The 72,089-nt window shown below is 43.4% G+C and overlaps 2 protein-coding genes and 1 pseudogene across 4 annotated transcripts in view; 1 reads left to right on the plus strand and 2 right to left on the minus strand.

Moving 5' to 3' along the window:
• Nucleotides 1–385: 385 nt before the first annotated feature.
• On the minus strand, nucleotides 386–45,098 carry RNF8 (ring finger protein 8). 3 transcript variants are annotated; one of them, XM_049653349.1, is made up of 10 exons: nucleotides 44,820–45,098; nucleotides 38,617–38,745; nucleotides 28,930–29,670; nucleotides 26,432–26,494; nucleotides 24,174–24,263; nucleotides 21,958–22,065; nucleotides 19,822–20,026; nucleotides 11,459–12,177; nucleotides 10,924–11,109; nucleotides 7,619–9,337 (listed from the first exon to the last, which is right to left on the minus strand). In XM_049653349.1, the coding sequence occupies exons 1-8, from the start codon at nucleotides 44,928–44,930 to the stop codon at nucleotides 12,161–12,163; spliced, it is 1,464 nt and encodes a 487-aa protein (XP_049509306.1). In that variant the 5' UTR covers nucleotides 44,931–45,098; the 3' UTR covers nucleotides 7,619–9,337; nucleotides 10,924–11,109; nucleotides 11,459–12,160. The 3 variants fall into 3 exon arrangements, with proteins under 3 accessions (XP_049509305.1, XP_049509307.1, XP_049509306.1); XM_049653348.1 differs by having other exon boundaries at nucleotides 386–11,109; XM_049653350.1 differs by lacking the exon at nucleotides 38,617–38,745 and having other exon boundaries at nucleotides 386–11,109; nucleotides 44,820–45,096.
• LOC125938174 (TM2 domain-containing protein 1-like) lies at nucleotides 9,295–11,469 on the plus strand (annotated as a pseudogene).
• Nucleotides 45,099–61,166: 16,068 nt separating the features above from the next.
• The window catches only part of TBC1D22B (TBC1 domain family member 22B), an 80,321-nt gene continuing 69,398 nt past the window's right edge, over nucleotides 61,167–72,089 (minus strand). The window contains exon 13 of the mRNA XM_049653352.1: nucleotides 61,167–63,188. Coding sequence (XP_049509309.1) covers nucleotides 63,060–63,188 — 129 coding nt within the window. The 3' untranslated portion in view covers nucleotides 61,167–63,059. The remainder of the gene's footprint in view (nucleotides 63,189–72,089) is intronic.

Here is a 72,089-nt window from a genome sequence, read left to right on the forward strand (position 1 = left end):
AACAGCATTTTAAAATAATGCTTGGGGCACCTGGGTGGTTCAGTTGGTTAAGTGTCTGACTGACTTCAGCTCAGATCGTGATCTCACAGTCCATGAGTTCGCTCTGTGCTGACAGCTCAAAGCCTGGAACCCGCTTCTGATTCTGTGTCTCCCTCTCTCTCTGTTCCTCCCCAGCTTGTGCTCTGTCAATCTCTGTCTCTCAAAAATAAATGAATGCTAAAAAAAATTTTGTTTTAAATAAAATAATGCTCAATTTGTTCCTACTGTTGCAGCTGGAGACTGAGAAAGAATGGGAGATTAGGGGTCCATAAAGATATACTCAAAAATGAACAGTTCTTATAAATATATTATTTAATAACATTTTAAATTAATATGAGAATATACACATAAGAACAGAACATTTATATATATATATATATATTAATACACATAATTTTTTTCAATTAACATACAATGTTATACTCAGTGCTCATCATGGTAAGCATACTCTTAATCCCCTTTATCTGTATCAATCCCCCCATCCACCTCCCCTCTGGTAATGATCAGTTTGTTCTCTGTAGTTAAGGGTCCATTTTTTGGTTTGTCTCTTTTTTTTCCTTTGTTCTTTTTGTTTCTTAAATTCCACAGATGAATGAAATCACATCCTATTTGTCTTTCTCTGACTTATTTCACTTAGCATTATACTCTAGATCCACCCATGTTGTTGCAAATGACAAGATTTCATTCTTTTTTATGGCTAATATTCTATTGCTGAGTAATATTCTACACCACATATATTCATATACACCACATCTTCTTTATCTATTCATCTATCAATGGCTACTTGGGCTGCTTCCATAATTTGGCTATTGTAAATAATGCTGCAATAAACATAGGGGTACATATATCTTTTTGAATTAGCGTTTTTGTATTCTTTGGGTAAATACCCAGTAGCGAAATTATTGGATCATATGGTAATTCTATTTTTAACTTTTTGAGGACCTCCATGCTGTTTTCCACAGTGGCTGCAAACTTCCACAGTTTGCATTGCCACCAACAGTGCATGACGGTTCCCTTTTTTCTACATCCTTGCCAACACTTGTTTCTTGTTTTTAATTTTAGCCATTCTGACAGGTGTGAGGTGATATCTCACTGTGGTTTCAATTTGCATTTCCCTGATGGTGAGTGATGTTGAGCATCTTTTCACGTGTCTGTTGGCCATCGTATCTCTTCTTTGGAAAAATATCTGTTCATGTCTTCTGCCCATTTTTAAATTGGATTACTTGTGGGGGGGTTTGGTGTTGACTTGTATAAGTTCTTTATATATTTTGGATGCTAACCCTTTATTGGATTTGTTATTTGCAAATATCTTCTCCCATTCAGTAGGCTGTCTTCTAGTTTTGTTGACTGTTTCCTTGCTGTGCAGCTTATTTTGATGCAGTCCCAACAGTTTATTTTTGCTTTTGTTTCCTTTACCTCAGAAGATATATCTAGAAAAATGTTGCTATGGCTGATGTCAGAGAAATTACTGCTTGCACTCTTTTCTAGGATTTTTATGGTTTCAGGTCTCTTACATTTAGGCCCTTAATCCATTTGAATGTATTTTTGTGTATGGTGTAAGAAAGTGGTCCAGTTTTCCCAATACCATTTGTTGAAGAGACTTTTTCCCATTGCATATTCTTGCCTCCTTTGTCGAAGATTAATTGACCATATAATTCTGGGTTTATTTCTGGGCTTTCTATTCTGTCCCATTGATCTATGCATCTGTTTTTGTGCCAGTACCATACTGGCTTTGATTACTACAGCTTTGTAGTGTAACTTGAAATCTGGGGCTGTGATACCTCCAATTTTGCTCTTGTTTTTCAAGATTGCTATGGCTATTTGGGGTCTTTTGTGGTCCTATACAAATTTTAGGGTTATCTGTTCTTAAATGAATTTCTATGTCATAAATTATAAATTTCTTATTAAATTTATTGTACACATATAATGGCAATAAACGATTTTATAAATAAAAATATTACATTTAAGAAAAGCGTCCAAGATTATTTCCATAAAGGAGAGTGCTCATAGGGCAAATCCCATCATTTCATTTTGGGATGAGGACATCCATGTTTGGTTGTAGAACTGTTCCCGCCTTTAAATATTAAATCCACACATCAGTTCTCTCACTTCTAGCTCTTTCCTTCACATCCAATTCCTTGACTTTGCAGATACCTACTCCGGGCTCTAAACTCATCTACTTTCTACATGCCACCTCCCTGCTTTCTTCATTTTCCACTCCAATCAGTCTTGAATCCAAGGTCATCCCCTCTTCATCCCCATGACACCCTGTTATCAAAATCCCAACCCTGAATCCATGCAACTCCATTTTCTCCAGACAGAGGAAGCTGAGCCATGCCAGGCTAAAACCACACAAAAGTACCTACTGGTGCCACAAGACATCCAGGCACACGCCTTGTCCACACACAGCCCAGCAGTTATTTCAAATCTTCTCCATCTTCTTCCAATATCCAATCTCAACACTTCCCCTTTCCTTCACTCTAGTCAGAGAAGATCCTTTCCAACTTCATGAAATACATCAAAACCATCATTAGAAAAAGCCCTCAACTTCTCTCTACCATATTTTCAGACTTTTCTCTCCAACTGCATCCTTTTTTCTTCTTCTTCCCTTGAAATATTTCTCACTCACTTCCTAATGCAGAGCAAATGGTTGTTTTGCCCCCACCACGTCACTAAAACTGCTCTTCCAATGACCTCCTAGTTGCTAAACCCATTGGTATTTTCAGTTCTTATCTTACTTGACCAACAGCAACCTTTAGCCCTGTTAACCACTCCCAAATTCCTGAAATGTTGCCTTGCTGTACTAGTCAGTGTTCTCCAGAGTAACAGAGCCAACAATAGGATATAGGTAGGTAGGTAGATAGATAAATTGATTGACTGATTGACTGAGTATAAGGAAATAGCTCATGTGATTATGGAGGCTGACAAATCCCAAGGTCTGCTGTTGGCAAGCTGGAGACTCAAGACAGCTGACAGTGTAATTTCAGTCTGAAGGCCTGCAGGCTAGAGACCCAGGAAGGGCTGATGTTTCAGTCTGAGTCCAAAGGCAGGAAAAGAAAACCCATGTCCCAGCTCAAGGAAGTACAGCAGGAGGAAAGTCCTTCTCACTTACCAGGTCAGCGTTTTGTTCTATTCAGCTGATTTGATGAGGATTCCCACATTGGACAGGGCAATCTGCTTTACTCAGTGCACTGATTCAAATGTTAACTTCATCCAGAAGCACTCTCACAGGCACTCAGAATAGTGTTTGACTGAATGTCTGGTACCCCGTGGCCCAATCAAGTTGACACACAAAATTAACCATCACATTTGCCCTCTGAGATACGTCACCATTTACTTCTCCTACCTTTTGCCTACTACCCTTTCTTGGTCTCTGTAGGTGGCTCCCCTTGTAGGTCAGTGGTCCTCAGCGTTCTGTTTGGGGTATTTTCCCCTTCAGCCTACTCTCCCTGGGGGATTTTATTCTCTCTTATGATCCCAGTAACCATCTGTACACATTTGTATTACTAGCCAGGTCTCACCTCTGAGCTCTCAGCTCTATGTTGAGAAGCCTTGAAGTCCTCATGAGTCACATCATGTTGTCCATCCCAGAGCAATAGCTGTCTCATGTCCTGATGTGGGTGACAATTTCATAAGATCATTTGATGGGGCATTTTTGTCACAAGTGTCAACCACAATGCTTACTTGAGTACACTTAACACATGGATTTTTCCACAGCTGTGTGTGAAAGGTCTTAAATCAACAGCTCTTCTGCTCCAGCACTTATGGTTTCCCAGTTTGTAAATATTTATCTTGACAGCCAATTTAGTGGATGTTGGAATGGCTGTAGCTCTGATATCATGTAGTATGCTTCTTGCCTTCGGGTATCATGATAAATTCTCAAATCCGCCTGATAACAGTTGAATTCCTCAAAGCAGCTATCGAGGCCTACTTTAATGACTTCCAACCATTGCTCTGGAAGATAATGTCCAGAAGATTATGTGGCAGAAAAATTTAAATGTGTGTGGTCCATGGAGGGGAGTATATAATTAGCATGTGTAGGGACTTTGTAGTCACTCCATGCAATTTTCTTTTCAGCATTTTCAAATTCAACAATCCCCCAAAATAAATTCATGCTTGACTAGTATCTTCCCCCAAATATTTTCCTCTTCCTGAGTTATTTCCAAGGCAGAAACCCAGTCATCACCCTTAACTCCAGGATCTCCCTCATCCCCACAACCAATCAATCAGAAGTCTTGCTCAATACACCTGCTAAATATCTGTGACATCTTCCACTTCTCCCCACCCACACTACCAATGCCTTACTTAATTCAGGCCATCTAACCTCTTGTGTGGATTATTGGAATTGCTTAAATGGCCTCCCTGGATACCCTCTGTCTTCCCCACTCTAACCTACCCTCCACACAGCAACCAAACTGATCTTCCCAAGACAGAGGAAAATGTCACTCCCCCCAGTTATAACCTCCAATGATTGCTCACTGTTCTTAGGATAAAACTCCATAATAGGGGCTGATCACTTCAGCCGCATTTTCTCCTTTCCACTAATTTGTGTGCCCTTGAGCAAGCGAGTTAACTTCTTATTGCCTCCATTTTCTCATCTATAACATGGAATCATAACAGATTTGTTACAAGAATTAATTCCTCTAAAGTGATAGTAACAATGTTCAACACATGTTATTGAGATATTGTTAGCCTATATTATTACATCTCTTTAGGAACTCTACAATCCAGCCACACAGAATGCGTTTCACTTCCGCAAGAAGGCCATGCTCTCTCTCACCTCCCTGGCTTCCCACTCTTGTCTACCCAGAACACTTCCTTCTCCACCCAACCCCCAGTCCTCTCCTCTCCTCACCCGTAACCTGGTGATCCCTAGTTGTCCTTCAGGTCTTAGCTTAGATATCTAATGCTCTAGAAAGCATTCTATGTCCTTAGTCTGAGCTGGCTGCTCCCTTTCTGTGTTCTCTTGGTTCCCAGTACTATTTCTACTTAAACCTTAACCACCTGTTACTGTCTGTTCTCTAGGACAAGTCCTATAAAGTCAGAGACTGTGGTAATGCTAGAATCTAGCACAGTGCCTGGCACGTAGTAGGTATTCAGTAAGTACTTGTGGAACAAATGAATGCTGAGAACTATCCCAGGGGTTCAGAAGCTAACTTCTTAGAAGGGGTTAGATAACTCCAAAAGGGCAGGGGAAAATGAAAAATCTGGCCCCTCATATTTAGGCAACTGAAGGGGAGGTAATAGAGATTCTGTTTTCCATTTCCCAAATTTCAGGACCTGTTGCAGAAGGGTGAGGAGGTTCTTCAAATGGAAGTAGGAAGATAGCCGTTGCTGCTCTGTGAGGGTTGCACACTTGGAGACAAGATCTCATGACTAGAGACGTTCATTGGGAAATCAGCCCGCTCACAAGGTCAGGACTTAAGTCGTACCTGGTGGCCTGAGTCAAGGGCACTGCCATCTCCAAAGTCACACCATGCCTGGGAAGGATTCTTCCAAAAATCATTAGGATGCTACCTAGGACAACCTGTGCCCGTGCTGCAAGAAACCAAAGCTGGCTTATAATCCCAAGAGGGAGGACTAATATCCAGATTCGTGTGGCTCAGGATGAAGTGCAGTTCACACCACCCAGCAACAAGGCTCCAGCCCTGGAGAGATGCCCAGTACCCCAGCCACGGTGCCTATTCCCAATCACTGTTAAAGGACTCCTGTAGGAAGATGGTTTGAGTAAGCATGATGGGGCATACTGACTGATGGCCCTGCTGAGGACTGAGACTCTGCTGCTGTTGATTACATCCCTGTCCTCCACCAAGCATCCAACTGCATTCAATGGCTATGAGAACGCAGGTCATTAAAGAAGTGGGGATGCATCGGGTGGTGTAGCCTCTGTCTTCTCCCTGGACCTCTGGGATTAGGCCTAGGCCCCTATGGTTACGGGACTGATGGTCAGCAGCCATTTTGTTGAGAAACTGGAGATTCTTAAAGTGTCAGTGATTCCAAAGATGACTAAGTGTGGCCTAGAGTAGTGGGGAGGGCCGTTCTGCCTCTGCACGCACACCACTACCCTCCTGGAGCAATTCTAGAGAACCAGGAAGGAGACAGCACCCTTGGCCTGACCAGTGGCTTTTTCACCAGAAACTGGGAAGACCTGGAGTGAGAAGGCCTTCGGAATCAACCATGTTGGGAGGTGCCAGTGACGTTTTGGTAAATATTTTAACTGGCTATGCCAGCGGGGGCGAGGGCTCTGATTTGTGGCATTTTGCCAATTTCCATGGTATAAATAATCCCACCGTGACTGATTTCAGACTACCAAACATGACGTCGCTGAATGTAGAATTAGGAACAGACGCACACAATCAGCTCCTGAGAGCCAGGGCAGCACAGGGAGAAGCCTGCGTAAGGAGGTGAGGAACCAAGAAGAGCTACAAGGTCAGGAGAGTCCTCACAGCTAGGCATAAACTCACAAAGGCACATGTCCTGAAAATCTGCCCACTATCACCCACCAACTAGGTTAAGTTTGGTGTCAATGCTCACTTCAGAAACATTTGGCTGTGCCTACCTGGGCTGAAGTAGTGTCACCTGAAGCTCCCTCAGTGGTCACCCAGGTGACTGCCTGCATAGAACTGTGGTCGTCTTAGGTAGTTCAGAGGGGGTTCTTCAGGGCCTGCCTTCCATGCTGTGATGGCCCAAACTTGCCTAGAGATGCCCTTGAAGGCCCCTCGAAAGAGCTGGTCCCTACATCCTAAGGGGTGGTAAATAGATGGAGGACCCTCTGGTCCTCCCAGACCCCAGGTCCTCAAGGTGTGAAATTCCAGCTTCATATCTTGCAGTGGATCCAGTCCCGGCCTACAGGCTCTTTGTTTGAGGAATATGAAAACACATCCAACATACTAGCTCCACAGGCAGCATTGCTGAATCTGGCAAAACCTTTGTGGGAAGGTTTTGACCTTTTGACCCCTCCCAGAACAGACTATAGGCTCACAGCAGCTTTTTTGCTTTTTCAGTGCCATACCCCAAACACCTAGAACTGTGCCTAGTAAAAAAATGGGCATTCAGTAACTATTGCTGAATTTACTGAAAACATCCAGAATTCAAATGGCCACTCTATAACAAAAAAGTTACATCAGATTTAAGTATTCACAGAACCCAAAGGGAAGTGGGTAGAAGAAACAGTAGGTCTGGAAATTAGATCTGAGGTGGGGATCTGGGTTAGACTTTGGTAAAGCAACCACAAACAGAAAATAACGCCTGGAGATTACATTAGTGAGCTCTGGCAACCCACGATGGGTACATTGCTTGGGGATGCTGCAGACAAAAGAATTAGAGCCATGTATTTATTGAGCACCTACTACAGATTCAGCCCTTTCCTGGGATTCATATGCTCTTCTAAACATGACAAAAAATCAAAAAATAGGCTCAGTCAGTTGAGCATCTGACTCTTGATTTCGGCTCAGGTCATGATTCCAGGGTCATGGGATCAAGCCCCACATTGGGCTCCACACTGAGCATGGATTTTCTCTCTCTCTCTCTCTCTCTCTCTCTCTCTCTGTCTCTGTCTCTGTCTCTGTCTCTCTCTCTCCCCTTCTGCCCCTCACCCCCACTCGTGCTCTCTCTCTAAAAAAAAAAAAGAAAAAAATTTTAAAAACGCAATAAAATCAGTTGAACAAGACAGTTCATTACTTTTCATCATACAAGCTCAATACAACACACCAATCTTCTCCCCAGAAGCCCCTATTCTTACGGCCTCAACTCTCATTTATCAAAAAAGCTAAAAGAATTGACCAAGTGGGAAGTTCAGAACAAGCCCTTGGCCTACTGTTACCAGTGGCAGCATTCTGCTCAAATCAGGCCCTGCACCTGTTAACAAGACCGCATCTCTTAGATTAGGGACAGTGATTACATGATTCTCTTAACTTTCTTAATTCTTAGGTTAGGACCACAATGCAAATTAGATGTTCCTTCTCTTAATTTTTGTGTTGAATAGAGTTAATTGTAGGATTCTTTAGAGGCTTAGAATGTGCTGTTGCAAAGAACATACTTAGGGCATCCCTAAGTTTCTAGGTTATCTTTAGACATCAAGTGGGGAGATTTTATCCAGAGTCAGGATGTTAAAAGCTAATGGGTGGCTGGAGAGAATTGTCCATTCCAGGCACTCTTGCAGCTATGACTGCCTGGATAGTCCAGAGGAAAAAAGCGGTGAGAGAGAAGGGCTGGAGATAAGGAGAGGATTTAGGTCTTTCTGTAAAAACAGCAGCTTCCAATCAGAGAAACAGATGACGAGTATCCAGCTACCTAACCCTGCCTGGGCAGTCGGATTGCTGAGATGAAGCATGCTTAGAGGTAGAGTAAGCCCTTTCTAGGTTAACATAATCAGATGTATATGGGACACCTGCCACTCATTGCAAAGTGCTTCGCAGAGCTAGCTGGCTGCATTCATCTGTGTAATAAAGCCAGAATCTGAAACAAACCCTTTACCCAGTTTCTCAGAGCCCTGTTGTCGAGAACATGCCTTTAATTAGAGCTAGACTACACAGTAATGGGGCTCAGCTATACTGTGGTTTGGTGCTGCAGGCAGAAAAGTCACCATGTGTTTTTCTAGGCAAGCAAAATGTAGATGATGTTTAGTATCAGATATCTCTCCAGGGGAAGAACATACTGTAGCTCAGAGAAATAATGCAAAAGTTTGGGTTAGTTTTTGGTTTGTCTTTTAAAAATAGAACATTCAGATTTTTGTTTATGAGCAGTGCAATAACTGGGATAATTATTTAGGCCTCACAATAGCACATCAGGACATTCAAGGGATGAAGAAACGGAGGCTCAGAGAGATTGACTAACTTGCTCAAGGTCACATAGTTAGTTACAAATGGCAGGACTGGGATTCAAACCCAGCTAGTCTGACTTCCAAATGTTAAGTTTTCTTTTTCTTAGGTCTGTATTTAAGAGCTTACTTTCTTAACCTGTGTTAAGAACATGGTTCTTGAGAAGAACATGGTGTTCTGAAGGGAGAGGCTGTAAGTCACCCTGTGTGCAGGTGGAGGAGGGAATGGTCAGTCTGTGAGATTAGTCTTTGGCAGATGGCCTTCAGGCTCTTCCAGTCAAGATGTTCCTTCTTCAAGGATCTTTGCTCTAATGATAAGAGTGTTCACTGCAGCATTGTTGTTGTTTTTATTTTTTTTAGCATTGTTTTTTTAAGAGTAAAAAGTGGGATGCACTGATCCATAACAAGCCCAACAGCTCTTGGCAGTCCTACGGCTCATGTCGGTTACCATGGAACCTTGGAAGGTTGCCACCACCACCACTGGGGGCAAGGAGATACAAAAGTGTGAGAACCTCAAAATGAGACAACGTATTTGTAAATACCTAAACCAACCAACCAACCAACAATGCTGTGGTAAGAACCAGATAACTGTACAAACTACACAGTTCATGCTCTGTTTTCTAGCGCCCAAGACAACTTATAAGGATTTCTGTGGCAATGTGAAACATATTTTACTGGAAATGAGGTTGATTTTCTCAAGCTCCCAAATGTAAACGTAAATGGCTATTCATTCAAAGTAATAGTTGCACTGTCTTTTCCTTGAATGGTTGGGAGACCAATTTTATCTTGGATAGTCTGCCTTAGGTTTACTTTTGTGCTGTAGTGTTTTGTGGAATTGAGAGCCTAATTGATTTCATTCTTATTTCAGCGCAGACTGTAGGAACTTCAGATGGAAGTAGTTATGTTATAGATTCTTATGGAACCAGACTTAAAAGACTATCACTAATGAAACATTTAGGAAAATAGTTACAACCATAAATTTATTTACTTATTTATTTAACCATAAATTTTTAAAAAAGAAACACTGACCTTCCTTGATTTTTAAATTTTTAAAATTAAAAAAAATGTTTATTTTTGACAGAGAGAGAGTGAGCACAAGCAGGGGAGGGACAGAGAGGGAGACAGAGGATCTGAAGCGGGCTCTGCACTGAGAGTGGAGAGCCTGATGTGGGGCTTGAACTCGCTAACTGGGGGATCATGACTTGAGCTTAAGTCAGATCCTGAACCGACTGAGCCACCCAGAGGCCCCTAACCGCTTTGATTTTAAAAGAGAACTCCCAGTACGTGGATTTCCAAACTTTCCTTTTTTCCTTCCTTGCATAACATCTTATGGGTTCTATGGAATTTTTTGTTATTTTTGCTTTGTTGTTTTAAAGTATAGAGTCCGAGATTTATTTAATAGGATTTTGAGAGCTGTATGAAAAAAAAAGGAAGTAAAAGGTTTAAAGCAACCTAGACCAAAAACAGACTGGAAAAACAAACTATGGTACAAACACACAATGCAATAATGGGAAGATATAACTAAGAAACAGCAAGTTCCTCATGTTCTGATATGGAACCATCACAAAGATATATCTGAAAGAAGCAAGGTATACAGAGTGTAGAGTCTCTCTTAATTCACGTGAAAGAAGGGAAAAGACTATGTGTATGTTTGCTTGTACAGTCAGAGATGTCTCGAAAGGTACCTAAGAACTAGTAACACCCATCACCTCAGTGCCGGGAAGTGGTCACTGGGGGGCAAGGGTGACAGGATTATCACTTTAGGTCCTTCTGTGCCTTATGATTTTAAGGTATGTGACCATATTACCTATTCAAAAAATGTATATCTGCACTCTTCTAAAAGTGAATGTGTGAGCTTAAAAAACCAAATATACAAAAATTTATACATGCTCACGCCATCATATAAACAGAACACATGTACACGGGAAAGTCAGTGTTGCAAATCCACCATCCCTAGAAAGCTGGTGAGGCAACAGTTACCAATCCTTAATGAAAACACAGGGGTATAAATAAAGCATACAAAGTATGATTCTCCAGGTAGACAGTAAAAAGGGAGAGGAAAATACCTTTCCATCTGGAAGCAAATTGCTGAACGACATAATGCGCAGTTTCATAATCTTACTAGAGAGCTCCTCGTTTCAAATGACTACTCTTCAGCTTCCTGCATCTTCCCTCATTCTCCTCACTGGTAACCAAGGAGACCACAGGTTTTCCTAAGCTTCTATCTCCCAAACATCAAACTAGTTTTCTTTCTGTTTAAAAAGGAGAAGCAGTAAAAGATAAATGATTTTTAATAATAAACAAACAAACAAACAAACAAATAAATAAATAAAATAATACCACGTTCTCATAAAACCATTGCCCTTGTTTTCTGACACCGGGTAAAACAGATTTGGGGAGTGCCTGGCTGGCTCAGTTGGTGGAACATGTCATTCTTGAACTCAGGGTCATAAGTTTGAGCCCCATGTTGGGTGTGGGGTTTACTTAAAAAATATATATAATAATAATAATTAATAAATAAAATAGTTTGGAAACCACTTCTAAACCTCAGCTGAAAGAGGAAACCAACCCTGTCTCAAAACCAGGTAAACAGTGACCCACCTCTGGAATGAAAAGGAAAAACAACAGTCAGGGCCTTAACAGAGCCCGTCTGCGATGGTCATGATCTTGGGCTTGGCTTCTTATGCTGACATTCACTTGAGTCTATCATCTGATACAGTCACTTTCTTGGTTGCAATTTATGAGCTGCCAGTGTTTACTTGTGAGACTGTGTGTGAGCTGGAAGGGAAGAAGATAAATACACCAAAGCCCAGCTGCACAACTGATAGGCTTTACATTTTATTTCCAGGAAATGACATCTTGTTTTCACAAAGAGGTATGCCATCTTCTCCAAGAGAAGCTGTCTTAGCTTTTAGGGGCAGCCGTAAGGGTACACCCAACCTGTCCAAAACAAATGTCGACAGAGGTGCTTCTGAGGTACCAAAACAGTAACAACAACAATAAATTTAAAAAGCAGAACAGAAATACATAACCCATTCAACGCGCAGTGAAGCCGAGTCTATTGAGTACCCTGAAGCAGTCAGTGCGGTGAGGACCAGTGGCTCTTCAGACAATGGTGGCCGCAAAGCTGGCCGACCTGGAGGCTCAGGAGGACTTCCTAACTCAGTCTCTGTCCCACGTGGCTCCATCCCATGCTCTATCTCAGAGCGGCCCAAGACCTGTCCACAGAGAATCCTCTAGACCATCCCAAGCTCCAAGCTCCCACTGCCTGGCAGTCCTTCAAATGCCTCTGGAGCATGGTCTTCAGGACAGTCTCTTTGCTTTGAAGAGAAAGAAAAGAGAATTAAAGGAGGAGCCTGCATTTCCCTGGCCTCGTCTCCCTGCTGCCACGCTCCACCTCTTCCCCACACAGTGAACCAAGAAAACAGACCTCAGAGTACATCACTCTGTTCAGAGCCTGATCCTCATTCGTCCCAAGAGTAAGAGTTCAAGTCCCATTCCTTCCAAAGGCCCCTGAGGTCCTACAAAATCTGTGCTGCTCCACCTCCTAGTCCTCCCCCATCACACGCTCCATTCCAGCCACACCGACAGCTTCGCTGCCCCTCCACCTCCCCAAGTGCACTCCCCACGTGCCACTCTTCCCCACGTGGCAACACGGCTGCTGCCTTCAGGGCTTTACTCTAGTACTGCCTTATTGGTGATGCCTTCCTAGGCTACCTTATCAAAAATGGCAATGCTCTTCCCATCACTCCCTGATCCCTTGCTTTGTTTTTCTCCATAGCACTAATCACATCAAACTTATTAGATTTTCACTTCTCTTTCTATTTCTGGAACCTAGAGCAGCTTGGCACAAAGCTGGCCCTCAATGAACATGTGTTGGAGAATGAAGGAATTATATACACAGCACTAGGCAGGGAGAGGTGGGGTGGGAGGGACAATTTACTGCTATTTACTGTTTCTGCTTCCTCAATTCGGGGAAGCAGGGATCCTGGCCTAAGGACACAACAAAGCCACCAAGGAGACTGTCCCCTTCCCTGAGACTGAGGTCCTAAAGACTTGGTAGGAGGACTGAAAGGATTGTAAAAGTTCCTTTTCTCCACTTGTGGGCAGCCTTAGAGAGCTGAGAGAGCCAAGCAAGACTCTCTTGCGTGCAGCTAATGGCCTCACCTAGTAGCTCACAGAAAAATACAGAAGCCACAAAAAAGAAATTCTCTCAAGCAAATTTCCTTGCCCACCCTCCCACATGAAGCCCTTCTCTCTAGAAGACAGGATGTACCCTTTCACTTAAAAAAAACTTTTTTTAACGTTTTATTTATTTTTGAGAGAGAAAGAGCGCAAGCAGGGGGTGGGGGCCGAGAGACGGACACAGAATCCGAAGCAGGCTCCAGGCTTCAAGCTGTCAGCACAGAGACCAACATGGGGCTCAAACCCATGAACCGTGAGATCATGACCTGAGCCAAAGTCGGAAGCTTAACAGACCGAGCCACCCAGGCACCCTCCCACTTTTAAAGACTAATCCCCCCATCTGTGCTCTGCATTCCCTACCCTGCCTTCCAAAGAATCTGGCCCTACCCACCATCCCAGGTTCCCAGCATCTCCTTCACAGGCTCAGCAACTGAACACCACACAGAGCTCTCATTTCTTTAAAACAAAACAAAACAAAACAAAACAAAACAAAACAAAACCTTCCTCCTCCAACTACAGCCTTCTCTTCATGCTGTCCCTATGGTCTTAGTCGTAGCCAAATTTCTTAGAAGACCTGGTCTATCTTACTTTTCTGTTTTCTCTACTCCTTAATCTCACATTCATTCTCCAATTCACTGAAAACTAGCTCTGACCCCACCATTCCTCAAACTTGTACTAAATAAAGTCATCAATGTCCTACATTCCTGCTGCATCCAAAGGGCAATTTTTCATCCTTATGCCTGCTCACTTTTAGCCTCAGCACCTGGCACTTAGTAGAAACTAAGAAGGAAAGGCCGAGAAGAAAGGAAGCAAGGAAGAGATGTTTTTTGGGGGTTGGTTCTGGTTCAGGTTTCATGAGACAAAGGTAAAAGAGGTCCAAACTCTCCAGAGTAGGAAAGCAGAAAGCAGTTAAAGCAGAAGCCCTAGCCAGGAACAGGACATGACAGGTCTTATCAGATTTTTTTCTTTTTTTTAATGTTTATTATTTTTGAGAGAGAGAGTGAGGAAGGGGCAGTGTGAGAGATGGGGACAGAGGATTGGAAGCAGGCTCTGTGCTGACAGCAGACAGTCTGGTGCGGGGCTCAAACTCAAGAATCATGAGATCATAACCTGAGTCGAAGTTGGACGCTTAGCCAGCTGAGTCACCCAGGTGTCCCTGGTCTTATCAGATTTCTTAAGAACGCATGGGGCGCCTGGGTGGCGCAGTCGGTTAGGCGTCCGACTTCAGCCAGGTCACGATCTCGCGGTCCGTGAGTTCGAGCCCCGCGTCAGGCTCTGGGCTGATGGCTCGGAGCCTGGAGCCTGCTTCCGATTCTGTGTCTCCCTCTCTCTCTGCCCCTCCCCCGTTCATGCTCTGTCTCTCTCTGTCCCAAAAATAAATAAAAAAACATTGAAAAAAAAAAATTAAAAAAAAAAAAAAAAAAAAAGAACGCAGTAGTAGGCAGTTGGGCAACATATATATCCAGCTAGTGCAGAGAAGCTTCAATGGTGATATACCTGATTCTATGATATTCTATGGGAGCGGGAGGAAGAGGCATATTCAGTGACCCCAGTCACTCTCCAAGATCAGTTCACTGAAATCTAAACATGTTCTGTGTTTGGGGCTCCTGGGTAGCTCAGTCAGCTGGGGCTGACTGACTCTTGGTCTCAGCTCAGGTCTTGATCTCAGGTCATGAGTTCAAGCCTCATGTTGGGCTCTGCGCTGGGTGTGAAGCCTACTTAAAAACCAACCAACCAACCAACCAACCAACACGCTCTGTGTTCATCTAGAGTTAAGTGTAGGAACCAAGAAACGCTAAAGGAAAATCTGTTTTGGTTAATGACACTACTCTGTATTTACACAGGTGGTCTATAATAAGAAGTCCCTGAAAGTATTTCTATATAAAGCAAATCATTAAGTTACATGTTCACGGGGAGGGAAGATCCATTTTTTCAGAAAACCAAAATAACTCTATTTTATCATTAAGAAGACAAAAAAGCAGGGGCGCCTGGGTGGGTGGCGCAGTCGGTTAAGCGTCCGACTTCAGCCAGGTCACGATCTCGCGATCCGTGAGTTCGAGCCCCGCGTCAGGCTCTGTGCTGATGGCTCGGAGCCTGGAGCCTGTTTCCGATTCTGTGTCTCCCTCTCTCTCTGCCCCTCCCCTGTTCATGCTCTGTCTCTCTCTGTCCCAAAAATAAATAAAAAACGTTGAAAAAAAAAAAAAAAGAAAAAAAAAAGAAGACAAAAAAGCCCAGGAGAAACTTCTGCTGAGGAAAACAGCAATGAATGATCTAAAGTACCTCCTGCTAGACCCCTAGAGATGGCCAGAGCTGCTCAATACTTACTTCTTTTGATGCTATAGCGTGTGCTCATGTTCTTCCTCCAGACCCTTTTCCCCAGGTGGACAAGCCCTGGCCAGTAAGCATGTCAGGGGCTCACCAGAGTTCCTAACTCAGTGGGCAGGTAGTCAAGGTCTCTTTGCTCTGGTATGGTATGGTTCCCTCAAACCAGTCGTCTATACATTTGGGGTACAGTGAAGGATTTTTAATTGCATCCGGGAAGGCCACTCTCCTAAACTTTCCCAAAGTTCCTACAGTAAGGTGCTTTTGGTGAAGGGGAGAAGACACTCCATGACAGAGCACTAACGTCAGCAACAGGCTTTTGACCTCTAGAGGGAAGGACACTCAGAAGTCTAAAGGACCATATAGTCAGCAAAAAATCTGAGGTTCTAGGACTTCATGGGCTGCTATTCCACATATTCCAATTAATCCCATAGCTGACTTCTACTAAGATCACATTCCCTTCCCCAACTGGGCGGACAGTTCCTGTGCTGCCCTTGTTGTTTCCAACTATGCATTCAGAGATGCCAATAAGGGTGATGGGGGAGACACCCATCAAAGGACAAGGAGAGGAAAGACAACAGACAAAAGAAGGGAAGGAAAGGAAAAATAAGGGGCAAAAACGGGGGGCGGTGATGGAGAAATAAGAAAAAAGCTTCTAGTAATAATTCTAATTTTGTATCCCATGACAATTTTGCAAAGGGAGAATTTTTAAAAGTCAAAAATTTTAAGAGTTCAGTGTTACACACTATTTGAGTGCATGCATGTGGACACCCCACCCCATGCCAACCTTGTTGAGAGCCGTTTCCCCTAGACAAACTGTTGTAAAGCCAGCCAGGCATGCTGACTACATGCACACGAGTCTCTAGTGGCAGGACTGGGTGGATTAAAAGTACTTGCTAACAAGTATTCTCTCTGGATGAGGTCAACTTGCCAGACACTGTTACTGCCATTCCCACATACTCCTGTATAAGGCTTTTCAGCAACGGGTGATGGGCAATATCAAGGAAAGCATTCCAAATGGGCAGGCAGATACTGTCTTAAGCGGCTGCCAGTTTCTCCTGTCCTGGGTCTGGATCACCCTCCTCATAGCCTACGGGAAATTGGCAAGAGCCACAGGCCAAGTGGTATGACCTGAGTCTATCTTCCTAGAGACCCTTAACCTCTGGAGGGGCCTCTGTCTCACAGATTCAGGAAAGCTGTGGCCTATACACCTTTCTCCCCACCTCAACATACCTGAAGGCCATGGCGCACTCCCACCAGTAGCCTTGGTTCAATACAACAGCATCAAGGGAGTCAGGGAATTGTAGTCTGAAAAAGCCCCTAGACTGAAAATCACTATTTTAAAGGACCAACAAGATTTTATTTCTAGATAATTTGGTTTCTTCTTTTCTGAGCACAACCCAAAGAAACTGCAAGGGAAAGCTAAAAGTGAGAATGTTAACACTCTGTCAACCAACATTTAACGAGAACAGAACAAATGGAGGAAGGGGAGGAGCCGACAGAAGACTCTGCTCTAGCTCCTCACCAGCTCCAGAGGGAGATCCTCCATAGGGAATGTCAAAAAAAATGTCTTCCTTTCAGAAAATCTCATGTCAATATCCCAGAGAGCCACAATTACTCACGTGACAAGCACTTACTAGATGTTTGTTATCTGCCCCAGCTTCAGAGCATCCTTTCTCTAACAGAGGATCTAGTATCCTAATACTCTCCTCATGTCCTCTGTATAATCTGGCCTCACAGAGTTTACAAGGGATCAATGGCTCATCAGTCATGAGGCATCACTTCTCCCATGGGGATATGGAACTAGAAGACAACAAACAGCCAGAGAGGACTGGAGTGGGGCTGCCTTGGTGGAATCAGCATACTACGCTGCCACAAGACTGACAGGTTTCCCTCCCTGAATTTGTGATAAGAGCAACCCTTGTCCAGGAGAAAAATAGCCCTACCACAGTGTCAGAACTCTGACAATTATAGGCTTGCCAATCCTGGTTCCCAGATCCTTAGTTTGGTCCTTTTCAAAATTCCCATGCACTGGAGATTAAAGCAGTTTTCAGTTGGTAAGGAAGGTTGGTATTTGAACTAAGAATTTCCTCTAACCCCTACACTGCAGACCAGTGAAGCCACTGATGGCTCTGGCACATATTTCCCTAAATCGGGACTCAGAGCCTTCTGTCGGTCTCTGGAGAAAACCTCAAAGCTGCACTCCCTGTGGAAACTGAGCCTAGTGCCACCGAGTGCAACAGGGAGGCTGCTTCAGTTTACTGTGTAGGCTCCTAGGTTTACCAAAAAGGCAGACAGGCACCCTCTTTAGCCTTTGGAGGGAAAAGGAGGGTGTGATATAATTTAATGTGCAGAATTAACTCTGTGTGAGGGGAGCCAGAGGTGAACTTAGGACATAGGGTTCTTCTTTCCCTTTCTAGTACTACATGAAGCCATCTACTGTGCTTGCACTTGTGAGAAGAAACCCAATCACTAGTTTGGGGGAAGAAAGCACATGGGTGTCCCCACCCTGACACAGACCCAAGCCAAAGGCTGACCTTGGTTAAATCTGGGTCCCAGGTCACTGCTCCTCTCAGAAAGGGAAGAAAAAAGAAAACTGAAGGCATCTACGACGCCTCGGCAGACACTTCCTAGGTCTTGGCTGTCCTCATGCTGCTCCAGCACCATGTAGCTATTCTGTCATGTATGGGCCACCAGGGGGGCACTGCTATGAACATGTCACTGCTTCTCATGCCTGTGCTTTGTTTGTGCTGAAGCCTCTGTTTGGAAAGCTACAGCCCTGGGAACCTCTAAGACTCAGTTCAAGTGACACTACTTCCATGCGGCTGTCTACTGCACCTCTACCTGCCCAGGCCAAACTGTCTGCTCCTCTGCAGTGTCCTAGCACCCTTGTGGGGAAATTGTCACACTACCGACCTGCCTTTCTACCTCCTCCATAGACTGAGTGCTGTGAGAACCGAGACGATGCCTTATGTATCTCTTTATCTTGGTTCCTGTAAAAGTTGATGAAGTAAAAAGTGAGGAGAAGAACAGGACTCTGCCAGAATCAAGTGGCTCCTGGGAGGTAAAAGATCTATGAGAGCTCAGACTGGCCACAAAATCTATTAGCACACAGCTGTCAGAACAGTGGAAAACATCCTGGTTCCAAAGAACCACCTGAGGGCTGTCCCACTCTCCCACAGGTCACAAAGCCTTCCTTCGGCAGAACAGGCTCAAGCATACTTCCTGCTCAGCACCCGCTTTGCCTGGCTCTGCAACAGGCTTGCTGCCTCCACTCTGGCTGACCAGCCGAGGTCCAGTTTCACACCACAGCTGCTTGCACATCAGCATCAGATTCCTGGCCCTACTCAAGGTGGCTGACATCTGTTGAAGGGCTAGAAGGAAAGAGAGCAGTGGACAGAAGATCCTACTCTTAGCAGTGTAGCTGTTAGGCCTTCTGTTCCTCTGGACTTAGAGAAAGGTTTATCCAAAGACACATATGAATATGGGTTATCAATGGCCAGGTGGTGGGAAGCACGTGTAAAGGCAGTGAGCTTCTTGGTTGTCTTCTCTGCTCAGCCTTTTTGTGCAGCCAACTGACTTCATGGCACTTTGGCTCTGGTGACTTCCCAGAAGGTAGTGCTGTGCTGGATTCTTAGAGGTACTGAACATGATAACCAGATCCACCCTGCTTCTATGCACTGTCGTCCCTGGCCAATAACCAACCAGTCCTTCCTCCTATCCATTGGTTTCCTTGTGCCCGGCCTCAGGACACATCTTTTGCCACAAGGATATTTGAGTCTCAAGCGGAGAGGCTCTGTAACCCTCAACACAGCAAGCTCCAAGCATGAGGAGATCACTCGTTTGAATGAACAGATATTCACCAAGGAAGAATGGTTCATTAGGGGAACTCACCCACCCCCACTTCCCCAATCTCTTTATCCCAATTCTTTCCAACTAGGAGACTAGTTGGTAAACATATTAGGATCCCCAAAGATTAAATTTCTCTCTCTAGTTTAACATTATGTCCACTTTGTGTAATTAAGCTGTGACCTATTATAAAACCTGTATGTGTTTTCTTCAAGCATTCTCCAATTTGTGAATCTGTTTACCTCCTATTTATAACTGATAGTGTACCCAACCCAAGGTTTTTCCAACACTTGGACAGCAATTGAACTGTCTTGAACAACAGCACCATCTAGTTATCAGCACAACAAACCATCTGACCTTGTGTTTTCTACGCACATCCATATACTTAAGCCTCCCCCTTCCCCACTGCTCAAATACATGCACCCATTCTCCCTCAACTCTTAATCACATACTTATTACCTTTAACTCTCTTTATTTTTTCCCATTTCTCCCTCCTCTTCTTTGGCCTAAGAATCATTTATCTGACTCTCTTCCCCAGCCAAAAAAATCTGCTTAAGTTTGTAAGTCTTTTGTTGAGGGGACTCACCTTCTTGTTCACACTGACTCACCTTTTCGTTCCCTAATGAGGACAATTCGTCGTTCTTTCACTTCTGAGCTCAGATTATCTACCATCTTATTAATGCAATTGTCCAGAACCAGGGAGTGGGTTTGGGATTTGATGTCCTTCCGACAAATGGGACATTCTACCTTTCGCTTCATCCATTCACTGATACAGTAGGAGCAGAAACTGTGGGCACAGTTCAAGGTGACAGCCTACAATGGGAATGTGAACACACATAACAGAACCGTCATGCTTACTTTCCCAGGGCAGTTGTGATCTCAATGCTAAGACAGGAGTTCATTCCCAAGGCCAAATGGAAATTTAACAATAATCCCATCTACAGGGCTTATGGAGGGTATCAGAGTCATTCCTGGGGATGAGAAATTTTAAGGTTTAAGTTAGATGATTCATTTTCTTTCTCAAAGGTAAGTTCGTAGACACAGGCTGATTTGTCTATCTCGTTCCACCAATTCAGATGACACTGTCAACGCAGATTAGCTACCTTGCAAACAAATGTCACTGGACACAAGTAGGACTAGGAAACGAGTGAATGTACAAATACACCACTAATTCCCTCATGGAAAATAAATATATATCCTGCTGATGGTGAATCAGAACTTCAATTTTAATATACGAAAGGAAGCACATTCTAAATACTCAGTACATAGAATGGTAGGAGGCATATCTCTACTCAAAAGAAACTTAAAAAAGTAAAATATATGTAAAAAATGACTAAAAAGTCTGGGGAGAAAGGAACCAAGATAATAGAAAAAATGTAATGGGTTCACTGACAGTGACTGAACTCTTAAGTAAATAAACCTGTCAGAAGAGGGAAAGCAGAAGGAGTAATTCCAATGGTCAGATTTCTTCTAGGGTCCTTTTCACTTCTAAAAATATAAACCATCCTCTTCAATAGTCTTGTTTAGGTACATCTCCTAAGATACAAGTTTTTCTGAGGCTCAAAAGTCTTCATTCCTGCTTTTAGGATGGCAGTGGAAAATAACAGAAATTATGCAGTTTTCAAATGCCACGTTGAGCACAGAAAGCCAACTAGGAGATATTTTGTTAACTGTATGAGATAAAGCCTCACAAATAGGACTAAAAACCTGTCTGATTAAAGTAAAACCTCTTTCCAATGCTGACTTTAAGAGGTGACCGTAGAAAAAGTCAGGCAGTGTGCTGTAAACAAAGCACAGGTCAGGTTGTCTCTTAGATGTCTGTGCAGATGCCCTAGGTTGGCTAACTCATCTCCAATCCCAACCCCCCTTTCCTTGCTTTCCTCTAGCAGAATCCTGTCAAAGCAACACGGAGTTTCTCCAAACTAGGGAATCAAATGACTAGAAACTATGGAGGGAAATTATGACCTGAAGTCAAATTGGATCCAGAGCAAAAGAAACAGATCTGCTTGAGAGGGATTTCTCAGGAGGCTAATAGACTCAACCTCCCAAAAGACTACCAGAAAGAAGCAACGAGTGTGTGCATGCATTTTCCTTTTTAACGAAACCCGAAAAGCACAGTCATTTAACAAAACTTGAGTTTAAGATCAGTGTAAGATGAACTAGCCACAAATGGTAGAATTTGTGAAAAATAAGGTCTATGCAAAAATATGACAGGATAACAAATGGTAACCTAGGAGATGTTTCATTTTCATAGGGAGCCTCAGAGTCCCTGAAATATGTTCCACTTGGCTGCTGAATTCCCCAAGTGACCACACATCAGTGACATTTACCACCCTGTTAAAGGCTGCACTATACGCCCACTCTCAGAACTGCGTCCATTCAGAGTAAAGAAAGAGAAGCTTTAGTGAGCAGCTTTACCGATACTTCAAAAATCTAATGCCATGTGGCCCTATTTTCTCTGAACAGCAAAGAAATAAAGGCTTCACTGCAGCTAAAAATAGTGATTGTACCAAATAAACACTCAACACCACATGAAATAAGAAAAAGGATCAGTGAAGGTAAAGATGACTACAAAAACAAATGAGACATGGCCATCTCTAGAGGTCACTTTGAAGTCAAATAACTACAACAGGTTCCTAGAATAAAAATCTCTTCAGAATGTTTCCCTATAACAGAACTGGCGTAGCCAAGGCTCCATTGAGGGTTGAGAGATCAAGAAGACATAAGCCACTGCTGATAATTACCTCAATGAAGTATTCTGAGCAAATAATACATTGGAGCTCATTTTCCAGCACATCATTCACGTGGCTAAGAACTTCCTCCTTCTGTGCTTGCACCTTCTCCTTCTCCTCCTGCAAAGACACATAACCCCACCTGTCATGTGGATGACCCAACAAGAATGCAAAACAGGACAGGGAACAGGGTTAATTGTCTGAAATAGGATTCAAGATTCTAAATTAAAAATTCAACCTGGCACAGTGTCTTGAGAATAAAAACCCTTTCTCTAAGGGTGACCGTTCCTCAGAACGGCTTTCTAATATAGGGCATGGTCTTCCTTTCTTTCCTCTCTCCACTTTTTCTGTATTTGCTCCGTAGCTTCTGTCTCCTTTCCCAGAGCTCACCAAATGAGAAAAACTGAAGGCAGCGTACTAACCCCAGCAGCCACCCAAAACCAGAATGAGGCATTAAGTATCCTATAACTAACAGCAGTTTAGAGGTGATATAAAATCATCCCAAACAACCAAGGACTCACTAGACATGAAAGAAAACAATCCATAGGGGCAGGAAGCCTGAATTAGTTTATAAGGTCCCCTGTGTTCCTTGCAGCTGCCTCTTCTATAAAATAAGGATAATACTTATACTCCCTGGAGACGGGAGGCTGAGAGATGGCCTCCTCAAGTACCTTCAGGATCCAAACTCTATGATGCTTGCCACCTCCTACTCCTGCAGAGGTCTGCAGTCCAATTTCCCTGTGCTTTCCCCAAGAGGTCAGACCACTTATAGACATACATTTTGGGGAGAACCCTAGGTGTGCTCTCTTGAAGACATTTGTTTAAATTAGCTCTCATCCCTAAAACTGAAAGTGCCAGGAGCCCCTGAGGGGAAAGAAAAGCTATTTAGGGCATATTTGAGTGGCTAATTTTTCATCTTTTATTGTCCCTTCTAATCAAAGCAAAGACTATAACACTGCTTAGGGCAGTGAAGAGAGTATGTATGTACCCATTTTCATTAAAGTCCAGTTCCCTGAAAACCTACAAATTGCTAGGTTTAAAAAGATATGGTGGCTTTTTGGAAGTTAAGAAAGGTACTATATGATTTAAACCAAGGATAAGGATAGCAAACCAAATGAAAACTGAGTCTTCTTTCTGTATTCTGCTGCAGGTCTGTCTGTGGGGAAGGGTGGGCTGAGAGATACAGACAGTCTTGGACATCAATTTCAGGCCAGAGGTTCCAAACTGGTGGCCTGTGGACTGGATCTACCTGGCAGATTTGTTTAGTTTGGTCCTCAGGTATTAAAAAACAAAATAGAATAAAACTGAACTTGTTGCTAATATTTGAAAATTGGGATAGTTCACACAAACATTTGGATTTCTATCTTCTGTGGAAAAGTCAAAGGATCTGACAACACTGAGCTTGCATTTCTGGGCAGCAACAAGTGGCTCAGCAAAGAAGGGCTGTCTCTTCGGGGTGGGGTTGGGGAGGGGTGGCAAGTGCCCTTTCTGGTGTGTCTCTGTCCCTGCAGCTGCCTACTGTGATCTTTTTTTTTTTTTAATTAAAAAAAATTTTTTAATGTTTATTTTTGACACAGAGAGAGACAGAGAGACAGAGAGACAGAGCATGAGCAGGGAAGGGGCAGAAAGAGAGGGAGACACAGAATCCAAAGCAGGCTCCAGGCTCTGAGCTGCCAGCACAGACCCAACACAGGGCTCGAACTCACAGACCGCGAGATCATGACCTGAGCCAAAGTCAGATGCTCAACCGACTGAGCCACCCAGGCACCCCTTCCTACTGTGATCTTGTATCCAGGCCACTTCACTCACTTCTATTACCACTCTAACCCTGGGGGGCACCTGAGTTTATAACCCCTAATTTAAGCATTCCACTGATTTGATGTGAGAAATAATTACCCAAATGCATCAGGATGAACGGTGTTTTGACTACACTACCCCTTAGCTTGTGTCAGTGGACCACTCTGAAGGAGCATCTACCACAGCCAATGGACTAGACTGCAGGACGTGAGTCTCATTCCCAGCATTTCACTTCTTAATGAGGGAAGGAAAAAAATATTGTCTTAGAGGCAGACCCTTCCATAGGCCTGAATCATTTTACAGATTATTTCCCCTAAGGCAGGGAACAGCCATAATCTCTCTCTTTATTCACCACAGCAACCCTTGCATCGTTGGAAATGCTGAGTTGCATGTATTGACCAAATTCTAAACCTTTATCTTCTTTCTAGTACCTTGGTCTGTTCCAATTCTTTGTTCTTGGCTTGAATAATTGCTTCAAAGTCCTTCTTGCTGCGGTTTAGCTCTTCCATTAGAGCCCGATGCTGCAGAAACATAGCAGATATGTATTCAAAATGGGCTACACTGCATATTTCCTTTTCTCCATACATGAGCCTGCTCCTTCCATCAGTAGCTTTGGTTCAAGGGATCAAGGGATTGGCAATTTCAAGATAGCCTTTGTTCCTTCAGGACATCCCACTTACCTGCTGCTTTTTTTTTAGAGAAGTGGGGGAGGTAGGGAGGAAGGTCATCAAATCCATTAACCCCTCTGAAAATAACCCAACCTCAATGGCCATCCAAATCAACTAAGGAACTTTACACTGCCTTCCAGATTCTGTAGGTTTGGCTGGGGGCTCAGGAATGTGCATTTTTTTTTTTAAAGCCACCCAAGTGATTCTAGGAACTCAGGAACTCAAGAACAAGTAAGTAAATCTGAGGCTACCCAGCAATGGGAGTGGCTTTTAATAATCAGGGAGAAATGGGATTTCTAGATCATTTTCATTGAAATAAAAAAGACCTTTAACCTATTTATTCTACAAATCACATACTACATACTTGTGAGGCAGTACTGCCTGAACCCTGCCTGTGTCTTCTGGAAGCTGACAGTTCATTTATTGTGACTTACTGCCTACAATGCATGTCAAGAGATTCCACATCTATGAGAATTTCTGAGCACCCTCACGCTTAAGTATAGCTTACACTTTAAATCTCACCTCCAATCCTTTTTTAAAGAAGGTGGGATAAAGGGAAGTATTTCTGAAAAGATATTACTCAATTAACAAATTTTAAAATTTGTGGTCTCCCAAAAAAAGTTATATCAGATGGCCTGGGTATTCATCTTGACCACTGATTAGATGTATGTGCCTAACTTTCTCATCTATAAAATGGGAAAACAGGTGCCCCCTCCTACATCAGTGTTGATAAGAAAATAACAGATATGAAAGCATTCAGAAGTTTTAAAAATTGCCTAGTAAGTAAAAAAGAATTGTCACAGAGGGACCAACAAGGTGGACCAAGAAACAACCATTGTTTCAGTTGAGAAAGTGGTATGTCCCCCAGGCATGTTGTTAAAAACCATGACCTAAAAGTTTCCCATTTTAGGCTAATGAATGGAGACTGGCCAAGCACCTCATGCTAAATATTTTCCTGTCTCTGGGGAAAGGGTGAGGAGTCGTGGGTACAAGGTACTCAATGATCACTTGGCGATTTCCAAGCAGCAGAACCTTACTCTTTTCCAGCCAATTTCAAAACGGTATTTCAATACAATTTAATAAAGCTCTAAATGAGAAATATACCTACCTTCCCACCCTAGAAAATAAACAAGCTTAGAAAATAAAATTCAAAAAGACTGAATAAATTTTCATCTAATTCCTTTCAAGACTATTTGTGCACCCCTCAAGGAAATCAAGGCAGACATCCCCACAAAGATTACAATAATACAGGGCTGTTGGCACTCTATGAAGGTTGTGAAGTAGATATGCAATAAAAGACCATAAGGATAAATTCACCTAAACAAATTCTAATGCAACTGATCAAGGAGATTTGAACCATCTCACTAACCTCCTGACAAAACTTGCATTAAACTACTAATCATAAACACATAAAGTTTAGAAGATAAAGTGGGTTTAAAAGATGCAAAAGAGCTTGTAAAAAAATAATCAGATGATAGTCAAGTTACATGAAATAAATTACAGGCAACCTTTTAGGGGAATTTTATTCCTGTGAGCCTTGCCATTTCAGTAAATCGGTATGTTCTGCTGACTGTTAAACTACATTCTCAACCTGACCTAAAACGCTTAATTGGAACATTCTTGAATGGTTTCTGGATGGCTTCAGCTCAGGAACAGTGAGGTAATAAAGGCCCTTGCAGGCTCTGGTGGCCAAGTCATAGCTTGAAATTCCCCTCTGCTGCCCTCACCTTTCTGGAAGTGCAGAGACTTCCCCAGAGAGCCTCCTAATTGCTACAGGCTCAGTTCCATCTTCACTAGAGCAACTTCTGCTCAGATGAAGATGTACGTTTTCATGCTGAGGTCTGGCATGTCTGTGAGGCCAAATCTCCGACCTGATGGTATGAGCAGCTGTTGTCTGCAGACTGGAGATGCCACAGAGGTGTGTGCTAAGCAGAAGAGGCAGCCAGTGGCCATGTGAGGTCTGGCTGCCCCCCACTCCCCAGCCCACTATAATCTCAGTACAGTGGCAAGAGGTAAGTTACCTCCTGTAGAGCCTGGGCCAGCTGTTGCTTCAGGTCCTCTTCTCCTTGTTCCTTCTCCAAATCCTGCAAAGCCAAAAACAAAATGGAAAATTTCCCTGCAGGGAGGGGGGGGGGAAAGAACAAAATCTAGCAACAAGCAGAGCAGACTGGCTCCTGAGAGCATCTGGAAACGATAGGGGGCAGGGAGCAGGTGGAAAACCTCCCGTTTCACTTCAGGCTCTTGGCAGGAAGGGATCTGAGCAGAGTTAACTGCTCAAACACTGCACACCTGAGGGCTGTCACCTTCAAGCTGCCACTCAGGTCGTTCTGGAGAGAAACCCTGGGGTAACACTCCAAGTGTCCTTCACTGGCTAATGTCATGACCCCCAGAAAGATGTAAACTGAGAGATTCTAAGCCACCAAATATCTAAACTCGGGATATAATCCCCCAGGTTGACACTCACAAGCTCCACCATGTTTCTTCGCTCAATTCTGGCCACGCTGTCTCTTAGTGTGAGTATCTCTTCTAGACTGCTTCTCCTCCTTGCCTGAGCTTATGCTGTTTTCTCTGTCAGCCCCCTGTGATGTGGATGTCTTCCACATCATCATTGCCCTACATTCAGCACCTTCTACAAGAACCTCTGAGCCTTTCCCTCGTTAAGAACTGCCTACCCATTTGATATGCCAACTGGAAATTGTTCTCTAGGGGCGCCTGGGTGGCTTGGTCGGTTAAGCGTCTGACTTCGGCTCAGGTCATGATCTCATTGTCCGTGAGTTCGAGCCCCGCGTTGGGCTCTGTGCTGACCGCTCAGAGCCTGGAGCCTGTTTCAGATTCTGTGTCTCCCTCTCTCTCTGCCCCTCCCCTGTTCATGCTCTGTCTCTGTCTCAAAAATAAATAAACGCTAAAAAAAAAAAAAAAAGTTAAAAAAAAGAAATTGTTCTCTAATTTAAATATATTAACTTAAAACTGTTCTGATTATTATATTTCTTAATGGCAAGAACCATTTATTAAGCCTCTTAATAACCACCTGATGTCTAAGTATACTGCCATAGGTGCTAAAAAAAATCTGTGTGAAGTAGTAGGAGAAGACTAAATCCCTAGGGCTTGGTGGCAAAGGGAAATGCAGCTAATAAACAAAGGACTAGATACATTTCACCATGAGCCATTTCTATATGACCCTCTAATACCCACAGAAATTCTCTAAGCCAGTCCTTTTTGCCTTTCTCTACCATTCTGATATAGAAAAAGATTTTATAACTATATCCTGAAGCATACCCAGAGCAGCCACAAATATTAATTAATAATAACTCTTGTTCCTGAACACATTAGCCTTTAAAGAGGCTTCTGCTCTGGTGAAGGTGTCATACACTAAATATGTAGAGATAAGCCTCCCTCTATTAGCTTCAAGAACTAGTCCAGGCTGGGTAAGGGAAGCAAAAAGGTACACATAAACAAGCAATGAATATCCTGAGAAAGACCTATTTAATCCATGGCCTTTGCTAATGCTACCAGTTCAAGTGGAAAGCAGAGATTAGAATGAAATTTTTAAATTGTTCCAAATTTAGTCAACACTACTGGTTGTTCCTCGCCCTGAGCAAAGTAAACAAAACAGAAAAGCTTATTCACTTCAATCCTGATTGGTCCTTTTTATTTCTAAGTCAACAATGGGGAATTCTTGACATTCAATATTACCTGAGCAAAGAGATGGGAGTAAAATGTATGCTTCTAGCCAGATTGGAACTGACATTTTCAGCAGGACCAGAAATCAGCTCTAGCCTAGAGGCTTTGTGCAAGAGCTTGTCATCTAAGCAAATGACTCAGGGATGGGGACACATTTGGTCTTACCTTGACACAGCTAAGACAATCATTCTGCCTCCCCGCTAAAGGCACTGTGGAAAGTGGCTTACCACTCAACCCAACAACTGAGTCACAGTATACTTGTCCCCTCCAATGCTAGTTGCTCAGGATAGAAACAAAAACATTTTCTGCCTTTCTAGGCTCCCACTTCCTAGGTTAGCTAGAGTTAACTAACCATCAGAGCTAGTAAGTTGCCAGGTACAACAAGGGCAGAGTAACCACCTGACTCATAGCTGCCTTGAGGCTAACTGGTTTGGCTTTGACACACCAAAGAAAGACAATTCATAGGGACAACCACTGGTTTAGTTGGAGTGTACTGTGGCTCTGTGGCATCCTGACCTTCATCCAACCCCCCTCTGAATCTGCCTCAGTTCTCAGGTGCCTCAGCTTTATATCCTGAGATCAACTGCATCCCGGCTGGCTCTCCCAGCCCCCTTCAGCCAACACAGCACCCAAACTCTGGCTCTTGGTCATTGTGCTGAAGCCTTAACCCTGCACTCAACTCCCTTCTCCCATCTAAGTCTTCTTCTCCCATTCTACCTCCTGTTCCTGGCACTCAGCATGTGGTCCTTGACCCAGAAACAGAGAGCTATGGCCAGAGGCCCACCAAAGGCCTACCCACCCCAGAGGAGCACTGGTGTCCCTTCCTCCTATGTCGTACCTGGAGATGCTGTTCCTCTTCCTGGAAAGTCTTCTCTAGCTGTTCCACTCTGGCCTGTTGCTGGGCCTGCTCTGCACATAGCTGGGACTGTAAGTCCTGCAGCTCCTGCTCCATTTTTACGATTTTCTTTGAGTTCCCTTTTTGGGTCTGTTTTTTCACATTCAGTACAGCTACCTGTTTTTCCTGCATTTGTGTTTTCAGCTTCAGAATCCTGGACATGGTCACCTTGAACAGTGCTAAGCTGCTGTGCGATGCTGAAGGGTTTGAGGCTTTCTGCTTCTTATGATGAAGCTCTATGACTTTTGTGGAGCCAGGGTAAACATGAACCTCTGTGGCCTTCTCACTTGGCTCAAGAGAAGTCAACTTAGGATCCAAATATTCAGAGGGCTGACTGGCCACTTCACCTTTCCCATGAGACTTCACTGGTTGACCAGATTCACAAGATACTTTACTTATTTTGGATTTCAAATTTGAGGGGCCTTCAGCTCCAGGGCCCTCTAATTCATCCAAACTAAATTTCCTTTTAGTTCTCAATCCCTTATTTTTTCCCGTCATCTGGTCATTCTTTGGGGCAAGACAAGGATACAACCTGTCCCACTCTTCTTCAGTAACTTCATATTCATACTCTGCATTCTCCTTATTTTCCAGAGGTACCCCAAGCTGGATGTGGTCTCCCTTATGGATAGAATAGACATTTAAAGGTTCTAGACGTTGTCTGTTCAGCCAAACACCATTCAGACTCTAGAGAAAGGGAAATAAAGACAAAATAAGCTTCATGATTTTCCTCCTCTTAATGGAACGTTTCTCCTGATGCTACAAAAACTTCTGCCTTTTCAGAAGGAAAACCCCTGGGAACAAATAGAAAAGGTTGATAAACCATCACCCTTAGAAATAGCATTCCTGAAACAGCTTTGGCTTTTTACCTGTATTTCACATCCATGCCTCCACAGAGAACTGCCTGTGTAACAGGCAGGAATTACCTTATTACTGGCAGATGAATTACTCAAATGCAGCAGCATTAAAAGAAACTGCAACTGAATAGCTCCTATTGACCTAAACTGGGGGCAATGGCCCAAGACTGGAAAAATGGCTATTAGCGAAGGAAGTAGTATCTAATGATGAGGTTCAAAAGATAGGCTTAGCCAGGAAAATCACACAAGCACTGTCTCTAAATGTGGTCCCTGAACACATTGGTGAATGAGCAAAGCACTTCCCAGCACACATACATAAACCTAAAGAGTGTATCAATACCTTGTACTGGGGTCAACCTGCAGGTGGGATCTGACCCAATTAATAGCACCAAAGGTCCAGGGGGTAATACAGCACAGTGGTTAAGAGCTGGAGCTTTGGCTCAGACAGACTTGAGTTCATAGCCCAAATGCGCCACCTTGGGTTTATTAGTTGCATGGCCTTCAGCGATTTACTTAACCTCTGTGTCTCAGTTTTACCTGTAAAATAGGGATAGGACAGTTCCTAACTCATACTGCTCTGTGAAGAATGAAATAAAATACATGTAAAACACTAAGCACAGTGACTCACATATAATAAATGCTCAATATATATTTACTTTAATGACTTAAATTAAGCCATAGTGTAGGGGTTAAGAGCATGGACCCAGGAGTCGGACTGCCTGGATTTATAATCTGGCTCCATCACTTAATAGCTGTGTAACTTTGGGTAACTTTCTTAACCTCTCCATGCTCCAGTTATCACATCTATAAAATGGAGGATAATAATAGTCTCTCCCTCATGGAGTCTGTGTGGATTTAATGAGATGACACATGTAATGTACTCAGAAAAGTGCCTGGCACATGGTAAGTATTATATAAGTGTTCACTACTATTATTATGTTCTGGCTCAATTGACTTATCAACAGTTATTTCAATTCTATGCTCAGCATCTTGCAAGGTAAATATACTGAGCACAAAAGTAGAAGATATGAAAACAACTTTTAGCAGCTGACTATGGAAAGGAAAACATGAGGGCACACATAAGTAAATGTGGGATTACACAGCACAGCCTATAAATGCAAAGGAGTATCATATAGAGCTGGGCTAGAGAAGAGATGCTAAACAGAGATGACGCATTCTAAAACAGACTTGAAACAAATGTAGCATTTAAAGTTTAAAAAGACAAGTGGGAGTGTGCCTGGTTGGCTTGGTCAGAAGAGCATGTGACTCTTGATTTCGGGGCATGAGTTCAAGCCCCATGCTGGGGGTAGAGATCAGTTAAATAAATAAACTTGGATGGAAGGGAGGGAGGGAGGGAGAGAAGGAGGGAGGAAGGAAAGAGAAAAAAGAAAAGAGACAAGTGGACATTTTAACCCATAGGAAGGAAGGAAGGAAGGAAGGAAGGAAGGAAGGAAGGAAGGAGGAAGGGAAGAAAGAGGAGAGGGAAGAGAAGGAAAGAGACAAGTGGACAATTTAACCCATAATAAGAACGTATCTTTGGGACACAGGCCAGAGATGAAGGTCACATATGAACTGGGACTAAGACTATATTCAAGTTGGTAACGATAGCTACCTCCTCGTGGCTAGAAAAAATACCTGATCAGCCCAAATATGAGGGATGGGAGGCTTGACCACAAGGCACAAAGGATGAAGACTAGAGATTGGATCTCAGCTCTGGATTGGTTTTAGGCCCTTGTTTCTGGTTTTGTGTTATCTGGCCAGAGTGGGGAGAGGGAGAGAAAGACGAGCATAGATACATACAGAAAGACTGGCTTTAACTCACTGCCTTGGCCCTAACCTGGCTTATCTGACCAACCTTCTCCCAACTTTTCTACTCATATTCAGCCTGAGAAATTATGGAGAGTGATCAGTTCTGATTTCTGAAACAACATATGCAGGAATAAAAAGGAGGGGGAGGGAGGCCAAAAGAATGTATTTGAGAACAGTTCTATAGCAGAATAGTCAATTACAGATTATACATAGGAAAAAGGTTTCAGGAAAAGTAGTATGACACAGGAGGCCACCTATTGCCAAGGTATAGACATTTAAGAAGAATCTCAAAGACAAAGAGAAGGTTAAGAAGGCTATAGAAGCAACCTAAGACTAGAGTGAACAAAACCCTAAAAAGCTAGGGTGAACTTTCAAGACGTATTGCAACCCTCCGCGAGATCCTCTGCAGTAACCTGCCTCCTTGAGAGCCCTTTGAGATCTGGAAAATAAACTCTCAAAATTTTCCTATCACTTTTTATCCCTGGATCCCTCTGTTTATCCATTCGTCACTCCTTGGTGACATCTAGTGGTATACTTTGGACCACAGCCCCAACTCAGGTCTGTTCACAAGGCAACGGTAGAAAAGGATGAAATTACCATGGCTGTATAAGAACAATCATGTACTGCCCAGGATATGATCTCAAATGCAACAGCTTAAATAAATCAAACTGGGGGCACTTGGGTGGCTGTCAGTTGACCATCCAACTTCAGTTCAGGTCACGATCTCCCTGGTTTGTGAGTTCAAGCCCCGCCTCAGGCTCTGTGCTAACAGCTCAGAGCCTGGAGCCTGCTTCAGATCCTGTGTCTCCTGGGCTCTCTCTGCCCCTCCCCCACTCGCACTCTGCCCCTAAGAATAAACATTTAAATATATCTATCTCAAACTGTGTTTAAGCCTTTTTTTTTTTTTTTTTAATGTTCATTTTTGAGAGAGAGAGAGCGTGAGAAGGGGAGAAGCAGAGAGAGAAGGAGACACAGAATCTGAAGTAGGCTCCAGGCTCTCACCTGTCAGCACAGAGTCCGATGCGGGGCTTGAATCCACAAACCATGAGATCATGGCCTGAGCCAAAGTTAAACACTTAAGCAACTGTGCCACCCAGACGCTGCCAAGCCTTTCTTGATAGTTTTCACAATCACCAGTTTGAGCACTGTCAGCAGCAGCAAAGTGATAACCAAAGAAAAGCCTGCCCAGTGACTCTCAGCCATCAATGGGAAAAAAGTGGGATCACCTGCACCCCCTTCAACACCAATTACTTCACTTGATGCTCAATCTCTGTCCAGCATTTTTAATCCATTTGAGTGGAAACCCAAAGCCAACGGGCAATGTTTTCATGCAGTTCATCAAATGATTTATGTAACCCAGTGGTTCTCAACCCTGATGTACAGTGAAATCACCTGAAAATGTTTACAAGAAATAGTGACTGGGTTAAATGGTCTGAGATGGGGACTATACATCAGAATTTTAAAAATCCAGTTTATATACCAACACAGAATATGCAATTTGTATCAAGACACAGTGCCCCTTTGCAGTCGACCCTTCCCTCATTCCCAGGCAACTACTCATCTATTCTCTGCCCTACGTAGGTTTGCCTTTTCCAGAATGTTGTATAAATGGAACCACACCAGTATGTATCCTTTTGAATCTGGCTTCTTTCACCTAGCATAATGACTTTAAGATTTATCTACTTTGTTGCATTAACAGCAGTTTGACATTTTTACTGCTGAATAATATCCTAGGTCATGGGTGTTACCAGTTTGTTTATCCAGTCCCTAGTTGTTTCTTCCAGTTTCTGGTGACTATGAATGAAGCCACAAGAACATTCACATACAAGTTTCTGTAAGAACATAAGTTTTTATTAATTTGGGACAGGAAAAGGAATGTTGGATAAGTACATGTTTAACTGGAATAAACTGCCAAACTGGTTTTCAAAGTGCTGATATCATTTTGTATTCTCACTTGCAATTGTTAAGAGTTCCAGTTACTCTGCATCCTTACCAGCACTTGGCATTAGGAATTCTTTACTAAAATATAACATACAAACATAAAAGTGCACAAATCATAAATGTATAACTAGATGAATAATCACAAAGTGAACATCTCAGTGTAACTACCACAAGGTTAAAAAAAAAAAAATTACACATTCTCAGCATCCCAGAGACCCCCTGGGCTTCCTTCTAGTCACTAAGCCCTTCCCCCTCCATACATAAGGGGACTGTCAGCCTGGCTTGATGTCACATATTAGTTTTGCCTGGTTTTGACAATTATATAAACGGCATCATATAATATGTATTCTTTTGTGTCTGTCTTCTCTAACTCAATATTGTTTGTGACATTTATCCATGCTGCTGGATATAGTGGTAGCTCATTCACATTCATTCTAGTATAGTGTTTCATTTTAAGATTCTACCATTGATAAACACTTGGGTTGTTTCCTTGGGAGTGAAAATATTGTTGTGAGGTGTGTGTGTGTGTGTGTGTATATATATATATATATATATATATATATGCAACTTTAATAAATAATGCCAAATAATTTTCCAAATTTGTTATGCCAATCTATACCTCTACCAAAAGACAACTTGACAATACCTGGCATCATCAGTATTTAATTTTAGCCACTCTGGTGGATATGTAGTGGTATTCCACTGTGGTTTTAATTTGCATTTCCCTTATCATTAATGAGGCTGAACAACTTCTCATGAACACTGAACATTTGGATATAATCTTTTGTGAAGTGTCTGGCTCTTGCCCATTTTTAAAACTGGATTATCTTTCTTTTTCTTATTGATTTGGAGTTATGTACATATTCAAATATAAAGTCCTTCATTGGTTATGTGCAGCAAATATCTTCCACTCTGAGTTTGCCTTTCACTTTCTTAATGGTGTCTTTTGATGAATGGAAGTTCTCCATTTTAATATGATACCACGAGTATTTTTTAAAAGAACCCCAGGTAAGCACAAAAACTGGAAACAGGGTTGACAATCACTGCTCCAGCTGCTGGAAGACCAGAAGTTGAACTGTCCCAAGCAACAAGGTGTGTTCACAGACAGTATAATTCACCAGAGACATGAAATGCCATAGTGTACAGAAGCATGAAGGTGGGACTCACCAGGGAGCATATGAATAACAACACGATAGGAGGAGAAAGGTTCAAACTCCATGCCCAAATCTCTAGGACTGAAGGCAAGAAAACCCACCAAGGCATTTCAGATGGACCCTCAAACAACCAATTTTCTGAAACAGCTGGATAGGAATACCTACAAAGAGCCATCTGAAGAGCTTTCCAACTGAAATGCACACAACTACAATATTTTGTGTGCAGAGTCAGCAGTCCTCCACGGTTTTTCTTTTTTTTAAGCCAATTTAAACTAAAATTGCATTTGTTGCAATTTTTGTATCTGTACTTAAGCTTTCATTTTCTGGCCATTCCAGCATATAAGAGAGACCATTTAATGAAGAGAGAATGCAGTTCTGAGTTTTGAATTCTTAGAAGTATCTACCTCTTGAAAAGACTTGGCAAATGACTTCAAATATGACCATAACAATAACATCCTGCACGTGAAATTCAAATCCTTCATCAGAAGAAGAGGACTGCCAAGGCATGGTGCCAGAAAAAAGCCACAAAGGAAAGGAGCGTTTGTTAAGGAAAAAAAAATGTGGGGGGAGTGCTTTTACCTGTAAGAGTAGTTGCTCCATCAAAACACTTAACTCACAGCTTCTCTTAAAAATCAGTTACCTCACAAATGGAATCAAAGCTAAGAGGCTTAAACCAGAAAAGGCTTGGAAGAATCAGGAGCCTACCTTTCCTCTGTATTATCTGTCTGAGACCTCAGAGAGGAATCTCATGGTAACAACAGCCCTGGAAGAAAACATACACAGCTAACACTGGAGAGCAGCCCAGAAGCACAGTCATGATCTGTCGCTGGCATGGGCCACCTCTGTCCCTGAAGCTGATGTTCAAGGAACAGTAAAATCTGTCAGTTGGTGGCTTCCCAACCTTTCAAAATCTGCTATCCCATAAATGGTGTATACCCATACTACACATCATCAAAGAGAAGAGCACCGGAGAACTTACCTCTATAATACTGCAATCCTATTTCTCAGATAGCCAACTCTGATAAGGAAAATGTCTTTTCCTAAAGTGGTTCGATATAAGCTATTGCAGGGGCTTTAAAACCTGACGTCTATGACTTAGATATGTATAATTGATTTTTTTAAATCATGCAACCAGTACAGGTTTCCCCTGCTATCCAAAAGGAGAGTGTTCCCTTGAAGCCCTTCTTCATAAGCCGCTGGTGCAAAGTAAAGATGCAACTACCATTAACTTATATGGGAAAATATTTTTATTGTTCTCAGACACATAATATAGCCTCTTTTAGGCTTTTCTGATACCTTAGGACATCACCTGCTAACGGAAACACAAAATAAATCAAGATTAAAACACTGATGCTCACAGACACAGTTCAAAACTATGGAACCTTGGGCGCTTGGGTGGCTCAGTCGGTTAAACACCCAACTCTTGGTTTCAGCTCAGGTCAGGATCTCGAGGTTTGTGCAACTGAGCACCACGTCGGCCTCTGCGCTGACAGCACAGAGCCTGCTTGAGATTCTCTCTCTCCCTCTCTCTGCCCCTCCTCCGCTCATGCACAAGTTCTCTCTCTCTCAAAATAAATAAACTAAAAACAAAAAAACAAAACAAAAAAAACCCCCACAACTATGGCACCGTGAAGCTGAGATGCTGAGTGTAGCTCCCTGTGAAAGAGCTCCCCGGTGCCACTCTCGATGCTCTGGTGCGTGCTGCCTCTATAACAGCTCGCTGCAAAACAAATGCTAAGCGCTATTTTCGCCTTATTTTGTAAAAGTGAAAATCCTCTTCTGATTTCTTTTAGTTAGCAAATACAGGTACCAATGTAGGTCTCTTGTAAAAGCAAAATGTAGGATAGATAATGTGAACTTTCCAAAAGCAGGACATATCTGTATAGCAAATCACTGCATACCTCCCTGGTGTTTGACAACAGGACATAGTAGAGACTTATTTGAGTTCCAGCCCTGGTTCATTCATTCACTTCAACAGTCAGTTAGAAGGCCCCTGGGCAAGTCAATTTATCTCCCTGGGCCTCAGATTCATCTGTTCCCAGAAGAGATTAACCTTGATCATCTCTAAGGCCCCCTTTCAGTGCCAATTTCTATTCTGCTCATAATGTCTTGCCAAGAGTGCCAAACCAATTTACTTAGCACTTATACTCTCTTCTTCAATATAGTGCCAACTCAACTTAATTCTAGTCAGGAAGGTACTTTCTCAACAGCTTAAATCTAGCAGTTTTAAGCATGCAAAATGAGGCAGGCCTGCAGGATACCTGTGAGACTGTGAATTATAATAAGAAATATGTATTTGGCCTTTATCCCTGTTTCTAAGCACAGAGCTCCTAAAAACTCGGAATTTCCTAAGTGGTGAGACGGAAAGGCGTCTTTTGTTATGCTAATGAGGCAACTTTGGGACCATCCCAGGTCACCTAAGGATGGGGGTCTAATTGCTAGGGGAACCAACTAAGTAACCGGAGGGTTGAAACTTTCAGTTCCACCCCTCAACTTGCTGGGAACGGAGAGGGACTGGTCATTGAAGTGATTACCAACAGCCAATGATAAAATCAATCATGCTGTGTTATAGAGCCTCCACAAAAACTCAAAAGGATGGGTTCAGGGAGCTTCTGGGTTGGTAACTATATGGAGGTGTTGAGGGAGTGGTATACCCATATAGGACATGAAAGCCTTGTGCCCTTTCCTATATACCTTGCCCTACACATCTCCTCTGTCTGGATGTTCATCTGAATTCCTTACCATATCCTTTCACAATAAACTGGTAAACTTAAGTAAATGTTTCCCTGAGTTCTGTGAGCCACTCTAGCTAACTAATCAAATCCAAAGGGGAAGGAGGTCATTAGAACCAGTTGGTTCCAGTTGGTCAGAAGTACAAGTAAACAACTTGGACTTGTGACTGGCATCTGAAGTCCAAGGAAGGGGTCCCTGAAGCCTCCAATCTACAGCTGTTGGTCAGGAGCATAGGGGTTAACCAATGGAATCTGATGCTATCAGAACTGAGTTGAATAGTAAGTAGGACTCCAAGCTGGTGTCCCAAGCACTGCTTGGTGGTGTGAGGGTAACTGCACCCACCTCAGAATTGGTCTCAGAACCATTTAATACCCTTCTTTCTAACAGGTGTCTTTACACTCCTTTCAACCAGAGCAATGTAAGATGGCATCTGAAGACATTTCATACTTCCTAATTCTTTAGCTATCAACATGAGAATTTCTCTCATGGCACAATCTCTATTTTCACCATATCCCTGAGTGCTTGTATATCTATCTGCACATTAGGCACTTCCTAATTGCTGGGCTTTACACACTATTTCACCTCCCTTAGTATTCACACCAGACCAGTGATTTTCAAAGTTATTCAAAGGAAATCTTCCTCAAAACATGAATATGTAAAACAGATTAAAAAGGGGGTGGGAAGTATTTGCTCTGATTGAAAGGAATAGGGAAGGGAAGGAGCTAAGTCCAGTCAGCTCAGCTCCCTCGTCCTCCCAGTGCTCTGAACCATAGGTGTACTCCAGAATATTCATCAGATTTCCAAGGTCTCCGGACCTATGACTCACAAAGGCCAATTCCCCCAGTAACTTAGTCTAGTTTCTGGAGCAGGACCTACTGCTCCAATTCAGGTATTCCCTTCAAAGTAACATACTTTCATTCAAGTCATTAGAAATTATTTTGGTATAATCTAATCCCTGGCAACATACAGAAATGTCTGTCTCCAAAGAAGACAACTGGGTGGCTGGGGAGAAGATATTACTTTTGAGCCTTTTAACTTTGTATCATGTACTACCTATGCCCAAAAAAAAAAAAAAAAAAAAGAATTTAAAAATAAACAAAAATTTAGTAAAGTCAACAGGCATCTATGGATTCCTGTACCTTGTTGTCCATAATTGTCCACTGGCCCTCGACATTCTGCTTCAAAACACAGTGGTTTCGGGAAATCATCAGAGGGCAGATTTTTGATACCAGTTGGTATGTGACACCAAATCCTCGCCCTATAGTCACCTAGGAAGACAACAATGTAAGAGACATAATCAGTCATTCTGCTGAACAGGGAGGTCCTTTACAATCTTGTCAACAAGCAATATGCACATGTCCTGACTTATGAAACCAGACTCTCATGAAACCCAATCTCATCAGCTATCTCCTTCAGCTACCATGGGAGCCACCAGGTAGAAAAAAGCAAGTTCTGACATGAAGAAACAGCTGAATGAAGTTAATTATGGAATGTCAGGGTTGGGAGGACCCTGAAAGGTCATGAGACGGAGGAAAACCTTTCCACACACCCCAATCAATTAGTCTTAAACACTGCCAATAACTATAACATCTATACAAGACCGCTGCTCCAATTTTTTAATGGTCCTGACTTGGCATCCTTCTCCCTATAAATTCCATCCTTTGGCCCTGGCTCTACCCTGAGCACCATGAAAAAATCTCCCATCCTCCTTCCACTTGACAGCTATAAAGTATCTACCTAGTCTTTTCTTGGCCCTATGTTCCCAGTTACTTCAACCTAACTCCCATGGCATATGTTTGAGTCTCTTTGCTATCCTAATAGATCTGTGAAGAGACTCCTGGTTTATTTTTATTCCTGGATGCCATATTAAAAAAATAATTTTTGTAACACAGTCAAATGCAAGTATCACTTTCCCAGTTCTAGATATTATCACTGGAGCATATAAATTGCATTAGCTTTCACGGCCGATCTATCACACTGCCAATCTATCACACTGCCAATGTATCCTCAGGCTTAGGAATGATTAAATTTCTTGGTCTAACCCTCCCCCAAGAATTGCTATGCTAAGTCATGTCTCTTCTGTCCTATACTTGACTAGTTGGTAAATTTGGATTCGAGTGCAGGACCTTACATTGATTCCTATTAAATTCCATCTTGTTAGTTCAGCCTATCACAGGAGCTTGTCAAGACCTTTCTGAATTTTTAATCTGCCATCAGACATACTCAATATCCCTTCCAGCTTTGACTCATCTACCAAACTGATATGAGACCCTCTCTACATTCATTTAGGGCACAGATAAAAATATTGAAACAGGATGTAGCCAAAGGCAAAGCTCCCAGGAAAGCCTAGTAAACATTATACCAAACAATCTGGGTATACCTTTAACCAGTTGTAATTCAACCAAGAGTCTTTGCATCAAGTTCATATTTTCTATCTTATCCATGAGAAGACATCATGAGAGCCTCTGGAAAAGGTTGCAAAGAAGCCTCAATTCCCATCCATCACACTTTCCTGATAGACCAGTTTAGTTTATAATAACTCTGTCAAGGAAGAAAATGAAATTCTCCCGAGATTTAGATCTTAGAATCAATCCCCTGCTTATTCTTCTTGGTGCACAAGCCACCTCTTTAATGACCCATACCACAACCATAGCTGAGAACATTAAGCCAAATGGTCTGTGGTTTGGTATAAGCTCCCCATTTTGCTCCTTTTGAAAATCTTTCAGAATCATGCCTGTCCTCCTCAGTCCCTCAAGGACCACCATGACTCTCCTTGCCCCAATCTATTCTTCCCCTCAAACTCTCATCTCAGTAACTGACACCACCATCCAAGCAACTGCTTAGCCCAAAACCAAGGAGCCATCTTTGATTCTTCTCTGTCCCTCATCCTGACATTAAAATCATCGGCAAATTCTGCTGGTTGTAATTCAAATATATCCTAAATCTGTTCATTTCTCTCTATGGCCAATACCTTGGTCCAAACAACCTGACCTCCACCAGTTAGGCTGTTCTTGTTCCTGCCCTGCACTCCCTGACTCAGACCAACTTCGTTCTTCACACAGCAGCTGCAGTGGTATCATACAAACTCTAAATCAGATCATTTCCCTTCTTTTCAAACTACATTCATGATCCAAACTCCCTTCCATAGCCTATAAGGCCTGAATGTCCTAACCCCCTCCACCTCTTTAGTCTTACCTCACACCACAGACAGAAACACTCACCACTGCCTGAGGGTCTTTTCACAAGTCCCCTCTACTTGGAACACTCTTGTCTGAGACATCTGCACAGGCTCCTTCTCATCTTTCAAGTTTCAGCTCCCCAAGGGCCTATCCCGATTACCCTAGAGTTGTTGCCTGCTCCCTCCCCGACCACTGCATTCCTTCATGTTGTTAGCATGCACTTGTCACAATCCAAAATTATCTTGTTTGCTTTACCTATTTATTCCTCCCCCCTTACTAGAATATAAATTTCATGAGCAGGGACCTTATCTGTCTCGTGTACCACTGTTTCTGTACCTGGGACAACACTTAGTAAGAGTTTGTGAGTGGAAGAATAAAGAGCTTATGCATCCTCCCAGATTCTAGGATGAGCATTTTTTAGCTCAGAAGTTGGAAACTCAGTTATTACCTCTGAAAACTATGGAGCAGCAGCCAGGAACTCTTACAATCTGACTTAAGTTCTTTAGTTCTTCAAACAGTTTGCCAGAAATCCCATTTGTTATCCAAGTTCCTCAGAATTAACATATATACCCTTCAAAAATGGAATGTTTAGGGCCACCTGGCTGGCTCAATCAGTAGAGCATGTGACTTTTTAAAGTTTATTTATTTATTTTGAGAGACAGCAAAAAAAAAAAAAAAAACAAAAACAAGCACGCGTGAATGGGGGAGGGGCAGAGGGAAAGGGTGAGAGAATCCCAAGCAGGCTTGGTGACAGCACAGAGCCAGGTGTGGAGCTCGATCTCATAATCAAACCATGAGATCATGACCTGAGCCACAATCAAGAGTCAGACACTTAACTAACTGAGCCACTTAGGCACCCCTCAGTCAGTAGAGCACGTGACTCCTGATCTCCGGGTTATGAGTTCAAGCCCCATGCTGGGCATGTAGCTTATTTTTAAAAGTTAATTAATTTTTTTTTAAATGAAACGTTTAAAGGTTTATCTGTCATCCATATTCAGTAAGAATTTTCATGTAGGTAGCTTTATTTCTAATAAAGGAAGTATTCCATAGCCTATTTTAATACTTATGGAGAGACAGCCAGACAGCCCTTGACAACTGCCTGGGTAAAGCATTACAGAAAAGGGAGATGAATGGCTATTTTTTTTGAAATTGCCTCCTGCAGACTCTGAATCCATGAACGTAAGGAATCATTCTTTTTTGTCCTTCCCTTTACAGTCTGGTCCCAGAATTTACCTTCGTACACCAAGGTTAAAGAGTCTGTGGTGAGTTTATCTGGATATTCCAGCACCATTTGCACATGAAAGTAAACTTTGCAAGGGAACTGAGTGCCAATAAACCACCAATGCATATGTTGGGGGTTGTTTCTATTTACAACAATTTTGCAATCCTTACCCACTTTTGCTGCTATCCCATTCCTCCCGGGGATGATTCCTATTGTTTCCCAAATGGCCAGCAAATACTGTAGAACCGTCCTTTCCCTGTTTTCAACCCCTTTAGCCCAAAAAGCTTCATGAAAACCTAATTTGTTTTTCCACCAAACTCTCTGGATTGATTTAAGAAATTTAAGGACAGTGCTTGGCTAGCTCAGTTGGTGGAAGATGCAACTCTTGATCTCCGGGTCATGAGTTTGTGCCCCATGTTAGGTGTAGAGAGTACTTAAAAAAACAAAAACAGGGGCACCTGGGTAGCTCAGTCGGTTAAGCTTCCAACTCTTGATTTCTGCTCAGGTCATGATCTCCTGGTTTGTAAGCTAAAGCCCCGCATCGGGCTCTGCTCTGACAGCTCAGAGCCTGCTTGGGATTCTCTCCCTTTCTCTCTCTCTCTCTCTCTCTCTCTCTCTCTCTCTCTCTCAAAAAATAAATAAATAAACATTAAAAAACAAAACAAACAAAAGCCCTCTTTGAAAAAAAGAAGTTTAAGGACTTCTTCAGTTGACTTCAGTCAATTTACTACTATGTTCCATTCAGTGAAATGAGAGGAATCTTGTTTTATTGTTTTATCTGGGAAATCTAAGACTTTAAAGGGAACTGGAAAGGCAGGAAACTAACTCCGTTATAACTAAATGCTATCTGCACACTTAAACCTTGTGCACACCGCTCACCACTTTGTGTTATGGTTTGGGGGCCACTATGATAAGTAAGACTTCATCTCTCGCCTAGATTCAGACTTTTCTTCATACACACTGCAGGCTACGCTCCAACGACTTCTTAACACCTGACCTTGCAGACAGCCAGGCCTGGCAGGTCGCTCACACATGCCCCTAGAGCAAGTCGGTCTTCCCACTATGTCTTTACCTTTCACGATGGTTCGTATGGGTCTCTTCCCATAGCGGTGGCCCTACACAAAATTAACCAAGAGTTTAAAATATGTGTAGGAGTACTTTACAATTCCTCTTGTCTTTGCTGCAGCAGCTTTCATTCTTTCTGCCCCCAACTCCTACTCCTACTCCCACTCCTGGGGCTACCAAGCTATTGACAAGTAATGAATTAATCCTCATCAATTGAACCTGAATGTTAACATTTGACTAACTTTACAAGGCTGAGCGTGAGTGTGGTACACTTGCGAGGCTCACATTAAGTAACACATGTAAAAGCCCAAACCCAATACAAAATAAGGTGCAGCTCCCATTATCCAGGTGTTGGCGTCTTCATTTGTTAATTTCATTTGTTAACCTTCCCAAAGGGAAATGCTTTTGGAAAAAGGCGTCCAGGGGAAGGTCAGTGCTCAAAGCTAAAAGAAGGAAGCAGCTGCTGGAGGGGTTGATTAGTATGATTAATATGGACTTTAGGTACCGATACCTGGATAGAAAAGAGGGCAGGGGTGTCTTTCTGGTGTTCTTCAAATCACAGCACACAAGGAACCCTTTTAAAACCTCCTAACCCAGCAAGTTAAGGCTGGACCTGAACCCCTCCTCCGACCGGGGGAGCCACTGTTCTAGGATAGTACTAAGTAATCCATATCTTGGTACTTGATTGGACAGCCTGCGTGGATGTTCTCCGCCTTCCCAGTGTAAAACTGCGCTTCCCCATTCAAGCAATAAACTCTGAGGGCAAAGTCGCTATTATCTGTCCGTCTCACGATACGCGAAAAACCATAAATAATAAATACGTGGAAGACTGAACTGAGACTATACTGCTTAGAGAAAAAAACCTAATCAAACACACATCACCGTCAAAAGACTTATCTTTCATACACACTATTCCCCGCATCCAAATCGTCGCCAGTCACCACAAGCTGGTCCCTGATCCAGCTCTGCTTCCCAAGCTGACTGAACCCTAATCCGCTCAGCCCCCTCTCCGAACACCCTAAGCCACCACCCCAACAAGCCCCCAAGTGGAAGCGCGCCTCGTCCGTCCTCTTTGTTTCCCTGGTGTGCACGGAGGAGCGCACTAGAGAACCCCACAGGCGGCCTCTGGCGAGGACAGCTCTGGTGTTTCCGAATCCCCACCCCCAACCCGTCTGAGGGGGCGCCGCTCGCAGCACCGAGACGCGCGGGACGATTGCAGACCCGCCCACGGGGTCAATTTACCTCAAGAGATGGGAACGCAGGCATTTTTACGTTAAAGTTGAGGCACCGTAAGGGACGTGACCTGCAGCTCGGGTCTTTTTCGACACAAAACTTGACAAAGTTCCTGCTCTCCCGCTGCCCCCCCCCCCCCCCCCCCCCCCCCCCCCGCCGCGCGGGTTTTTTTCCACAAAAAACTTAAAAACGTTCCCCCCCCCCCGCCCCCCCCCCCCCCCACCGCCTCCCGGGACACCGCTCCGTGCAATCCACACGGGGGCTGTCCCAGGGCCCGCCCCCTCGAACCCCCAGCCGGTCCACAGGTCCCCCACGCCCACCTCACGCCAAGCCCCTCCACCAGCTCCTTCCGGCAACCCCGACTTCAGCCCCGGCTCGCCCAGCAGGCCCCGGCTTCCCTCAAAGGGGCCATCTTTTCTTCCGCGCGGTCCTACCTCCACACAGACACCTCGCCCCCCTCAACCGCCCGCCCCAGAACCCCTTTCTCCCCTCCCCCAGGACCCCCCCCCTCCTCATATCCCTTCCCTCTAACCCGCTCCCACCTCCCCTTCTCCATTCATCTCTCCCACCCGGACGCCCCGGCTGCCTCCCGGCCCTGCTTCCTCAACCCCCTAGGCTCCCTCAAGGACCCCCTCCTCCTCACCTCGTTTCCGTCCTCGAGCAGCAGCCACTCAGCGTCCATCCCCACTCGTCGCAAGCACCAACTCCGGCCACCGGCGCGGTCTCCCGTGACCAACGAGCCGGGCTCCCCCATAGCCCACTCGGCCCCGGGATCGCGGTCAGCACAGAGCGAGACCCCCACCCGGGTTCCCGCTGCCTCTCGGCTTCGGCGCCGGCGCCATACCTAAACAACAGACAGAAGCAATCGCTACGCGCTCGCGATCGATGCGAACACCAGCTAGGGCTCAGCGCCCCCGCCCGCCCAGCCAGCAAGGCCGAGTCACTGCGCCTGCGCCGGAGCGAGGGCTGGGAGGACGGCGCAGGTGTGAAAGCTATCTAGCCCCTGGTGGGGCGGGGTCGCTGTGGAGCTGCGTCTCTCGCGCCATGCGCGCTTCTCCCGCTGCAGCCCCACCACCCCAGCAGTGGCTGCCCGTGACCGGAGCCTCTTACCCGCTCCTCTTTAAAATTTTTATTTTGCTTTATGACGAGTTTTCATGATCTCTAAAGCTGTAACCAACTTTTAAACAACTTGTGATCATTTTAAAATATGTTAAGTCTGGGGGCACCTGGCTGGCTCAGTGTGTACAGTGTGCGACTCTTGATCTCCGCGGTGAGTTCAAGCCCCCCCGTTGGTTGCAGAGCTTACAAAAAGAGAGAGAAAGAAAGAAAGAAGAAAAGAAAGAACCACAATGAGTCGAGTCCGTTTCTGAAGTAGCATCTGTGTTGCATGACCTCCTTTTACTACTGAATTTTTCAAAACTTATAGTAAACAAATCTATGAGGCAGAAATCAGTTACTGAGACCTGAGAGAATTTGAGGGGTGATAGAAATGTTTCGAAACGATTGTCGTGATTGCACAGTTGTATACATTTAGTGAAGAGTCATAGAAGCATTACATCCACTCCCTATCGACGAATTTTATGGTATTTAGATTATCCTCAATAAAGCTATGTTAAACACACACACACACACACACACACACACACACACACACAAATCAAATTCTTTCCTTTGATTCTCCAGTATAGCGTGGTAGCTCTTCCCTGTAATGAGTACCTCTGTGATAACTCAACACCCCCTTTGGCTTCTCCATTTGAATCACACAAAGCACAACAGTAAAAGGCTAACATTTGTGGAGAACCAAGTGCCAAGGACTGAACCACGCACCCTCCACACCTTATCTTACATGCTCCTCACAAACAGTATGGTCATGGTTACAATTATAGTTCTTATTTTAAGGTTCATGAGAAAAGAGGCACAGAGAAGTTTAGCAACCGTCTCGAAGTAACAAGTTACATGGTAGAGTAGAATGCCAATTCAGTTCCGTTTCCAGGACCTGATTTTCTAACCGTGGTTGCAAACCCAGCGTGGAGTTTTATCTGGGTGGCATTGTCAAGAATGTTTGGCCTGTGAGGTCACAGAGGGCCAGGAAAATTGGTGGGAGCCACAACTGCACTCGTGCTGATGCTCCCCTAGGCTCTGGATTCCATGTCTGTTGGTGCCTTCATTCCAGCTTAGCATTCTGTCCCAGGGACAGCAAGTGCATCTAGAGGCCATCCTGACATTTAGTTGGCATGTCTCCTTAAGCTCTTCTTGGCTGTGACAGTTTCTCAGACTTACTTTGTTTTTGATGACCTTGACAGTTTTTGAGACTTACCTGGCCAGGTATTTTGTAGAATGTCCCTCAATTGAGATTTGTCTGGTGTTTGTTTGTCGGGCATGAGAAGCCTAGACTGAGGATATAGGTTTAGGGAAGAAGACCACGGAGGTTAAATGTCATTCTCATCACATCATACTGGGAGTGCATGCTATCAACATGAATTATCACTATAGGTGTTAATCATGATCATCTGGCTGAGATAATGTTTGTCAGGTTTCTCTTCTGTAAAGTTACTGTCTCTCCCCTCTTCTAATACTGTGCTTTTTGGAAGTCACTACACACAGCCTACACTTAAGGAGTGGGTGGCCCAGTCAGTTAAGCATCCAACTTCTTCAGCTCAGGTCTTGATCTCACAGTTTGTGGGTTCAAGCCCTGCATCAGGCTCTGTGCTGACAGCTCGGAGCCTGGAGCCTGCTTTAGAATCTGTGTTTCTCTTTCTCTGCCCCTCCTCCACTTGTTCTCTCTCTCTCTCTCTCTCTCTCTCTCTCTGTCTCAAAAATAAATAAATGGGGCTCCTGAGTGGTTCAGTCTGTTAAGCGTCTGACTTCAGCTCAGATCATGATCTCACAGTTCATGAGTTCGAGCCCCACGTAGGGCTCTGTGCTGACAGCTCAGAACCTGGAGCCTGCTTCGGATTCTGTGTCTCCCTCGGTCTCTGCCCCTCCCCTGCTCACTCACGCACGCACACACTCTCTCTCTTTCTCTCTCTCACAAAAATAAATAAACATTAAATTTTTTAAAATAAAAAATAAATAAATATTTAAAATAAAAAGGAGTGGGGATTTATGCTCTACTTCCTGAAGAGCAGGGTATCTACATAAATTGCTTATCATTCTGCATGGGAGATTTGCCTCTTCTCCCCCATTTATTTATTGAATCATTTATTCATATTGGTATGGACCCATGGATGCTTATTTTATACTTTGTGTTATAATCCAATACCCCTTTATTTATTTTGTTACTCAGATTGTTCCTACTTTGGCTACATTGTCCCTTTGACATACTTCCATCACTGTGTTTTATTTTGAGCACATCCTTACTTTCTAGCGCAAGATGCTCTAGACCTAGAATCAGCCATTTCTCCAAGGAGGCCTGCTTCCTTTTATTGGGAAATGGTGCTCTAAACCAAGATCTGGGCACTAGGTGTGCTTGTTGCCATTGGAATGTTATTACTTCTAGTTTGTCTCAGCTGACAGGGAAGTAAATATTTGTATGAATACTAACTCCTCTATATCCACATATCTATGAATGTTTACTATATATGTATGCATTTATTCATATTATGTTATGTGTATTTATGTATATATGTAATAATACATATATCCCCATCTGTAAGTTAAAGGTGTGCATACTGATGTCTTACAACTCTAATGCATTACCACCTGGCACCTAGATCATTCTAGTCATCCCCCACCCTTGTTTATCTGCAACCTTCCACTCCAAAAATGCCATCCATTTACTTAATTTCCATTAAGCATGTCATTTCCTGTATACATGTATAGTGTTTTCAGAATTGCTAACCAATACACCCTTGGGAAACACTCTATTAACTAGAGTACACGACCCATGAACAAGTCTTTAGCTTTTAGTCTTAAAGACTTCACTCATTTCCAAAGTTACTTAGGTCAGCACCCTATTCCCCACCCCCTTCAAAGAGGTTGTTTCCTAGTTAGATTCTTTTGTCACAGTCTGAATTCTATCTGGGAAAGAGGTTGTTTCCTAGTTAGATTCTTTTGTCACAGTCTGAATTCTATCTGGGATCCCCTGACCTCCCACAATGATCTTTTAAAATTCATATACATCGAGGGTGCCCTGGTGGCTCAGTCAGTTGAGCTTCCAGCTTTGGCTCAGGTCATGATCTCACAGTTTGTGAGTCTGAGCCCCACATCTGGCTCCCTGCTGTCAGTGCAGAGCCCACTTCAGATCCTCTGCCCCCCCCCCCCGCCGCTCCCTCACTCATGCTCTCTCTCTCTCAAAGATAAACACATTTAAAAAACAAAATAAAATTCATATACATTAAGGCTCACTTTCATAATGTAAAGTTCCATGAGTTTTTTGGCACATGCATAGTGTCATGTTTTATAGTATCATAGAGAATAGTTTCATCACCCTAAAAAGTCTCCTGTGCTCACCTATTTGGCCCTCCTCCACCCCTGTACCTTGTTTGTTTTATTTAACAACATATCCTGGAGATCACTCCATAGCAGTATAGACCTATATTCCTTCTTCCCCTTTATGGCTGTGGATCACTCCATCATACAGATGTACCATTGTGTCTTCCACCAGTCCTTGAATGATACACGGTTTGCCTCTTTCTAGTCTTTCGTTATCGTAAATAGCCCGGCAATGAACTAGTAGGTGCCACTTATGAGTATTAGATGCTTTTCACATATTATCTTACTTAATCCTCACCACCATCCTACAACATAGCCCCACTTACCTATGAGAAACCTGAGACTACTAGGTTGCCCAAGGTCTTCTCACCGTGAACTTTTTTTTTTAAACGTTTATTTATTTTTGAGACAGAGAGAGACAGAGCATGAACGGGGGAGGGTCAGAGAGAGAGGAAGACACAGAATCCAAAGCAGGCTCCAAGCTCTGAGCTGTCAGCACAGAGCCCGACGCGGGGCTCAAACTCACAGACCGCGAGATCATGACCTGAGCCGAAGTCGGACGCCTAACCGACTGAGCCACCCAGGTGCCCCATCCGTGAACTTCTTGAGAGTCATGTCCGGTTTTCAGTTGTATTCCTGACATTTTAGTTGACTAAATAAATGCAACTCAACTAGTAAGTGGCAGTGCTGGGAACTGAAGCCATGGCTTGAGCTTGGACTTACCTACTCCAAAGGCTGAACACCTTACAGTCTAGCAGTGATCTCTAAGGTGGAATGGTCCCCCAGGGAGTACACAAGATGACCCATTTGCTTGTGGGAAGAATATGTTAGGATGTCTAATTAGGTTATTATCCCATCCTTTAAAAAAAAAAAGTTCATTTTTGTGAATATTCTATATTCACATAAAAAGACAACATAGAGGATACAGACTTTATACGAATAAATAAATACACATATATTGGGCTTTTTGCTCAGACCTTCTTTTGCTGCTAAGAATGCATGGTCAAAATGGTTTGGAGATACTGCCTTCTAAGATTTGGGGACTTTATTAACTCTACCTCCCCTGTTTATTCCCTTATAACAGTGAATCTCAACTGGGGGCAATTTTGCCCCCCCAGAGGACATTTAGCAATATCTGGGAGCACTTTTTATTGTCATGACCGGGGCAGGGGCGTTACTGGCATACAGTGAGTAGAAGCCAGGGATGCTGCAAAACATCCTACAAATCACAGGACAGTCCCACAACAAGCATCATCCAGTCCAAAATGCCAATAGTGATAAGGTTGAGGAGACTTGCATTATACCCATCTCAAGAGGGAATAATGGAGAGGAAAAGAAAGAGCGGGATGCAGAAAAGGAACTAGGGTGTTATCTGTATCCGTGGATCTGACACTTGTCTCGTTACATACGCTCAATTTTTGTGAATCAAACTGAGCTGAGGAGTGTTAGAAAGAGTTGATAGTGGAGAGGCTTGGGAAGTAAGAAAGGAAAACAAGAAGAGGAGGAAGCACAAGGCAAGAAGAAGGAAGGAAAAGGGAGGAAAGAAATACGGAAAGGAGGGGTACCTGGTGGCTCAGTCGGTTAAGCGTCCGACTTCAGATCAGGTCATGATCTCACAGCTTGTGAGTTTGAGCCCCGCATCGGTCTGTGCTGACAGCCCAGAGCCTGGATCCTGCTTTGGATTCTGTGTCTCCCTCCCTCACTCTGCCCATCTCCTGCTCACGCTCTGTCCCTCTCTCTCAAAAAACAAGCATTAAAAAATATTTTAAAAATATGGAAAGGAAGTGGGGCAGACTGTTTTCCAAGATGATTATAAGATCTCCCATCCCACGTACTCTTAACAATGTGACATCGACACTCCTAACTTGGGAGATGGCATCAATATTTCCTCCCCTGGGATCTAGGTGGGCATGTGACACCAGCAGAAGTGATGTTATGCCATAAAAGATAATACAGTTTCCACGTGACCTTTTATGGGATGCTCTTGGAACCCAGTCACCAAAAGGAAGTGGAGAGAACAAACACATGAAGAGGCCATGTGTAGATGTTCTGGCCAATAGCTCCAACTGAGGTCCCAGCTGATAACCAACATCAACTGCTACACATGGGTATTAAGGCACCCCTAGATGACATCAGCCCCCAACGGTGAATCAACCCTAGCCTTTGAGTCTTTCCAGCTGAGGCCCCAGACCTCATGGGATAGTGATTCCTGAAGTGTCATCCCTGTTGTACCACACCTGAGTTCCCGCCCCAGAGTCTGTGAGCATAACACAATGGTTGTGTTAAATCACTTAGTTTGGGGGTGGTTTGTTATACAGCAATACAGAACTAGAACAGGAAAGGTGGGAGGGGGGTGCTGCTGGCCAGTCGTTAGTTATCTGTTTATATATTGGGGTAATACTAGCAACTGTAACATACAAACCCTGAGTTTCAGTGGTTTAGTACAATAGAAGTTATTTCTTACTCACATAAGTGTTCAGTGCAGTTCCTGGTTTATGGACAGCCTGTCATTAAATCATTCAGGATGGGGCTCCTAGGTGGCTCAGTCAGCTAAGTGTCCAACTTCGGCTCAGGTCATGATCTCGCGGTTCATGAGTTCGAGCCCCACATCGGGCTCTGTGCTGACGGCTCGGACCCTGGAGCCTGTTTCCGATTCTGCGTCTCCCCCTCTCCCTGTCCCTCCCCTGCTTGTGCTCTGTCTCTCTCTTTCTCAAAAATAAACATTAAAACTTTTTTTAAAAAATCATTCAGGAACTCAGACCTCTTTCATCCTGTGGCTTCTCTACTTCCAAGAGCTTGGAGTGTTCTGTATCTACAAAGCAACACAGGGGAAAGACAGAATGAAGAAGGCACACCTGCTTCTTAACTGTCTTGTCCCCAAAGTTACATTCCCTCTGCTCATATTTTATTGAAGAGGATTGGTCACATGATCCTACTTAGACCCAAGAAAGGTTGGGAAATGTAATCCCTGGTTGATCAGCCAGTTCACAGAAACTATTCCACACCGTGGAAAGAGGAACATGAATTCTGATGGGCAGCTAGCTGTCTCTGGCAGACTTTAGAATTCAAGTTTATGAATTGAAATGATGATCCTAACAAAGCTTTCTCTTCCTCTTCTTCTCTCCCATCTCCTTTCTTTTTATTTCCCTGGAATAGAGGTGGAATAGAAGGATGGAGTATCAGTGATCACATTTTGGCCGCTCTGTGGATTTTGTGAAAGGTCAGCCCTTAATTTGGTGGGAAATTAGATGCTATTGTGGCATGACAGTGAGATGTGTGGAGGTTGGAGCCAAGTTGCCCAAGTTCTAATCCTGGCTCAGCTGCTTACTAGATATGAGACCTCGGGCAAGTTATTTGACTTCTTCAAGCCTCCGTTTCCCTATTTATAAGACAAGGGTGATGATAAGGATAACACTCAACTTATAGGATTGTTATGAGGATTAATCTGGTGAATTCCTATAAGATAGTTTTGCTTGGTACCAAGTAAGTACCCTATAATTGTTAGCTACTATTATAGAAGAATGGAGCTTCAGCTTCTGCGGAAGCCACCTCCTATAGGTATGAAGTCTATCTCCCTGTGCCTTCCCTATGTTTTCTTGTCTAAAAGACACGGAAACGAAATGTTTCCCCCTCTTTAAATTGACTTATTATAAAGTCAGAAGTCCCTTGAATCAGTTTTAGACTTTTATTACCCATCTCCAAGCAAGATGGTTTTGTGTTTTGTTTTTTTTTAAACGTCTAAAGCAAATAGTTCCCAATGTGAGCAAGCGTTGTCCATTTTGGGGGCACAGCTCTGCCGGTTGATTTAAAGCGTGGTTCCCCTGTGTGAGGTTCAATAAAGGTGAAGTGGAACTTTTTTATTATGATTTCAAAAGATGGAGCAGAGAAGAAAGGGGTCTTGATATAGCATCTCAAGCAAAGTCCTGTGTTTCTCCTTCAGTCTCTCTAATCCTGAGATCACAGGCCAACTTTTCAATAGACTGCTACATTTAGTCATCCTGGGGGTGGGGTGGGCCGTGATTACACAGATGGGTTCTCTAGACTTGGAGGAACTCAGGGTGACTGAGGGGAGGTAAAATCCCAGATGGAGTGATCCAGCCTTAGTGTGTGTGTGTGTGTGTGTGTGTGTGTGTGTGTGTGCGCATGCGCGTGTGCATGTGATGGGGAGGTAGGGTTAATGGCTCCACAGTCTCATTCACTCTACCTTTTCTTTTACTCATTTATTCTACTATTTCTTCTCTGCCCACCCCCAAATGTAAGACTCTGTGCTGAAGGAATCAGGGAAATATGTCTCTTATTTTTGAAAGGGAATGTTTTAGAAAACCAGAAGTAGGTGAGGAAGGAAAAAGGCACCATCTGCTTTGGACAGCTTGTGTATTAACTGCTATTTTATGTAAACAGGGTTTTAAGTATAGGGTTTGTAAGATATTTCTGATACCTTTAATCAAGTTTATTATATTTTGGAAGTGCTTATAATGACTCATCGAGTTTACTGTATTCTGGAGGTATTGTGATCAGGAATGAAGGTGGGTGTTTTAGAGGTTCTTGAAAGCAGTGCTGTGGGAAACCACCACATTCCTTTCTGGTTGCGGCTCTGGCTGTTTCTTTAAGCATCCTTTAACTTGCCAAGGATCAGTATCCATTTCAAATATTTATTACCCATCTGATTTTACTGAAGGGGAGAGGGAGAGAGGAAAAGAGGAGGTAGATAAGAGGGAGGGAAAGAGGCAGCAGGAATCAGGTATCAATAATTACTACCTCGTTTTCTTCTTCTGACAGAGTTGGCTTCAGGCTGTTTATTTTGCAAGTAATACGTAGGATTAGGTAGCTAATATAAAATAGGCTTGGGGTGACTTACAACTGAATCCTATCACTCTGAGTTGGCTATATTTGGACTACAGAAAAACCCAAAAAGCAAAAATCCCTAATTCAACTCACCTTTGTCTAGGGTTGGGGAAAGGTGGGGAGAGAGTGGAAATGTCTCTCACATGGAGAACCTTGAGTTCTATAATCCAAGGTTATAATGCAATTCTCATCACACTTTTTCGACTTAACAAATTCACTGCATTATCAGCTGTGGCATTTATTATTCAGGACTTGTGGAAATGTGCTTATTTTAGCCAGCAGCAGGTTTATTTCTTCCATTTCAGTAATAACACACAGAGTTGTGTTTTTCAAACTCAAGTTAACACTCAGTAATGAGTCTTAACCAGCATTAAAAAATTTTTGTTGGTTTATTCATTTTTTAAAAAAATGTTTAACATTTATTTATTTTTTTTTTTAATTTTTTTTTCAACATTTTTTATTTATTTTTGGGACAGAGAGAGACAGAGCATGAACGGGGGAGGGGCAGAGAGAGAGGGAGACACAGAATCGGAAACAGGCTCCAGGCTCCGAGCCATCAGCCCAGAGCCTGACGCGGGGCTCGAACTCACAGACCGCGAGATCGTGACCTGGCTGAAGTCGGACGCTTAACCGACTGCGCCACCCAGGCGCCCCTAACATTTATTTATTTTTGAGAGACAGACGTGGGTGGGGGAGGGACAGACACACACACACACACACACACACACACACAGAATCCAAAGCAGGCTTCAGGCTCCAAGCTGTCAGCACAGAGCCCAATGTGGGGCTTGAACCCAAGAACCCCGAGATCACGACCTGAGTCCAAGTCTGATGCTCAACTGACTGAGTCACCCAGGCGCCCCCATGTTTATTCATTTTTGAGAGAGAAAGAGAGAGAGAGAGAGAGAGGCAGAGAGAGAGGGAGACACAGAATCCAAAGCAGGCTCCAGGCTCTAAGCTATCAGCACAGAGCCTGACACGGGGCTCAAACTCACAAACTGTGACATCATGACCTGAGCCGGAGTTGGACGCTTAATCAAATAAGCCACAAGGCACCCCTAGCATTTGAAAAAAATGGAATAAAACAGGTCACAGGCCACCATGTATAGGAACAGTATGTACTGTTGTGAAATGTTTGTTGTTCATATTTGTGTGTGTGTGTGTGTGTCTGTGTCCTGGGCTCAATGTAAAATGTGTTTTTTACTGTAGGTTTTGGTCAAAGACGTTTGGAAGATTTCTGGTGCTAGACAAGAAGGAGTAAGCCCACTGCAGTCTCTCTCTGCTGCTTATTATGACTAAAAATTCTGGACAAACTAACACTGAGAACTCTGTAAACAAGCAGGGAAATTAGGGAGGGAGTCAAAGCTTGAAGAAGCTATCTGTAGAGGGAGAGTTTCTAAAAAATTTTCCATCTTGGGGCGCCTGGGGGCTCAGTAGGTTAAGCTATTGACTTTGGTTCAGGTCATGATCTCATGGTTCGTGAGTTCAGGCCCCACGTTGGGCTCTGTGCTGACAGCTTGGAGCTTGCAGCCTGCTTGGGATTCTGTGTCTCCCTCTCTCTCTGCCCATCCCCCCTCATGCTCTGTTTCCCCCTCTCTTAAAAATAAACATTAAAAAAAGTTTTTTTTTCCATCTTTACTCTCACAGCTTTGACTTGAGATTAGGTCCCAGTTAAGTGGCTTCCCAGTAGCACTGACAACAAAAAATGAGAGAAACCCAAAAGAAAACAACTCTTGTTTCTTCTACTCTATTCACACTTTTGACACCATATGTGTGGGTTTTTTTTTTTCCCCCACATCAACCAATTCTCCAGCTCTCTGGATGGCAACAGGATGTCCTACAACTCAATTCTGACACTACCCAGAGCTAGCACAGACCCCACAGGTTATGGGCTCCATCCCAAAAGACTGCCCCTACTTCAGATGCCAGTCATATGCCCCAGGTTGTCACTTGTGTCTTTTCCAAGTGGCTACAAATTAGGGGGTTCCCATAACCCCTTCCTCAGGTTTGATAATTTGCTACAATGGCTCACAGAACTCAGAGAAGTACTTACTTACACTTACTGGTCTATCACAAAGGAACAGCCAGATAAAGTACACAAGGTGAGGTCTGGAAGAGTCCTGAGCACAGGTGCTTCTGTCCCTGTGGAGTCGGGATGCATCACTCTTCCTAGCACATGGATGTGTTCACCAGCCCAGAAGCTCTGTGAACCTCTTTGGTAAGGGTTTTTAAAGCAGGTTTCATCGCGTAGCCATAACTGATTAATAACTCAATCTCCAGCCCCTCTCCCTTCCCCAAAGGATGAGGATGCGCTGAAAGTTCCAAGCTTACAGTCATGGCTTGATCTGACGACCAGCCACCCATTTTGAAGTTATCCAGGAGCTCACCATGAGTCACCTCAAAATATAAGGTGAACAAAAGACGCTTCTATCACTCAGGCAATTCCAAGGGTTTTAGGAGCTCTGTGTCAGGGACTGGGGGAAGAGACCAAATATATATTTCTTATTATGTCACAAACCACATCTCCCTGACCCGGTGACTTGGTTAAAGGGTCTCTGCGAGCCAGAGAGTGTGGGGGGAATTACAATTAATTTTTTCTCTTCTGGACCTGTCGCAAGGGCAGGACTAAATCGTGCAGCAGTGGTGGCACTAGTGTGGGCAGCAGAAAATTCAAGAGAAACACTGTCATTCCGGCTGACTAGGAAACAGAGCACCGGTGAACCAAAGAGTACAAGAGGGAATCCCAGAAAGAAGCCAGCTAGAGAGGGGATCCCAATTCTGTGTATGAACTGGCACGAGTTTTGCATGGTGAAAACGAACCCAAAGTAGCATAGCAAAGCCTCTGAAAAACTGAAATGACACTAGAACAATGGCCCTCAGAAGATGAGAGAGAACTTGCCGTTTAAACCTAACTGGGTTGCCCGGTCTTCAAGCTGTATTACAAAGCTGTAATCATCAAGACAGTATGGTACTGGCACAAAAACAGACATTCAGATCAATGGAACAGAATAGAGAACCCAGAAATGGACCCACAAATGTATGGCCAACTAATCGTTGACAAAGCGGGAAAGAATATCCAATGGAATAAAGATGGTCTCTTCAGCAAGTGGAGCTGGGAAAACTGGACAGAGACATGCAGAAAAATGAACCTGGGCCACTTTCTTACACCAGACACAAAAATAAACTCAGAATGGATGAAAGACCTAAATGTAAGACAGGAAGCCATCAAAATCCTCGAGGAGAAAGCAGGCAAAAACCTCTGTGATCTTGGCCGCAGCAACTTCTTATTCAACACATCTCTGGAGGCAAGGGAAACAAAAGGAAAAATGAACTATTGGGACTTCATCAAAATAAAAAGCTCTGCACAGTGAAGGAAACAATCAGCAAAACTAAAAGGCAACTGACGCAATGGGAGAAGATATTTGCAAATGACACATCAGATTAAAGGTTAGTATCCAAAATCTATAAAGAACTTATCAAATTTAACACCCCCAAAACAAATAATCCAGTGAAGAAATGGGCAAAAGACATGAATAGGCACTTCTCCAAAGAAGACATCCAGATGGCCAACCGACACATGAAGAAATGCTCAACATCACTCATCATCAGGGAAATACAAATAAAAACCACAATGAGATACCACCTCTCACCTGTCAGAATGGCTAACATTAACAACTGAGGTAACAACAGATGTTGGTGAGGGTGCGGAGAAAGAGAGCCTCTTTCGCACTGCTGGTGGGAATGCAAACCGGTGCAGCCATTCTGAAAACAGTATGGAGGTTCCTCAAAAAATTAAAAATAGAACTACCCTATGACCCAGCAATTGCACTACTAGGTATTTATCCAAGGGATACAGGTATGCTGTTTTGAACAGGCACATGTACCCCAATGTTTATACCAGTACTGTCAACAATAGCCAAAGTACGAAAGAGCCCAAATGTCCATCGACAGAAGAAAAGCAAAAATAATATAAAAACAGGGAGGGGGACAAAACATAAGAGACTCTTAAATATGGAGAACAAACAGAGGGTTGCTGGAGGGGTTGTGGGAGGGGGGATGGGCTACATGGGTAAGAGGTATTAAAGAATCTACTCCTGAAATCATTGTTGCACTATACGCTAACTAACTTGGATGTAAATTAAAAAACAAAAAACAAAACAAAACAAACAAACAAAAAAAAAAAAAACAGCCACATCTTAAACTTACCAAGTTGTGCACATTAAATATGTATAGTTTTTTGTATGTCAATCATTTGTCAATAAAGTGGTTTTAAAAAAGAAAAAAAAAACCTAACTGGGTTGCCTACTAAAACAAAGCAAAATGAAGTCAGTGCTTTCTAGAGCAGAGATCAGCAAACTTTCTCCATAAAAGACCAGAGAGTAAATATTTTTAAGCTTTGTGGGCCATACAGTCTATCGCAACTACTCAACTCTGCTACTGGAGTGTCAAAGAAGCCGAAAACAAGATGTAATGAATAAGTATTGCTGTGTTTCAATAAAACTTTATTTATAAAAAGAGGAAGAGGATTGGATTTGGCCCACAGGCCATAGGTTGCTGACCCTTGCTCTAGGGGATTTTAGTAAGACCAAGACTCTCACATATAACATTCAAAATGTCCGGGATACAGTCCAAAATTACTCAACATTCAAAGATGTAGGAAAAGGTGGTCAATTTTTATGAGGAAAGCCAATTGAAAGATGCCAACCCCAAGATGAGACAGATGTTAAAAATGCCAGACAAAAATGTAAAACAGGTATTACAACTATGCTTCATGAGGTAAAAGTAAACACACTTGAAATGAAGGGAAAACTCAGGAGAGAAACAGGAACCACAAAAAAAAAAAAAAAAAAAAAAAAAAATCAAATGGAAATAGTAGGACCAAAGCCTGCAATATCTGAAGTAAAAATTCATGGGGCACCTGGGTGGCTCAGTCCATTAAACGTCTGACTCCTGATTTCGGCTCAGGTCATGATCTCACAGTTTGTGAGTTCAAGCCCCGCATCGGGATCTGTGCTGATCGAGCAGAACCTGATGGGATTCTCTATCTTTGCCCCTCCCCCACTCATGCGCTGTCTCTCCCTCTCTCTCACAAATAAATCAATAAATAAACTTAAAAAAAGTTCACTGTAAGGGCTTGGGATGCCTGGGTGGCTCAGTTGGTTGATTGTCTGACTTCAGCTCAGGTCATGATCTCCCAGTTTGTGGGTTCAAGCCTCGCATCAGGCTCACTGTTGTCAGTGCAGGGCTTGCTTTGGATATCCTCTGTTCCCCTCCCTTTGCCCCTCCCCCACTCATGCTCTCTCAAAATTGAATAAACTTTAAAAAAAAAATTCACTGTGTGGGCTTAATGTAGAATGGAGATGACAGAAAAGGAGTCAATGGACTTAAAGATAGACAAAAAGAAAGTTCTTAATCTGAAGAACAGAAAGGAGAGAAAGTGAAAAAATAAAACAGAACCTGAGGAAGTATGGGTCTAACATTCACATCATTAGAGTCCCAAGGGAGGATTGAGACTGGTGCAGAAAAATACATATATATTTGAAGAATAATAGCTGAAGGCTTCTCAAACTTGGTGAAAGACATACAACTATAGATTCAAAGAACTCAAATCCCAAGTAGGATAAATGCAACAAAACAAAGCAAAACCAACCAAAAAACACACAAAAAACCCAAAACTCCAAAAACAAAAATAACCCCCCAAACAATCCACAATTCAGATACACTATCAAACTTCTGAAACCCAAAGGGAAAAAAAAAATCTTCGAAGCAGTCTGAGAAAAAACATATTCCTCAGAATATCAAAAATAGAATTACCGTATGGTCCAGTAATTCTGCTTATGGGTATATACCCCAAAGAACTGAAAGCAAGGTCTTTAAATATTTACACACCTGTGTTCACAGCAGCATTATTCTCGATGGCCAAAAAATGTAAGACCACTGACGGATGGAAACAAAATATGGTGTGTGTGTGTGCCCACGCGCGTGTTGGAATATTATTCAGCCTTAAAAAAAGGAAGGATGGGGCGCCTGGGTGGCTCAGTCGGTTAAGTGTCTGACTTCGGCTCAGGTCATGATCTCACATTCTATGGGGCTCTGTGCTAGCAGCTCAGAGCTTGGAGCCTGCTTCGGATTCTATGTCTCCCTCTCTTTCTGCCCCTCCCATGCTCACGCTCTCATTCTTAAAAATAAACATAAAAAAAATTTTTTTTTAAAAGGAAGGATATTCTGATACATGCTACAACATAGGTGAACCTTGAGGACATTACGAAGTAAAATAAGCCAATCAAAAAACCCCCATATACTGTATTGTTCACTTACATAACTTACCTAGAGTCGGCAAATTCAGAGAGACAGAAAGTGGAATGGCGGTTGCCGGCTGTAAGGAGGAGGAAATGGGGAGCTGTTGTTTAATGGAGACGGAGTTCTAGTTTTGCAAGATGAAACGAGTTGTGGTGACGGTCGCACAACGATGCAAATGGACTTATCCCTACTGAACTGTACACTTAAAAATGACTAAGATGGCAAGCTATGTTCTGTGCATATTGCCACAATTTTTAAAAACACAGTCTGAGAAAAATAATGGAATTAAACATAGAACAGCGATCTCAATGACTGTGGATTTCTCATCAGAAACTGTGGAAGAGACAGTGGAACGACATCTTTAAAGCGCCAGAATAACTATACCTAGAGAAAATATATTCAGGACTGAAGGCAAAATAAAGACCATTCTCAGATGAAGGAACACTAAGAGAATTTCTCGAGAAAGTTTTGCAGTCAGAAGGGAAATCACAGTTTCAGAAGGGATGTTGAAGGTTAAGGAATGAAGGAGGAATCGCTTCTCGGCCTTTTGGCTAAGATCAAGCGGAGGAATGAAGGAGGGACATAAATGGTAAGTGTCTCCTCTCAGGTTCTTTAAGATATGTGTATCGACTGAGGGCAAAAATTGTTGATTTTGAGCCAGGCATATGGCCGCCTGGAACAGACTATTCCTCCAACCTCCCTTACAACGAGGTGTGACCTACTGTGGGACGAAGTTCCGCTCCCTGAGTTGTAAAAGGAGGTATTAAGGGGCAGCTTTCTGGAACATTCCTTAAGATACTGCTGACACATTTTTTTTTCATTCCTTTTTCTCTGTCCCTTCTTTATCCATCCTGTTGCTTGGAAAGTGGATGCAGTGGCTGGCGTGGCAGCCCCATCTTCCCCGGTGAAGACCGCGAGGCGGAGTCCGGATTCCTAAAGACTCTGTGAAACAGACCCATCATCCTAGCCCTGGGTGGTCTACTTTTGGACTTTGATGTGAGGCAGAAGGTATGCTCCCTTGGTGTGTAAGCCACCGTTACGTCTGGGTTTCTGTAGCGTGTTGCTGCATTTGACCCTAAGACAGCTCCTAATTGCTGAAACCAAGCAACACTCTCGAATGAATTCAGGGAGAAGTTCTGGGTGAGGAAACCATCCAAGTGTTTCTCACAGCACTTGGCGTATGGCGAGGTGCTCTGTAAATGTCAATGGTTAGGTACCATGTGGCTCAGTTTTGTATTTTCCACAGTATCCAGCACAGAGTCGATGCACCATCCTCCGAGACCGCCTTCTGACTCTCTGTCGATCCCCAGCTTGCCCTACGGAAAATGTGTCCCCCATCCTTACTGGCGTCAGCAAGAAAAACCCGACCAAAGGGCACAGCACGCCTTAGGTTCCAGGTTCCACAAACCCATGGGAGAAAAATCAGCAGTGGAGGAGGAAATACACTATTTATTTACAGTTCTTTCACTTTATCCACAATTTCCATACAAACATAAAAACTAAAAAAATAAAACCACCACTTGGGAACACAAGTGTCTTTCTTTAATTAGTCCGGTTGAGGGAGGGTCACCGCCCTCTTGCTCTGTGAAGGAGACTATTGAGGCACACGGAAGGGGAACAGGAGAAGGTTGGGAAGAATGCCTGAGAAACAGCTCCAGATGAGAAATGTAACATGCCAGCGTGGTGGAGCTTCACTGGCGGAGACTCAAGGGCGTCACCCACTGGGGACACTGACCGGCTTCCCAAGAGGACGACGGCTCCTTGCCACCATCCCCCCCCCCCGCCTCTCTACTACGGAACTCTAGAAATCAAACACGCCTCACGCATCTCATGAGCGGTGTGGGGTATGGTGGTGACAGTGGGGGACGCTGGATGCTTCTCTCGGAGAAGAGCCCTCAACCCCAGGGAGACACAGGAAACCCCTTTCCTTGGCACTGATGAGTCAGTCACAGCTTCTGTCTTGAATACAACGCTGACTTAAAACGGAAAAACAAAAGCTCTCCCCCAGCATCCTGGGGAAAGGGAAGGGCTGAAAACATGCTCTCTGGGAGGTGGCTAGGGGTGAGGGGTGGGGGGCAGGGGGGCTCTGTCTGCCCAACAGGGGGAAGGAGTGGGGCTGACGCTCCACCAAGACCCGGGGAGGGGTGGGGAGGGGGGGAGACAGAAAAACTCAGCCGCTGACGCTTGGGACGGCCACCGCTGGTTGTCAAAGCAGCTCCATCTGCTCAGCGCCACTTGCTCTGGCAGACGCCCACCCGCTCCCTCACAGGGGGGCGCCCAGAAACCGACCTGGAGGCGCTGGGCCCACCTGCCTGGCGACGTCATCTGTGCTAGTGACCTAGATTGCTTTCACATGTTGATGCACATTATAAATATAAAATCATATCTGCTACAAAGAGGACGTATATTTGTACATCTTTACCCATATACATAATAACACAATTTACACATAATATCTTGGAGTGGGTCATCATGGAAAAAGGGTTTGGAGAGGTAAAATGCCCCTTCTCCCTCCCCCTGCCCTGATCCTTCTCAAGGGATGCTCATATACTTGGTCACCGGGGGGCCCTTCCCAGCGGGTCGTGACAGGGCTGGTCTGGACACATGAATTCGGACATGTAACTAAATGCCGAGGGGTGTGGATACTCACGTACACACACGAACGCAGGCACACATACAGACATCTGGTGAGAAAAGGAAAACTAAAATTCCTAGCCCTTGGGTGTAGGCCTCTGCCCAGACTTATAAGCATCAGTGCCTCCTCTATCTGAGAACAACAGTCTAAAACTGCCCCTCACCGGCTCACACGAGGGCAGAGGGGGAAGGGCTAGGAACCAGGGAGGGAGGGAGGGGGGGAGGGGCCAGGAGTCTTTTGAAAACATAAGGCATTTTTTGACCTGTGATCAAATGAAACCATGTCACAAAAAGCAACGGCATCAGTTGGGGCCGGGAGGCAAGAGACAGTCCGTCCATGTAGGGACAATGTGAGTTGAGACCCTGAGCCTTCCCCTTCTTCTGTCCAGTTTCTTTGAAAGGGGCAGACAACCCTGTACCTCCTTTCCTGTCCTCTCCCAGAGCTGGGCCCATCCACATGTCATGGAATACTGACAGTGGTCCAAGAAACATATCCAGAGACATGGAGTGGTGGACAGGCACGCCAAAGAGTTAAGACCTGGGCGGCGGATGTGAGCTTTTTACAGCAGGAGTGGTTCCTGGCCTGAGTCCACGGCTCGCACAGTGGCCACAGTGATCAGATTGCCATCAGAGATGGGGACAGTCTGGGTCCCCCCTGGGGAGACAGCACCTATCGGCGGTAGTGATTGGGGGCATCGGCAAACATGTACTTTAGTCTGTATGCCTCGGCGAGCAGCAGCCCAATCTCTTCGTTGCCCCAATGGATCGTAGGTAGGTTTTGTAGCAGCATCAGGAGACCCTGGAATGCAAGAAAGACGTTTTTATCATCCCGGGACTACAGACCAGGGGACCAGCAGGCCCTGGGATGGGGTCCCTTCCTCCTGGATCACACACATCCCGCAAGGTCGGGCTCCCTCCTCCAGAGCAGCACACATCTCCCGGCCCCCAGTTCACCTTCAGAAAGCCCTGAAAAGCCTCTGCTAATTTTCCGATATCCACTAGCACCTGCCTCTTTGAACAATACTATAAACAGAGAACGACACCGACAAATAAGGATATTTAAAAGAGAAAAATAATCTCCCTCATCATCCAGACATACTCTCTTCATTTCCAAGTACTGCTTTTCAGTCTTTTTCTCACACGCATATTTCTTTAAACAGCTGTAATCATAATTATGATTTTATGCTTTTTAATCATCTTCTTTCTCTAGAATTTTAGTGTCTTTCCATGCAGCCTTCAAAACTGACTATTCTCAGGGTTAGTATGTAGCTATACCCAAATGTACTCAACCATTTATCTTTTGTTAGATACTTAATTTGCTTCCTTTAAAAATAACATTTATTAAAAAAACCCCTCATTTATTCATATTCATAAATGCATAACCTTATGCATTTGACATATTTCTCCTAATCGAGTGTTCACTTGTAATCACTATATTTAGCTTCTTCCTTGTTCTCCAAAGACTGTCCTGTCCTCAACCTTCCGGTCCAGCTCATTTCCTACTATCCCAGTATACATGCCTCCTCCAGCTAGGCCCATTTCAGCCAGATTTATCTGTGCCTCCGTGGTTTAGTTTACTTGGTTCCTTTCACTTGGAATACCTTTCCTTTTCCCCTCTTCCTACCTCAATCCTATTCAGTTCTCAAAGCCCAGGTCCCTCAAACAGTTCCCATAGAGACACCCTATTAAAGAGGATAACAGAATAAAAAGCGAATGTGAGGTTTTCTCTGTAATTTATTTACCCATGTTGTTGCTGCTGCTTCATGTTGTTTTTCTTTCTCTTTTTTTTAAGTTGATTTACTTATTTATTCTTAAATAATCTCTACACCCAATGTGGGGCTCGAACCCACAACCCCGAGATCAAGAGTCACATGGTCTTCCAACCAGGCCAGCCAGGCACCCCTGTGTCTCTTTTTGAACTGGATATTCTTCTTCTTCTTTTTTAAAATTTTATTTATTTATTTTGAGAGAGAGAGAGAGACAGACAGACAGACAGACAGCGGGAGGGGCAAAGAGAGAGAAGGACAGAGAATCCTAAGCAGGCTCCATGCTGTCAGTACAGAGCCAGATTTAGGGCTTACTCTCATAAACTGTGAGATCGTGACCTGAGTTGAAATCAAGAGTCAGACATTTAACCCAATGAACCACCTCGGTGCCCCATCAACTGCATAGTCTTATTTTTCTGATTATAAAAGTAATAGTAGCAAGACAAAACCCAGAGACACAAGAAGACTGGCAGACTCGATTACATACAACTTCAAAATGTCAAAAGGTGCCGAAAACCAAGTTAAAATCTAAGAGACTGACTATAAGTTATATGCTAACTAATTTGGATGTAAACGAAAAAAAATAAAACTAATAAAAAACAAAGAAACTGACTGTAAGAAAATATTTTTAACACCTATAAAAGACAAAAGGTTAATATCTATAACCGAAAAGGGTGCCTACAAATCACTGAGAAATAAGAAAACCACCAAATAGAGAAACAGGTGAGTAATATGAATAGGTAACAGGCAGAGTGCCTATGGCCCAACACACATGCGGTGAGTACTCTTGCTTTTAGCTGCTCTGAACACCCAGCAATGTTTTGTAGTTTTTAGTGGAAAGGTCTTGCATATCTTTTACGAGATTTCTTCCTTTAGAAATAGAAACTTAGCTGTGCACAAAGCTGCCTGTGGTACATCACTGTTTAAGAGCCCCGTTCTGGGACAGTGTATGTTCTTGGTTCTGCCCTAAAACCTCTCCCTCCCCACTTCCCAGAAAGTGGGTGTGAGTGGAGGAGGGGAACAGTCATCTCAGACCATAAGATTACAGCCATGCGTTGAAGGCAGCAGAGGGAGAAGACAGAAGACATCTGAGTCCCTGCCACACTGGAGCCGGGATGTCAGCCCTCGACTGCTTATGCTGAAAGACTGTGAACTGTGGGGAAGTCAACAACGGTCTGGTTTTAAGCCACTGCTATTCTAGGGTCTTGGTTACAGGGGACAAGCTTATATCATCTTAACAAAGACAGGCTGTAGCTATCAAAATCAGAAATGCACATGGTCTTTGATCCAGCAACTCCACCCCTGTATCCTGTCCTAGGGAAATATTCGCATCCGGCAGGAGGGTCTTCCCGGCATGCACCACTGCTTCAAACAGTGGGGAATCAATCGCTGGATAAACAGTGGTCATCCACATCGTGAAATACACGGCAGCACACGGCACAAAAGAAGTCGCACTAGGTGCACCGAGGTGGAAAGATAACAAAGGCAATTTTACAAGTACCAAAGAAAAGTAAGTTGTAGAAAAATACAGGATGATCCCACTTAGGTAAATGAGAAAACACAATATATTTGTATATGCACATATGTATACAAAAAATTTAGAAGGTGAGGTGGTAAACTGTTAACTGTAGTTACCTTCAGGGATGAGAGACCTTCACTTTTTTCCCGTTATACTTCTGTATCTTTTGGGCTCTGTGTTTTCAATTTTTACAATAAAGTGTTGATGCATTACTCGGGTGATAGAACTTTTTCTCTTTAGTAATACATGTTCTGTGGTAGTTTTGTTTAGTAAAAAGTAAAAAAGCAGAAAATAAATCACCCGTAATTTCATAACCAAGATGAAGCCACTTTTTTTGTTAAAATATTTATTTACGGGGGCGGGGGCGCCTGGGTGGCTCAGTCGGTTAAGTATTGACTTTGACTCAGGTCATGATCTCCCGGTTCGTGGGTTCGAGCCCCGCATCGGGCTCTGTGCTGACAGCTCAAAGCCTGGAGCCTGCTTCAGATTCTGTGTCTCCCTCTTTCTGCTCTCTCTCCCCCATTCATGCCCTGTCTCTCTCTCTCTCTCTCAAAATAATAAACATAAATTAAAATAAAATAAAATAAATAAAATATTTATTTATTGGGGCATCTGGGTGGCTCAGTCGGTTAAGTGTCTGACTCTTGGTTTAGGCTCAGATCATGATTTCGCAGTTTGTGAGTTCGAGCCCCGCATCAGGCTCTGCGCTGACAGTGAGGAGCCTGCTTGGGATTCTCTCTCTCCCTCTCTCTCTTTGCCCCTCCTCTGCTCATGCTCTCTCTCTCTCAAAATAAATAAATAAACTTAAAACAGATTTTAAGTAAACTCTACACCCAATGTGGGGCTTGAACTCATGACCCCAATCTCTCTCTCTCTCTCTCTCTCTCTCTCTCTCTCTCTCTCTCTCTCGCCAAGATCAAGAGTCATATGCTCCACTGGCTGAGGCAGCCCAGAGCCCCAAAAGGACGTCACTTTTAAACACTTTGGCATATTTCCTTCCACTCCTTTTTCTGCACACTTTCCATAGTTGAAACATTTTATCTACATAATTTTGAATCTACTTAGCATTTGTCATAAGCATTTCCTTTGATATTAAAAACTCCTTGTAAATATTTTCATGGCTAAAGAATTTCTCACGATGCAGATGCACCAAATTTACTTTACATCTTCCTGTTCTGAGTACTTAATTATTTCTGGTTTTTCACTATAATGAAATTACAATGAATAGCCTTGTGCATAGAGCCATATTTTAGATTATTTCCATGGGCTGACTTCCTAGGATTGAAATTACTGTCAAAGAACATGAACACTTAAAAGGTATTTAACGCTCATTCAGAAAGTGCATTCCAGAAAAATGCTCATTTCTGTAGATCTCCACCAGCACTGAGTACTCTTACTAAACAAAGTTCTCTAATCATAACCCTTTTCCCTGAGATTTCCAAGCCTGAGAAGAGAGCTCAAAGCCTTAAGTCAACATGGTGGTGAATGCACAGGATGAACACACTGAGAAAGGAATCAGCCTATATGCTTCTCTACATATGTTCAACCCTCCTCCCCAACCCCCCATCCTGGTTGCCATCAACCTCCTCTCTTCCCCAAACCCTGTAGGTTAGCCACCCTCTACTATCCCAACGTTGTTACCGAAATTCATTCAACCAGACAGCTTACTCAACCAGTTAATGATTTTCACTCAACCCACCCAGATGCTAATGTTACGTTTAAATACACTATTAGCTGACCTAATGTCTCTGGAGTGCGCTTTTCTCATGGTTAACAATTCTCCCTGGGATGTCTTGGCCTCTCTTCTAGGTCTTTCTTTCTTTCTTTCTTTCTTTTTATTATTTTTTTTTAATGTTTATTTATTTTTGAGAGACGGGAAGAGAGCACAAGCAGGAGAGGGGCAGAGAGAGGGGGAGACACAGAATCTGAAGCAGGCTCCAGGCTCTGAATTGTCAGCACAGAGCCCAATGCAGGGCTCAAACTCGCAAACCGTGGGATCATGACCTGAGCCGAAGTCAACGCTTAACTAACTGAGACGCCCAGGTGCCCCTCAGGGAGTCTACTTTTATTCTAATTTGGGCAGCTTCTCTACTATAGAGGTCCTCACCTTTTCTATACCTCAGACTCTTTGGCTATCTGGAGAAGCCTATGGATCCCTTCTTAGAATTATGATTTTTTAAATACATAAAATTAAATACATAGTACCATGAAGAAGGCCCGTTAAATTGAAAGTTATCAAAATATTTTTAAACAAATTTATGATACTGCTGTATATGTACTTTATTAATATATTCTGTAACAGGATCTAATGGCAGATTAAATAACTATCACTATTTCAAAGTAGCAATGAACATAATGTTTTCAGATATCTGTAACAACTTAATATGATATGAAAATACCTGCAGTTAGTGACAAAGGAAGGTACCGCTAATATTACTGTGCTTTCCTGGCTACATTTGTTAATGTAGGAAATGCCAACTTTGAATTTGGGGTTACCGAAAATAAAACTGAAAATTTTTTTCCATTCATGTCTAGGGGTCCCGACTTTTTTTTCTTTTTTCTTTCTTTTAAATTCGTGTGTGTGTGTGTGTGTGTGTGTGTGTGTGTGTATTTAAATTTTATTTATTTTGAGAGAGAGAGAGAGAACACACAAGTAGGTGACGGTCAGAAAGAAGGAGACACAGAATTCCAAGCAGGCTCTACAGCATCAGCACAGAGCCGGAGGAGGGGCTTGAACTCACAAGCCGTGAGCTGAGATCAACAATCAGATGCTTAACTGACTAAGCCACCCAGGCGCCCTGGGATCTCCTGACTTCTAAACTTAGACCCTAAATGAAAGTGTTTACTCTTGTAGCTTGCCCTTCTCTTGATTCACACCACAGTCAACAAGAATTCTTATTATACTTTCCTTCAGAGGTAAGTTTAACACCCAAGTATCCATATTAACATTAAATTTTTAACTTAATTTATTCATTGGAAAACTTTTTTCTTGCTTTCCTTTTCCTTCCTTCCTTCCTTCCTTCCTTCCTTCCTTCCTTCCCTCCCTCCCTCCCTCCCTTCTTCTCCTTCTTCTTTTTGGTTCAAATTGCTTTTGTCATTATAGAATTTCAGTCCCATTTTCAATCAGCTTGCTGGGTGAGGTCAAATCGTTATCCTTTTTCTTGAGGACACATTTCATTGACTCAGAACCAACCCCTGCCTTCCATGGAAGGGGAGCTGAAGGAATGGTACTTGGTTACCCTCATCCGGAATATTAGCAAGCAGACGCTGGGAACTTGGGAGCCTCAACAAAAACCCTTGGGTTCGTCCTGTCATCACAGCCAGGAAGTTCCAACCAGGCTGCAAAAGCTGAATCAACTGTAGGACCTCTTAGAAAAACCTGAGCCCAAGCCTCATCCCTGGAGTTTTTTTTATTCTAAAACCCTGGGATGGGACCTGGTAACCACACTTTCCCAATGATTCCAGTGGGCAATCAGGTGTGGGCTTACCTCTAGGGGGATTAAAAAGCTCTACAGGAATAAGAGCATATTTGGGATGCCGGCCTCATGGTGAGATCCTAAGGAAGGAAACCCCTAGATGTTACACAGAGAGAGACCTTTCATTACATAAACTAAGATAAATCTATAAAATAAAAATAGCTTGTAGCCAATTTATTTTAATGTTTTCACAGTTTTTGTATGAGCATGTACTCATGTGATGTGTAAAAGATATAAAAATGGCGGAATTTACAGTTTTTGACATGATAGGATATCCACCATATTTTGTAAAGTGATAAAAAGAGGTTACAAAACAAGTTATAAAATGGTTGCATTAATGGCTATATACATACAGTACGTATTTGTGGAGATCTGTATGGGGAAACATCTGGAAGAAAATAAAGCACCTTTGTGTGGCACAACTTCAGGTATTTAGTTCTTTTTTTCTTTTTGCTTATTGGTGTTTCTAATTTTTTTTTATAATGATTACAACCCGTGCACAATTGATAAACAACAAAAGAGTAATATCTCTAGATGGGAATATTCTTTGCTGGGATAGAATCTACCTATAATTTCCAATGCCTCTAACCTTGCTAGAAACCTCCGGTAAATCTTGAAATAATTCTAACACTGCACAAGTTAACGTCCCCGGATGCCCCCTGGGCAGTAAGGCATCGCGAGGGAGCACTCTGCCACCTGGTGGCTATGTCTAGGAACTGCATCCCTTCGCACAGTGCTGCAACAGTGGGAAACCCTGCCCAACGCATTGATAAATCTGGGATGATAGAAAAGAAGCAGAAACCAAATGGCTGGGGGAAGAAGGTGTTAATCACAAGTCAGGGGCTTTTATCTAATGATAGGGAAGAGACAAAGTTGGAGCAGGGAATAACTGAAGATTTGTTACAAAGCCAGCCCATGGGAGCACTAAGCATGACAGGCAGTCAGATGAAACACTGAAGCCATGAGAAGACAGCTTATGAGGCAAGCAGCAGTGAGGAGTTCCAAATTAATGGGAAGGGACCAAAGAAAAGTTGGAAGTGGCTAAAATAGCAGAAAACAACCTGACCTAGATGCCAGCTGAGAATCCACAGATCCTAAAGGAAAAGGAATATGGCAGAAAAGAAATTAGTGCCATGGTGGGTAGGGGGAGGCAACAATTAGATAAGGGGGTCAAAGGAGAAGGAATAGAGGTTATAGCCAAAGAGACCCTGTAAGGAAAAGGTATAGGGGAAACCTCTTAGAGGATGTCCAATAGATGGAAGAAGTGGAGAGCAAGAACACCAAGAATAATAATCATTATAGTGACAGCTACCATTTATTGAGCACTTACTACACACCAGATGGGGCTCTACATGCTTTACGTGTACTCTGTATTAACTCATTTAATCTTCCCACCAACACCATGAGATACATAATATTATCTCCACCTTACAGATGAGGAAATTGAGGCACAGAGATTAAGGAATTTGCCCAGGGGCACAGAGTGGTACTGGGCTGGAATTTGAACCCAGGCAATCTGGCTCTAGAGCCTGTGCTCATAACCACTATATATTTCAGCGCTTGCCCTGGAGTAAGAAGAGAAATGGGGCATAACGTAGAAGGAACCAAAAGAAAGGAAGTCATGGCAGACGCTGTTTGAAGGAAATGTGGAACAGTTGCTTGATTTTACTCAGTGGTAAGAGCCAAGCACAACCAAAGATAGGATGTGTAGTAATTAACAGCAAAAGAACTTAAAGACCCCATAAAACATACACTATTAAATAAGATACTGTGTGTAGAATCACTTAGCAATATTGGAACATCCTTTGCAAATGTAAAGTGTACTCAGGCATGTAAAAATATTTTCCTAGTCAAATAAGCAGTTCTTTAAAACAAATCCCCCATTCTGAGAATCAGTGAGTTAGCAAACCAATTCCCCTGGTTACAATAAAAATTTTCAAAACCATGTCCTTGTATGTAAACTTTCTGAGAGTCAAACTTATTCACTGGTTTTCTCCCAAAGTGTGTTTAGCAACTTTCCCATCAGAGAAGGTCGGGTTGAGTTCTTCAATGGCTTGTGTTATGTCTAGGGATCGTGCCCTTTCTCACGCCAGCTTGCTGTGGGTGAAAGATCTTCACTTCCCAGGGCTCCCTCTGAACCCTTCTTCTGGGCAGGATTCACACCGACAACTCACTGGATGTCTGTAAAGATGAGGCCTGCACTGGCCAATGCTCCAAAATCCTACCCTTGAGTTCCTGCAGAAGTGGTGGGTGGATGCCATCTGATTCAAGGGATTTATTTGCATTTAGTTTCTATTTAGGCCGCGAGCTTCTTATATAGGCTTAGCACTACTGAACTGAACAACTCTGACCTACCTCCTACAAAAGACGCTTTCAGAATAGGAGTCTCTCCAAGGTGTTCTTCTGTAGGATGGAGGCACGGGATTCTGGGATCAGCTGGCCCCACTGACTCCCTTGCTGGTCCCCATTTTATGTAAAGGAATTTTGATTATTAGTCTTCAGAGTCCTCTGTGGGGTGCTTCTCAAAATCAGTTCTGAGACCTCTGAGGCCTTGTTGGCCCTCACATCTTGTGGGGTCCCATAACCTTCTGGGCTCTCACAGATGCTGCTTTTCCTGAGATGACTGTTTAGACTGTGGGACGAGGGAGCAGGCATTCACTCAGGTGCCTGTTCTCTCTGACTCAGGCACATACACTTTTCCCAGATATGTTATTCATAGTGGAACAGTTTTCAGGCTTCCTGTGGGTTACTTCATTCAGTACAAATTTTCTTTCTTTTTTTAATATAAATTACGAGTTTATTACAAAATACAACATGTTAGTTTCTCATCATCAGCGATTCAAGAAAACAAAGCCAGGAGCTCACCCTGGGTGGGGCTGGAGGCCAGACGCCGCCAGGCTCAGGAGCTGGCCACAAGTCACCGGTTTACAACCCCCCGG

Source organism: Panthera uncia (genome assembly GCF_023721935.1).
Source record: "Panthera uncia isolate 11264 chromosome B2 unlocalized genomic scaffold, Puncia_PCG_1.0 HiC_scaffold_24, whole genome shotgun sequence".
NCBI classification, from domain to species: domain Eukaryota; kingdom Metazoa; phylum Chordata; class Mammalia; order Carnivora; family Felidae; genus Panthera; species Panthera uncia.

Excerpts from the sequence above, each read along its gene's own strand:
- RNF8 (XM_049653348.1), bottom strand. The coding sequence starts at position 44,930 with ATGGGGGAGCCCGGCTCGTTGGTCACGGGAGACCGCGCCGGTGGCCGG. Across the intron at positions 38,746-44,819 it reads TGCTCGAGGACGGAAACGAG|GTGACTATAGGGCGAGGATT; the intron begins GTGAGGAGGAGG and ends TTGTCTTCCTAG. Across the intron at positions 24,264-26,431 it reads TGGCCCAGGCTCTACAGGAG|CATCGGGCTCTAATGGAAGA; the intron begins GTAACTTACCTC and ends ATGTTTCTGCAG.